The 72,089-nt window shown below is 40.8% G+C and overlaps 3 long non-coding RNA genes across 3 annotated transcripts; all 3 read right to left on the reverse strand.

The window, feature by feature from the left end:
• Positions 1-5,455: 5,455 nt before the first annotated feature.
• On the reverse strand, positions 5,456-7,413 carry LOC146502771 (uncharacterized). The gene is made up of 2 exons (XR_014869379.1): positions 6,723-7,413; positions 5,456-6,686 (listed from the first exon to the last, which is right to left on the reverse strand). It is a non-coding gene; the product is annotated as an uncharacterized LOC146502771 (long non-coding RNA).
• A 3,900-nt stretch (positions 7,414-11,313) lies between these two features.
• LOC146502772 (uncharacterized) lies at positions 11,314-12,605 on the reverse strand. Its single transcript, XR_014869373.1, has 3 exons — positions 12,530-12,605; positions 11,905-12,349; positions 11,314-11,816 (listed from the first exon to the last, which is right to left on the reverse strand). It is a non-coding gene; the product is annotated as an uncharacterized LOC146502772 (long non-coding RNA).
• A 20,812-nt stretch (positions 12,606-33,417) lies between these two features.
• On the reverse strand, positions 33,418-38,755 carry LOC146502773 (uncharacterized). Its single transcript, XR_014869374.1, has 3 exons — positions 37,476-38,755; positions 36,366-36,392; positions 33,418-34,813 (listed from the first exon to the last, which is right to left on the reverse strand). It is a non-coding gene; the product is annotated as an uncharacterized LOC146502773 (long non-coding RNA).
• Positions 38,756-72,089: the final 33,334 nt, after the last annotated feature.

Raw genomic sequence — 72,089 nt, forward strand, 5'->3', positions numbered from 1 at the left:
TGTTGCAACACACCTAGTAGGTCATTAGCAAGACTAAAGAACTTGACTGCATGCTGAGTTGGCAATTCAGCCATTTGATTAATGTTACAGCAGCTCATGAGTGAATGAACATGGTGCAATAAAAGTATTTTTAGAAGTATATGTTTCCAAATACATTTACTTAAATTTACTTGAGTGGGGTTAGGGGTTGCCACCTCAGCACGCAGTCAAGTTCTATACTCTTGCTAATGACCAGGGTTTTAATAGTTTTGCAATTTTCATTAGTTTTTATTTTTATTTAGTTTTGACTTCAGATTTTCAATTTTATAGTTTAGTTTAGTTTTTATTTTTTTGAAAATCCTTAGTTTCAGTTTAGTTTTGATTAGTTTCAGTTATAGTTTTAGTTGTGTTTGCAATAATTAAGTGTAACAAAATCCCAGTTTCATCATATCAGTCATTCTGCTCATCCTTGGGTATGTTGCTATTCCAGCTACCATACTGCACCCTGGACAGGTCGCCTGTCTGTCGCAGGGCTAACACACAGAGACAGACAACTCACATTCCCACCTATGGGTTCTTTAAATAAATAAATAAATAAATAAATAAAGGCAGATGAACAACCATTGATACCAGGCAACTATAAAATGTATATCTTGGCCCCAATGAGACTATTAACTCTCGCAGCACCGGGTGTTCGTAATTTTGGTTCAAGTGAATTGATAAACTTTTTGAAGGCAATTGACTCACACAGTTATGTAGATATCCCCGTCCTGTTGTCTCGGGATGCATAACGCTGCCTTGCCTGGGGTTAGCTTCTGTTTTCTGGGGATGAGGGTTGAGTGTGCTCCCTTACCTTCTCAAGGTAAGCTAGGTTAGCCTTCTTGTGTGAGCTTTTTTGTGGGATTTTTTTCCCTTTAGAAATGTCCCTCATAATTTGTCTCTTTCCACTACAAGACACTTGCTTTATCCAAAACACAGTCATATTCAAAGTAATCCCAAATTGGACTCTGGCTCCCAACTTTTCCTGACATGATTCTGCGCGTGGACGGAGCAGCAACACAGACGACTCGACTAACGTACTTGCCACCTGCTGGCATAATTAGACAGCAAGAAAAAAATCTGTAAACTAAACTTCATTTTCACCCTTGACTACTGTATGACACGCACACATCAATGAAAACTAAACACATTTTTGCTATAAATTCAGTTAATTTTAGTTAGTTTTGTGAACACTCATTATAGTTTTAGTTAGTTTTCCTTTTTTTGTTTTTATTTTTATTTCCCTTAACGAAAATGTTTTTTCACTTCTAGTTTTTGTTATTTCGTTAGTTTTCGTTAACGATAATAACCTTGCTAATGACCTACTAATTGTATTCAAGTGTGTTGCACCAGGGACACATGGAAAAGTTGCATGACACCAGCCCTTGAGGACTAGATTTTGAGACCCCTGTCATACGGAATATGACAGGTGTGGTTGAACTGCATGAACACTCTGAAGTTTCTCTTCTCTTCTGGCAGGACAGGAATGTGGCCTTGTCCTGTGAGCCAGTGTAGAATCTAATGGTGGTGGTGCGTGTATGCGCTCAGGTCAGCTGTCTGCGTCACAGTACATATAAGTTAGAAAACGAATGTTGTGCAAATAAAACTTTATTGCATGCAACTGATTTTTTATTTGTTTCAGTACACACTTTATAAAATATAAAGAAAAGATTTAGTTACGATTTGGATTCCTACATTGCACCCATGCAAATCTTTTATTTACCAGCCTTCTTTATTTGCAGCTGCACAGGCCAGATCAACAAGGCACCCACCTATCATTGCTAAATTGCATCCATACGAAAGAGATGTGTGTCTCACAAGAAGACCTTGTCTTGTTGTTGAACCATGTGCAGTGATAAATCGAACTGTCAGCTACACCGCCTTGACAGAAAGTATGATTTATTACTTTATTACAGCCTGCCAAAAGTTACTGACATAACACTGTTTTGACACATTAAACTGAATAATATGTAGAAATGTTGAGGTATCAAATGTAACAACACACTGTTCCATTGCCTTAACGTCAGATTCACTCAATATTTAAAGAACACAGTACGAATTTGTTGGATTTAGGTAAGATGGATGGTGTCAAGCACAGATAAGCACGGACTAATGTGATCACATTGAGTTTAAATAACAGTGCACCTTCTAACTACCTTGTGATTACCGGGAGCAGGTCGTTGCTTAAAATGAGTAATTGGGAGGAGTAGGGATGTGATAAAATTGCTGTTGGTGCTGCTAGCTACGCTGTCAATGTGTCACCAGCAATTTGATTGTGCGTGACAACCATTCATATCTCTGGTAATTGATTATGGCACCGTAGCTTGAAAAATATCTAAAAATGTCTCCTTTTGTGGTTGGTGGCTGTTTAGATATTTGCAACCGGATGCACATTTGAGAACGTGTGATGCTGACATAGAGTCTGAATGCCAGGCTGACACAGAGCTCATTTTTGTTTTTTTGTTTATTTTTTTATTCTTGCTTTAATATAATTGTCATCTGCATTTAGGATCTGTATTTTTATCTGTACCATGAATCTAGCAGCACACTGGCTTTATACAAACAGTTATCTTTTCTGTGACATGATTATGATAAAAAATGATGACTAAAAAGAAGTACTTATTGGTTGCTTTGTATTTGGTAGTGACTAATTTATGTCTCGTTGTATCGATGTTGATCCCTTTTTCCATTCATTTTGAAAACCCAAAATAAAAACAAAACAAAGAAAACTGTAGACACTGAAGCAACTCTTTTTGCTTCTCTTTTTAAACCTGTTCTTCTGGTCTCTAAACCTTTCTGTAGTTTTTGTGTATCTAAAAGAGGTATTGTTTTCTTTGTTATCTTGAGGTTATTGTTGTCTTTGCTGTCATTTTGTTGTTGTTTTGTTCGTTTATTTGTATATTGCATAATGCTTTTAAGCTAAGTCAAGGCCACTATATTACCAAAAACATGTTAAATAAATCACATTATAGAGGAGGCATCAGTGATAACAGATATGACACTGATTAAGCCAGAAAGGTAGACCTGTGATGGAGGTGGGTTGTAAAACAGCTTGCAACAAGTGTAAGCAGGCTAAAACAGCTGAAATCATCTTTCTGCTATATCATATAGCATTTATTGTGACAGTAGGTAACAGCGTCAACAAATATAGGATTCCAGCTCAAAGTGTAAGAGGACATCTCGTAGGACATCTCACAAGGGTGTTAAATCTTGGTGTTAATGCTTGATTTAAGCTTGATTTATACTTGCGGGAAATTTATGTCCTAACTTACGTAGTAACTGGAAACTCGTACACCATTTAAGTCATTGTTGTATGTGTTGACCTGACACGTAGATGCACATCAGGTTACATAGAAGGTTGCGGCGTGGTGCCAAAATGTTTTTCCGGTTATGGTGTAAGTTACGATGCAGATCTAACGCAAGAGTATAATTCATGTGTTAGCCCAACGATACTGAAGTGCTCCATTCTTTCTAATGACCAGCAGAGGGCAGCAGCTATGACCATGAGCTCTGGGTAGTGACATAAAGAACTAGAAAGCGAAAATTTCAGAAGAAATTTTAAGTGTGCCTATGCCGCCACTAATCAGTGTAGTTTGCCATTCAAACGGCTACAGAGAGCAAAACTCAGCAGAGCAGCCATTCTCCACCATGAACTATGGTAAAAACAAACACCGCTCGCCACTCACAGATGACAGCTTACAGTTTTGTGTAAAGATGAGGTGACTTCGTACAGCCCCGATTTGCAGACACTGTGCACAGAGGTTCATGAGCAGAAGTCCCATTGTACCACGGCAGACCCGACAATGTTTGCATGAACACGCTTTGAAGCATTACGTTATTGACCACTTTTCACACATGGTTGGTGTACCCACACAGCCGGCTGTAGCTTTTCATCTCACAGCCCGACACACACCAAAAAAAACAGCCGAGAGAGCACAGACTTTACGCCTGAGAGGCGTGATTGCAGATGCCGCTCAGGTGGGTCCACCTCCCCTGCAGCGGCACTGCAGACCACGCCCCGCCACACACATAAAGCACGTAAAATAAATATTTGTGCACTTTTGCATTCACTATTTGTTATTTTTACACAGTGTTCTGAATGATTAACAATGGCCTACAGCCAATCTTGTGTATTATTATACAAACTTTGGTTGCAAGATTCAGATAACTATTTAATTAAAGCTAAATATTTTATATGAGAGTAAGAAAGAAAAGTATATCTTTGTGCCCCCCTTTCCCTGTTAATGCCCTACCTGGCCCCCTGGCAAAAGCTTTGCTAGATCCGCCCCTGCACAGTTACCAGCTGTCAGCTACTTAGAAAAGGATCCTGGTGTTATTTGTCTCTCAGAAACAGTTCATAACTTCAACTATTCATGTCACCTAAAAGGTAAACCTGTTTCTCCACCACCAGTTCAGCTCTGATGATTCAGTAAGGACATCTCCTGGTTTGGACCAGCCCTTTTTTTCAGCTGTGGCTCCAGCAAACATCAGCTGATACTAGAAATTAAAATCAAAGGAATTCTAACAACAGCTGATCAACCTTAAACGTGCTGCTGTTGTTTAGCGCGATAAACAAACAAGAGAGAAAAGCTGATCATTGATCAGTTTCATGACTGAAGTTTCAACAAGCGAGAGAATGACAGGAGAGGCTGTCATAAAGTTCAACATCAGTAACTTAGCACGCACACAGCTGTATAGAAACAGTCGTGCTACAAATAAACTACACCTAAACTCGGTTTATATCTGACCCAAATAGAGTGCAGTTCATAACTTCTTACCTGAAATTCAGTTCACTTCACGCTCTTGCCTTCGGTTTCCCTTATCCACGATTGAGCTCCGCGTTAGCCACCACCGGTCGATCGGCGGCCGCCTCGCCGCCTCGTATGTCTCTTTCCCGCATGTCCTTTCTGTCAGGGCTAGCTGCCCTTTGTTGGAGCTCCGCGTTAGCCACCACCAAACAACTCAGTTATTTTTCCCACATCGACCAGCATCTGGACAGCCACCTTTCACTGTTTATACCGTTACTAAAATTAATAAATGAATTATCGGCCCATATAATCGAAAAATAAGTCCAACTGAAAAACAGTCTCTTGGCTATCAATCTGGTGGTGAAACGAGTGTCAGCCGCCTCACTGTAAGCCAAGCCCGGGTGCTTTTTAGCGAAGAGACGCTAGCCGCGCTAGCTACTTAGCCGCGCTAGCAGCAACATCGTAAGTTGCTAATATGGGATGTTTTGACAAAACGAGCAGATATTTGACATTTACACACCTACATTCTCGCCTGAAAAAATCTTAAAAGTTTATTTTGTGACCTAGAAACAGTAATAAAAGCAATATATTAAACGAAGTGGTGGCCGCCATTGTTTCACTCGGTAGAGGCGTGCTATGAATTGTGGGATATGGAGTTTTCCACCAAGCATACACCCTTGAGGTTACCGTAACTATTCAATGGTTCGCGCAACCTTAAAAATTCCAATGGTTCCTGAAAGCAGCGACGCTGTGCGCGCCGTTGATATTGTCGTCATTACGGTAATCCAAATACGGGTAGACAGGCCGTACCACCCCGACATACCACTAGAGAGAGCCAACACACCACAAATGAAGTCTGTTTCTATGGGGCCAAAAGTTGAATCTTTCTCATGGGCCTAGAAATGGGCCTAAATTTGCACTAAAATCTAAATATTTAAAAAACTATAAAAGTCATAAACACCAAAAGTCATAGCATAGTAGTCCAGATCCAGCCGCACAAAATGATATAATATATGTAACCCTTGTGTCAAAACTGTGCGACAGATAAGCGCGGGAAAATTTGCACAAAAATATTAATATTTAAAAAACTATAAAAGTCATAAACACCAAAAGTCATAGCACACCATTCCAGATCCAGCCGCACAAAATGATATAACATATGTGAACCTTGTCTCAAAACTATGGGGCGAGTTTCGCTGCAAAATTTCAGGCGGAAAAAGGAAAATAATAATAACTAGAAAAATTTGCATTTCCTGCGAAAATGCAGTGTGAATGCTGTAATAGCTGAAGCTGTCTGCTGAAAACTGCTGAAAAAGCTGAAAATAGCTGAAGAAGTTGAAGTCAGTATCAAAAAAGTTGTTGAAATTGTAATAAATTTGTAGATGAATAACAACTGAGCCAAAATATAATAACTTTGCAGAAACTTAAGTAGAAACATAAAGCGTTTGCAAAAATACTATATCAAAGGAGAAAAAAGCAGAAATGTTGTAACTCAGCAGAAACATAGTAACTTGGCAGAAATAGTACAGCATGGCAGAAGTGTTATAATACAGCAGAAATGTTAATATGTAGCACAAACCTAAAAACTTGGAAAAATGTTGTAAGAGTACAACTTAACATACAGTAGTATAATAGTAACACCTAGTAGAAATGCAACATAGGAGCTGAAATAGTATAATTCAGCAGAAAAGTAATAACTTTAGCAGAAATATTGGAAACGCAAAACGGCCAGCTTCAAAAAGCTGAAGTTCCCTCAAAAGATTAGTTGTTGCTCAACTGTGGGAAAATTGGCAGAAACATTAGAAAAGTTACAAAGGAACTGCCAGCAGATACACAAAGCTAAGGTAAAAATGACATGCCTAGCAATGTTTTACAAATAGGGACATACACACACAGAAATGGCATGACTTAGCAGAAATACTGTATTTAGCACAAATAGTAAAATAGCAGAAATACTTATGAGTTTGCATAATAGTAATAACTTAAGTAAAACTATTGGAAAAGCAAAATGGACAGCTGAAAAATTGCTAAACATGGTTAGGTTCCCTCAAGTGTACTTGTTCAACTGTGAAAAATTAACAGAAATTTAAAAAACAAACAAAAAAAGAAAGAGAAATAACAGCCAGCAGATACACACAATTACAAATATGGACACATATGGAAACACAAATGCACAGAGGGACACACACACAGGATCTATGCCTGTCAACCAGCCTCAATATGTTCAATTTATATCCTACAATGAGATGCTGCCAAAAAAAAGGTCTCTCTCTCTCTCTCTGTCGCACGTACACACACACACACACACACACACACACACACACCAAAGATGCTGCTTGTGTCAGAAATATTATGATTAAGCACAAATACTACATTTAGTAGAAATACTATGTTTTAGCACAAATACTATATTAAGCAGAAATACTATAAAAAGCAGAAATACTATATTAAGCACAAATCCTATAAAAAGCAGAAATACTATAATTTAGCAGAAATACTATATTAAGCAGAAATACTATAAAAAGCAGAAATACTGTACTATGATTTGGTAGAAAAACTATAATTAATCAGAAGTACTATATTTTGCAGAAATACTATATTAAGCACAAATCCGATAAAAAGTAGAAATACTATATTAAGCACAAATCCTATAAAAAGCAGAAATAGTATAAAAAGCAGAAATACTATAACTTAGCAGAAATACTATATTAAGCAGAAATACTATATTAAGCACAAATCCTATAAAAAGCAGAAATACTATATTAAGCACAAATCCCATTAAAAGCAGAAATACTATATTAAGCTCAAATACTATAAAAAGCAGAAATAGTATAAAAAGCAGAAATACTATAATTTAGCAGAAATACTATAAAAAGCAGAAATATTATAATTTAGCAGAAGTACTATAATTTAGCAGAAATACTATAATTTAGAAATACTATAACACACACACACGCACAAAAAGACAGAGAAGCAAGTTTTTAGGTCAGTCAGGCAGCCTGGGAGCTGCTAAATTTGAATCCACCAATCAGAGAGGCTGTGTACTTTTTCCCGCCAAAACAGGTGCAGCCGTTTTTACACAGGCAGCAGAGAGACAGGATTTTTGCAGTCTATTTGTCATAGTGAGGACTAAACTCAAACAAATGACCATAATTTCCTAACCGTAGGGGCTAGAACGGTCATTCTTACACCGTTTTGTTCAGAAGAGATGGGGGAATCTTCAAGTGTTGACAATTTATCATTAAAATATGAATTATTAAAGATATTTGACTTGTAATGCACCATAACTGAGTAGAGGCGAAGCAAAAACTGCCTTGACCTGCCCTCAAACAACGCTTTCTAACTCGAAATCTATTTGGAGCATCGATATCATTCTTTCACCGTGAGAGACAGCAGGCTTTGGTGAACAATCATGGAAATTTTCAGGTCTCTGTGGAAATCCATCAAAAAGATATGACGAGAGAAAAAAGTGGTCCATTTCCAGAGTTTGAAAGCTGAAAAAATCTGAGCGAAGGACAAATTTCCTACCCTCAAACAAGTCTAACTCATCTCAGAACGGTAATAGGTGAGAAAGAAATTCTTGAATTGTGAGCATCAGGAATGTCTGAAGATATACTGGGACAAGCCTCATGTTTTAACTTCGCTTTGTTAAGGAGATATGACGATTCGAAAATGCCTCTCATTACAGAAATCCAGCGGTGATTTTGAACAAACTCCCCATTGACTTTCTATGGAGAGTTTTCAGACTTTGGGTTGGTCTGAGGAGATTTGCCAAAATTCTGTCAATACCACAACAATTATAGTGACATTTTCTGAAAGCCAGCAAAAATACCTACGTTTTGATGTATAATTTGTGGCAGTTGAGTGAAAATTGAGCAAGTAGTAAGAAGTTGTTCGGACATGAAGAGAAGACTGCGAAACTTACAATGGCTCACTTAGAACCAAGTGCATAGCAACCATAACAACCCATGTATTTTGTAAAAAATCACAAAGATGAAACTCAAAACTTGAAGAGGGATAAGATGAAAATGGTAACAGATATGAAAAAGCTGAATCATACATGAATAGCCCAATAATTTGTGAACATTTTAAAGTTTAAATGGTTATTCTAGGTGAAAGTATGAGGAAGTAGTTAAGTTTCAAAAACAAGCAAGTTTTAGCAGAATTGCGGAAGTTTTCCATTCATTTCAATGGGACAAATTAAAGGAAAAAAGCTTAATATTTTAAAAAGTATAATAGCAGAAAATACCAAAAATCATAGCACACATTAGCAGAAATAGCAGAATAGTTTAAAATTTGAATGGTGAAAATAGCACAAAAATTGTGGAAGTAGTTAAACAGTAAAAAACGTACGGAAGCAACTTGAAGAATAATAATAAAGAATAAAGAGAAACAGGAACTCAATAGTGTGAATGCCTACAGCATTCACACAACTAGAAAAATTTGCATTTCCTGCGAAAATGCAGTGTGGATGCTGTATAGCTGAAGCTGTCTGCTGAAAATAGTTGAAAATAGCTGAAGAAGCTGAAGAAATCAAAGTCAGTGTTTAAAAAGTGTTTGAAATTTTAATAACTTCAAGGACAACATCAAGTTAACAAAAATGCAATAACTAATAAACATAACAATTCAGCAGAAATGTTGTAGTTTACCAGAAGCCACAACTTAGCAGAAATGTAATAATTTAGAATAACATCACTTAACATAACATAGCATAACAAACAAAAGTAGTGTAACCTAGCAGAAATAATATAATTTAGTAGAAAATTAAAAACTTAGCAGAAATGTAATAATTTACAATAACATAACTTAACATAACATAGCATAACAAACAAAAGTAGTGTAACCTAGCAGAAATAATATAATTTAGTAGAAAATTAAAAACTTAGCAGAAATGTAATAATTTACAATAACATAACTTAACATAACATAGCATAACAAACAAAAGTAGTGTAACCTAGCAGAAATAATATAATTTAGTAGAAAATTAAAAACTTAGCAGAAATGTAATAATTTAGAATAACATAACTTAACATAACATAACAAACAAAAGTAGTGTAACCTAGCAGAAATAATATAATTTAGTAGAAAATTAAAAACTTGGCAGAAATATTACAACTTATCAGAACTGCTATAATTTTGCAGAAATGTAATAATTAGGCAAAACTGTCAACAGATAACAACTGAAAAGGCTGAAGTAACCTCAAAGTTACTTGTTTAACTGTGAAAAATTACCAGAAACATTAGAAAAGGAAGAAAATCACCCAGCAGATAAACTGATGTGGAACAAAACCAAGGTAAAATTGCAGAGTTTACGCAGCTGGTGAAATCTAAAAATGGCAAAAAAACAAAACAAAAAACAAAAACAAAACCCACACAAACAACATTTAGGTAATACAAGATGCACAAGATGCTGCGGTCAGAGATAAAAACACCCAAAAATAATGTTATTGAAATGCCAAAGAGTGGCAGAAAGTTTAGAAAGTAGAAAACCAGTAGTAGAAAAGTAGAACATTCAAATATTTTTAGAAACATATGATACAAAATATTTACTCGGTTGTTTCCAATGATTACAACAATGGCATACAGAAATAAAAATCCCATTTGGGACAAACAGAATAATATTAATAGAAAATGCAAATCAAATGAATCTAACATCTATACAAACAATTGAAGCATCTGTTGGAATAGTGAACATATCCTTGTTTGCCATGTTTATGTTTATGGCCCTAAGATGCGCATACACATGATAGGCTATTAACTGCAAAAATATACACATATATAAACAGCAAGTGAAGGACAAAAATACATCCTCTGATTTGCTGGAGTTTTGTGTAAATACCATTTGTCAAGGATAAACAACATGTTCCAATGCCACATTAAAATTTTCATAAGCTTCATTTTTTCAATTGTGATATATTTGAGGTGTGGAGAGTCACACAGCTGAACAATCGATGTGCATATTTAAAGAAACAGGAATCAAATAAAGAACATTGTTGTGGAATAAATTACACTGAAAAATAATCACTGCTTTGCGTTAGAGAGTGACTTATGATGAGGTATTAATTGGGTTAACTTTACCTCTAACAGCTTTTCACATAGTGCTGTGACCAGGGTGAAATCCATCATAAAGTAACTGTAAACAGTAGAACCATTAGCATGAATGTTATGGTTCTACCCTGATCAAAACTCAAGTCAGCTGTGTGACCTGATATAAAATGATAAAGAGGAACACATATAAATGACCTTTATGAACTTTTCAAAATGACTTTATATGCCTGACCCATTATCTATATATATTAGAGCAGATGTGGAAAACCACTGTTAGACCTACTCTATACTAATGTAGTTACTGACACCCCATACTAAGGCAGGATTCATACAAACACACATTATTTATTCTCTTAAACACTTTCTTTTTTCACATTTTGAGATTGTGTAATCTCTATAAAGAATACGTGTAATGGTTCAATAGATATAGTTATTTAAATGTCCATAATAATCACATGATCATTTTTGTACATCCTACAATTCAAGATTTAGAGCTGTGTGTTTGTATGAATTCAGCTTGCTATACTTATAGACTTAGATATATTAATCCACTATTTACCCAAACAAGTTACATTGTTTGGGTAAATAGATTGGGTTTGTCCTACAAAATAATTATTCAGCAATAAAAAAAAACACACAAAAAACATCTGCACATTAATCCAGAGTTCAGTTTCATATGTCTGATATTGTTTGTTAAATCTGGTGACACAAACACAGTCAAAAATTCATTGCTAGCGTGACATGTGGTCCTTTTTGCCTTTGACCAATGATATGCTGGTTACTTGGACCAGTTTAGTATTTGCTGTCACAGAGGAATGTTAACCATAAATCCAAAAGAATAAACTGAAAAAAAATGTTAATTGCAAACATGTTTTTGCTTAGTAAAAGGATTGAAATTACATGGAAACTGTCACCTTAAAGCCTCATTGTAAATATCATCACAAACAGATGTTTTCCACACAGTTAACAAAGCTCCACCACATCCGATCACTGCATATAAATCTAAAATTTTTTTTTTTTTTTTTAAAACAATAAAATTAACAAAAGGGAAGACTTTTGATTTAATAACTAAGCTTAAAATAAGTGTTACCTTTGAATATTTGTGGGAAAAATCTGATGCTACCCCAAGAATACAAAGCCACACTGGAAATGATGACAGGCTTGCAGCCCTCTGTCTTCCTGGAGTGAGGTGCCTGATCAGTAGCAGTGAGTTGACAGAAGTCGGTGTCTGTAAGAGTGGCCAAACACTGATACTCTGTCCACTTGCGCAGAGTCTAAGAAGCTGGAATGCAGGCACACTGTACGAGCTTGTTCTAAAAATACAGAAAAAGGAACATTTTATTTGTGTTAAGGCTTAAAAACTACAAATAAGTTATACAATGAACAATGTTGAAATATCTTATAGGTGCTGCAGGCCACATAACCAGAATCCAGAGCAATCTCACACTCACATGATGGTGAGGAAAGACATGAACTCTGCAATGAGGTTTGAATGTCTCAGTTGGGACACTGAAGAACTCAGAAGACAGCAGTACCTGCACAGAGAGACAGAGTAGAAAAAGCATAGATTTGTAATCCATAATGTGATTTAAAACTCAAAAAGTGTCAACAAGTATAACCATTTGAGTGTGAAATTATTTGTGCAATAAACAGGATGTAAATTAATTAATTGAATTAAAAACACTGACATTTTTATCAAAGATAAAGAATCATACCTCTCTCTGCTCTGAGGATCACTGAGCATCTCTGACAGGAAATACAGTTTCCTCAGTATGAGTCATCATTGATGGTGTCACGTAAAGGAATGTTATTTTTCTGTCACTATGTTATTATTCACATGCACAATCATTATTTCATCATTACTTCATTAGTCTATCACCTATCATTATCATTATTCGGTTATCATCCTTATTATCATGTATCATTTACCACATTCTAGATTCAGTGTAAGTCAAATAAGGACACTCAACTTTTGGTGGCCTGGTCCAACAATCTTACACAACAGAACACTCGTCTTACACAGTTGTTCTGTTTCATGCCCATATATAGAAAACATCTGGTTTCGAGTCCGGGAAGGGTTGTTGTTGTTCTGATAAGATCATGTCCAGGAATTGTTCTGACGTCATAAAGACTATAAAGCTTTCTGTTTTGGGGATGAGCGAAGAGACTGGCTCCCACACTCTGTAATACGTGTGTGTTTAATAAATCACTTTTGGACACTCCCTGGGACTCTGTCTGCGCTTACTTTTCCTTCCAAATCAAAAGAACCTCTACATTTTGGTGCCGAAAACCCGGTTTGGGGGGAAAGAAGACGCGCTGGGAGCGGAGCTCCTCGGGGGTGCCAAAGACGGTGGTATCCAGAAGGGGGCACTACTGAGTGACAAAAACCCGGGACATAAAAGGTCAGTACCACCTGTTGAATAATTTTTATCCAAAGGTACTAAATGTGAAGTTAAAACTAAATTGAATGTTCACTCAGGGGGGGCCTTCTGCTGGGTTCTGTCCGTAGTGATTTTATTTAATTAGGATAATTAGTAGTAAAAGTTTGATAAAATTCTCTCAAAAGTTATTGTTGTTTATTTTAGGGGGTTCTCTGTGTTTTTTGTGAGGTTTTTTGTGGTGTTAAAGTTAAGAGGCTTGGTTTGGGTGCCTCAAGTGAGAGTGTGGAGTTAGATGCCAAGCACTCTGTAAGGTTAGGGGAATTTGGACTCATGGGGTGGTAGAAACGCGGTTTCGGGCGTCAGGTAAATGAAAACTGAGGGGCTGAGAGTCCCCAGGGACGCTTTTAAACAGTGTATAAATTAACCTAGACCGGGGTGAGACTCCGTAGAGCGCAGTGTCCAGCGTGTAGCGGCGACAGTAATCATAGACGTATGATTGCCCCTGGTGGCGTCCAGGTAGCTCGGGTGGCCTCCCGCGGGACTTCGGACACCCGTTAAAGGCCAGGTAATCAAGGATTACCTTTTACTGTGCTGTTTGGCTGAAGGGTGAGACTCGGCCGTGACTATTAACGTGGGTGACAGTGAGCTTTAAGTAAAGCTGAACGCGTGAGGTTGATCCCTTGACGCAGGACGTGGAGCGACCTGTTAACTTGCGGGGAGCGGTTTTAAATTAATTAGGGCTTAGGAATCTGACCGTGGCCGGTGAGGGCGTTCCCGACGCGGGTTATTGATCATCAAGGCTGGTTCTGTGGACCAAGGTGAAGCCTGGGCTTAGAGCTTTTAAATTAGTCAAAAACTTAGGAATACTGGCATCTATACGGGCCCGTGTATGTAAATAGTGTGTAAATACCGGTGGAGAAGCGCTCATATTGTTTAAAAGCTTGCATGTATAGGCTTGCTGTTGTCTGTGGTGGAAAAAAAAAAGAGAAAAGCGTCTCTGCCTCTCTGTCTCAAGCAGCTGCAAAGGAGGGGGCTTGGTGAACCCTGCAGTGTGTGTGTGTGTGTGAGGAGAAAGAGACAAAAGGGGGGGCAGCGCATGTGCCCATTGAGAAATAAAGGAAAAAGTGTTTTTATCTATTTGTTTAACTGTGCAACTCGGTCTTGTTTTGTTTGTTTAATTCTTCCAATTTCTTCTTTAGTTTTATTTCTCTATCTAGGTGACGTTGTTTGTGGGGTGAAGAAAGGTAATTTCAGTCTTGCCAAGTGTTTCATATTACGAGCTGTAGGAAGCTGAATAGAGTTGTTTTCTCCTGTTTCTTGTGGTGTGATTGACTACATAAAAGCAATAAACGGTGTGATTGCTGGATGATTTTCGGTCTTGCTCCAGGAGTGTACAGGTGTGTGGTTTGTCTTTGTTGATGTTTTATATGTTGTGAGCTGGTTGATTGGAGGGATTTCTCCCGTCTGGGGGAGGAGTGCCTGTGTTGTGATTAGTTGAATTATTTTATGTTGAAACTTTGTTGAAGGTGTGTGAGTGTGAATCTTTGTTGGTTTCTTGTGGTTAAATTGAAGTAGTGGATTTTAGAGGTTTTGGTGTCTTGTGAAGGAGGGTGCTGTAACTTTGAGTGAAAGAAGAGACTGTGTGTGTGTGTGAGTGTGTGCGTGTAGGTGCGGCCCAGAGAAAAGGGGCAGTAAGCCGGTTGTGTGCGTTTGAGCCTGAGAAGGGAAATACGCCGAGCCTACTTCCAAAGGAGGGGCTTAGTAGCGGCCATTTTGGTGAAGGTAAGTGAGCTCAACAACAAAATGGCTGAAAACAAAATGACTGAAATCGGGAAGGCGACCCCTAGTGGGGAGAAGAACTATAAGCCACTCAAGGACCAGATAGCCCAACTCAAGAAGGCCCTCAAGATCACCTATGAAGGAGCTTCCAAGGAGGTTGCTCGGCAATGTAAAGACATGGAGAAGGAGGTGAAGAAATTATGTGAGGATCAACAGATAACGATGGAGGACAAAATACCTTTGCATTCGGTTTTCCAGCTAGGAGCTGAGAAATGTGAAAAGAGAATCAAAGATCTTGAGGAGGAACTTGAGGGGGGTTTTAAGGGGAGAAAAGTGAAGGCAGAAAAGAAACAGATGATGGAGAAACAGAGTAAGTACTGTAAGTATGTGATTGTCTGCCGAGGTGTCTCCCCCTGGATGAAGGACGAGGTCAACGACCCCACGCCAGGGCTGGCAGAGGAAGCCCAGGCCGAGGGGAGGTTATATCCCAGCTTGAAGGGACTCCCTGGTGCACCGCCTCCTCCCTACATCTGTCCAGTGCTGACCCTGGAGGGTGGCACTCTTTGGGGACCGGAAGGGAAAACAGGAACCGTTAGAGGCGGAGTTGTGGATTTTCAGGAGGATCATGCACCATCGACGCCTCTACGCGACACCAAGGGGGTCAATACAGGAGTGTCGCAACCCCTGTCGCCGGCAGCTACACCAAAAGGGACTCAGTTCGAGTCAGCTGCTGGAGCATCAGGTGGGGGCATAAACATACCAGGTGTGACTTTCCTCCCTCCCTCTCTTCCCAGCTCAGAAGGAGCTGAAGAAGATCAACCTGTGGCTTCCACAAGCGCAGATCAGGTGACATCGGAGCAGCCTAGGCAGGGAAATGCATCCCAGGAGGACTGGACTTCAGATGAAGATATGCCTGTGTCGCCGCGGCAGAGGCCATCGAAGGCGAGCCAAAAAGCCTGTCAGGAGCCAGGGGTTGGCGACCTAGAAGAAGGCCAGTGGCAGGGACAAGTAGTAGGGAAAATATCTACTAACCGAGAAGCTGTGGTAAGGTTAGAAGAGACCTTGAGAGACTTGGAGGCGGAAGGCGTGCCAGCACCACACCTAATAGCACAAACGATTGAAGCATTGAAAAAGGACCTCGCAGCGTCAATTGGTAAGACTCAGAAATCCCGAGAAGTGGCGAACCTGAGAATTGAAGGGTTTGTCCCAAGCGTTCGGGGTGCCCCAGGGAAGAGATTCCTTCGGTCTGGAAAGGCCTTGCAGGGCCTGAAAAACAGAAGACAGTCGATCTTTGAGAAGAACCGGAAGCAGACTGTCGGATTGCAAACTGAGGAGGAGTCCCTCTCAATGCCTCTAATGCAGGGTTTAAGGGGCGAGCCAGTATACCAGCCTTATAACATCAGAGATTTGGAGGCTCTGATGAAGCAACTGCCCCCTATTACAGAGGGAGGAGCTGCGTGGCTGAGGAAACTGGGGAGTCTTACTGAAGGAGAAGAACTTGCCCTGGGAGATTTTCGTGCCATGGGAGGAAGGGCCTTCAGGGGTGGAGGCCTGGCAGATGTGGAAGAGATAGCAGAAACCACATGTCAACCAAATGATGTCCCCTATGCAAGGGTGCGAAATGCTCTCTCTGACGCAGTGCGTGAGAAGTACCCGACCCCTAATTCAGGCACCATGCCTCGAATATTGTGGAGCCCAGAACAAGCTCCTAGAGAGTTTATAGAGCATGCAAAGGAACAGTGGATTGCGCAAACAGGAGAACATCCAGGACAGGAAGGAGAACATCGGGCGTGGTTCCGATGCGCGGTGTTAGCTGGTTTGCCAGAACGAGTGAGAGCAGACTTACAGAAGAATCCAGATTTTGCGGTGGCAAATTCAGTAAAATGGGAAAGGCATGTAATCCATCGGCTAGAGCTCGAAAGAGACGAGGTGACCAAAAAGAAGCACGATCTGGAGGAGGCGCAAGGGCAGTTGGTAAAATTAAATTTGGCTGAGGCAAGAGAAAAGTTGAATGAGAAGAAAAAAGAAAGTAAAGAAGGTGCTAAGAAAATGCTGGTGGCAAAGCCTCAGGGTGAGCCGGGGCCTGATTGGCCAGATTTGGACCCGGTCGTGTATCCTGATGACCGATGGCCCGCCAATGGACCAAGGCAAGGAAGACCCGCGGGGAATTGGGGGGCTAATAGGTCGTTGAGGGGGCGTGGTGGATCTCAAAGAGGAGGCGGACTAAGGGGTCGTGGTCTGGGGGGACCTATGCTGGACCTTGATCTGTGTAGAAGGTGTGGAGGACGAGGACACTGGGCTCGTAACTGTCCGACGCCATGGCTACCAGAAATAAGTTACCAACCACCACCCCAGGTACAGAGAGCGCCGTGAGGCAGGACATTCCAGACAAGGGGACTTCAAGCTCCCAACCCTGGCATGGCGCCAGCGGCTCAGTATCCCCTGGCCAACTGGGGCAGGGAGGAGGAGCTGTACTGACGGGACCCACAGAGACCCGGCAGCATGGGGATGGCAGACCCTCTGTTGCCGATGACCGTGGAAGGGACTGAACTGACCTTCCTGGTGGACACTGGAGCGACTTACTCAACGCTGAGACAAAAACCAAGCAGTGCCACACTTTCCAATCACATGGTCAGTGTCGTGGGTTTCTCTGGGGTTCCAATGACTCTGCCGACAACCAATCCAGCCCTGACGGTGCTGGGAAAACAGACATTGAAGCACAGCTATGTGGTGTCTCCCCATGTGCCTGTGAACTTGATGGGCAGGGATTTGCTCATTAAACTGGGGGCCACTATCATGTGTTCAGCTGATGGATTAACAGTGACACTTCCAGGAGGAAAAGAGTTCTTTTGCCTGGGGACTTTTTCAAAGAACCAGTATTTGCTGCAAGACTGTGAACAATCTACAGCGGATATATACTGGGGTCGGTTGGTGGATGAAGGCATTTTGAGACTGTATCAGCTGTGGAAACCTTGGATTATGGCCTCAGCTGTCTATTCTCCTCCGCGAGACCCATACCACGTCACCCTCTATTATGATAAGAACGAGGACGAAATTTATAGAGACCAGTTCCAGACTGAACTTGAGAGTCAGACTTGGAACATACGTTCTCAGAACATCTATGTTGGTCCTGAAGGCGTCGCTGCAGGAGTAAAATTAACCGAAGAACAACGGCCTTGGTTCAAAATGGGGCCTGATTCAGTGCCTCACATCACATTGGCGGTCCATGAGGGTCATCAGGCCAGGGAGCTGGGAACAATGGTCAGGAGAGCTCTCGACGAACCTTGTTGGCAGCCCACTCAGATTCCAGATGTCTGGTATTCGCCAAAATACAAAATTTATCGCATCACTGGTCTGTCAGATGACGCAGTGGTATTGGAGCATAAGCAAATTTTAAGAATTCAGGGTAGTGAAAGAGTAGATCATGCTGACGCAGTAGCCGCACTTGCGACTCTTCCTGATACTTTGTGGTCAGCTGGGTCTACAGATGTGGGCCTGGCAATTTGCTCGCCGGTCTCGTTCCAGCTAAAGTCCGAGGTACCAATTTGGAAACCGCAGTACAGACAGAAAAGAGAAGCGGAGGAGGGAATTGCAGAGACAATAGAAGGCCTATTGAAAGTAGGAGTCCTTGAGCCTTCACAATCTTACTGGAACACACCCATTTTGCCAGTAGAGAAGCATGGGACAGGAAAGTACAGGATGGCACATGACTTAAGAGCCATAAATGCCATCCTACGTACTGATACTGTGCCTGTTCCAAACCCGTACACAGCTTTGACGGCATTAACACCAGAACAAAAGTGGTTTACGTGTATTGACCTAGCCAACGCATTTTTCTGTCTCCCCTTGCATGAGTCTCTTAGGGACATTTTTTCATTCACATACAGGGGGCAACAGTATAGATACACACGGTTGCCACAAGGGTTTGCCCTCTCCCCGGGCATTTTCAACCAAGTGCTGAAAGAAGTTCTTTCACAGTGTCAACTCCCAGAGGGGTGTACACTGGTTCAGTACGTGGATGACTTGCTCATCGCGGCTCCGTCTGCTTCGGCGTGTACGGAGGCCTCGCTTACCGTACTGGAGAGACTCGCTGAGTGCGGGTTCAAAGTGAGTAAAGACAAGTTGCAGTTGGTCCGACCAGAGGTGACATTTCTTGGCCGTGTAATCGCGCACCAGTCAGTGGGTTTGCTAAACACCCACCGAGATCAGATTCTGACACATCCAAAACCACGCACAGTCAAGGAGTTGCTCTCCTTCTTAGGTTTAACGGGATACAGCCGTCAGTACATACCAAATTATGCAGGCAAAACAGCCCCTTTGAGGGATTTGGTAAAAACGGTAGGTGTCCGTAACCTTAAGGCTGAACTGCCATGGACATCGGCCACGGAGTTGGCATTCATTGCATTGAAACAAGATCTCTCGAGATCTGCTGATCTTGCCATCCCTAATTATGACGAACCCTTCTATCTAGATGTTTCAGAAACAGAGGGGATAGTGAATGGGGTTTTGTTTCAGAAAAAGGGGGGAAGGAGAGATGTACTTATGTACGTCAGCATCCGCCTGAATCATTTGGAGACAAGACACCCGGTATGCACGCAGCATGCTCTTGGGGTGTCAAAGATTATACAAAAAACAGCACACATAGTGAGGGATCATCCATTGAAGGTGTTGACCACCCACAGTGTGGTGGCATATGTTAACTCACAAGCCTTCACCATGACACCATTGACACAACAGAGAGTGAGTAAAGTCTTAGACGCTCCTAATCTGACATTCACACATGAAGGAATCAATATGGCAGATTTGATGGGTTCGGGTGATCCGCACGACTGTGCTAAGAGAGCTGAAGTGGACGAAAAAATAAGAGAAGACTTGAAAGCAGAACCTCTGACGGGAGCTGAAGATTGGTTCACGGATGGATGTTGCTACAGAGATGACGAAGGATTGAAAGCAGGCTACGCTGTAGTTTGCAGAAAGGGGACTGAATTTGAGGTAAAGGAGGCTGGGAGACTTGAAGGGCAGCAATCGGCCCAGAGAGCAGAAGTAATTGCTCTAAGCAGAGCCCTGAGACTCGCGAAAGGAAGGCGAGTCAACATTTACACGGATTCAGCTTATGCCTTTGGAGCAGTGCATGTGGAGCTAGCCCAATGGCGGAGAGCAGGATTCAGGACAGCAGACAATGCACCAATCTGCCACAAGAAGGAGATGGAGGAACTCGAGCAGGCGTTGGGAGACCCAGAGGAGGTGAGTATCATAAAGTGTAAAGGTCACTCCTCGGGGACTGGCATGGTGGCCAGAGGAAATCAGGAAGCCGATCGAGCTGCGAAAGAGGCAGCGGGCTATAAAGCACTACGGCAGATTGTGCAAATAAGTGTGGAGGAAGAAGTAGGAGTCAACATGTTGGAGGAGGCCAGGAAGGCCCAAGAGGAGGCGGCCCCGGAAGAGAAGGGGGTCTGGAAGAATCGAGGAGCATGGGAAGAAGGAGGTCTCTGGCGAGGACCTGACGGACGACCGGTGTTGACCGCTAACTTAGCGGAACAGAAGATTGCAGAAGCACATGGGCTTGGCCATGTGGGTGTGGCCCAGATGGAGAGACATCTGTGCCATTGGTGGCATCCCTTTTTGAGGGATATGATTAAGGAAAAAGCTAGGACGTGCCTGATCTGTGGGAGGCACAATCCAAAGCCAGTGATTAAACCAGAGGCAGGTAAGTTCCCCATTCCAGAAAGACCAGGGGAAGAGATTGTCATTGATTTCACTGACATGATTGATGTCGGACCGGGAGGAGTCCGGTATTTGCTGGTGAGTGTGGATGCTCTGACGGGGTGGCCCGAAGCGTGGCCAACAAAGAGGGAGGATGCAAAAAGTGTGATTAAGTGTTTAATCAACCATTACATCCCCCGGCATGGGTTTCCTAAACGGATTCGTTCAGACAATGGGACTCATTTTAAAAATAAAGATTTGGCAGAAGTAGAACAGAAGCTGGGGTTGCAGCACCGATTTGGGACGGTGTATCATCCTCAGTCCCAGGGGAAGGTGGAAAGAATGAATCTAAACCTGAAAAATAAAATTGCTAAAATTTCTGCTCAGACGGGGCTAAATTGGGTTGCAGCCCTGCCAATTGCATTGATGATAATAAGATGTTGTGTTAATCAATCCACAGGTTTCACGCCATATGAGCTGTTGACAGGACGACAGTTTCCAGGTCCTTGGACAACAGTCCCGGCGGAAGAAAGTATAAAAAGTAATAGAAAACATGCTGAATGTTGGAAAGAATTAAAAGCTCTTGTGTCTAGTTTCACACAACAGGTTGGAGTAGGAGTGAATGCGGTGGATCGTGCCGTCCCTGACGCCAAAGCAGTGTGGCTGAAGGTCATTAAGCGCAAGTGGAGAGATCCGAGGTGGACGGGGCCATTCGAGGTGACTGCTCGTACCACCAGTGCGGTTCGGTTGAAGGGAAAGGGTGAGACCTGGTTCCATTGGTCTCAATGCGCAGTGGCGGACGAGAGCTTACTCGAGATAAGCTCCACCCAAAGTAACACGGGGGGGAACATAGAGGCAGAATAATCCTCTCCCCCTGTGCAGCGGTTCTCCCCAGCAGTCTACCTGGGGAGACGAAGAAAGAAGAGGAGCGTCACGCGCCGAGCATCAATTCATTCCAGGCTCATGATAGGCTAGGGCTCTAGTCTAAAGTAATTCATAGTTTAAAGGAGTCGTAATAGTTTTGTACGTTACTCACATATTTTTATACTCATAATTTTATACTCTTATTACGAAGTTTAAAGTAAAAGTAAAAGAGCCTGGGGACAGTGATCATGAAACTGTGGGAAAATTGGAAATTAATGGGAATGTTGGGGTTGATAAGTGTTGTAACGTGTTTGTTTGTTCATTGGCAGACAGATGAATTGCCCAGACGCAGAGGTCTATCCGCTCCAAAGTCCAAACCGATCGAGCCGTCGAGAAAATTCAAGCGCGAGGTTGGCTCAGGTGGGAACGATGGGTGTCTCAAGGCCAGTGGGGGAGTCGAGTTTGGGTATGTTAATGGGTCCACGACAGCATTCACATTCGATTTGTGTGAGGTAATTAGATGCCCAGGAGACGGTAGCAGCTGGAGATCATATGATGTGTGGATTTGTTATCACCCTATGGTATGTTACCCTAAGTCTGTGTGGGGCCCATCACAGGAAGGAGACATTTACAGTTATATAACGGATCAGTGGTGTTCTTGGCAGGATGTGGTTGCTTGGACAGGAGTAGGATGGCAGCCAACAGTTCCACAGGCCCTTGAAGGGATAGCCATTCAGAAAGATTATTCTGTTACACATAACCCTGTCACTCTCTCCCTAGGACCCTGGAGCAGACTTCCGGAGGCAAACTATGACGGAGGGGCGTTCTATTTAGTAATAGGGGTAGATAAAGCAGGGACAGATCCAACAGGGATAATTCGGGTGAATTTATTCAATCCAAGGTCTAAACCGGTAGGGAATGACACTGTAATGAATCTCACAGAGCAAATGGATCCCTTAGAGACAGTTACTTACCAGGACTCAGAAGAGAAATGGTTTGTTGCCACAGATTACACTAGATTAAAACCTCAGGAGTTAATAGAGCGTGCCACAGGTTTTGGTGATAGGAATCTTTGGTTAGATTGGGTGGCTCAAAATGCTAAAGAGCAGGAAGTGGTTGATTGTGTTGCTTGTGCTACAGCTAGGCCTCGTCTGTTCACTGAACCCGCCCCTCTGTATCCAGAGGATGAGTGGGGTTATGATTGTATGCTGAGATTAACTAGAGAGGCAGTGAACACAGGTAACTGCACCACTTTGTCAGGTTTATATCCGCCAATTGATAAACGTACACAGCCAGGTTCATTCACACCTAAAAAAGATAATTATACATGTTTTGAGTTCTCTACAGACAGTGTGAGATATACGTTAGGAAGAATTGATCCAAGCTGGTGTCAGAGGACAATCCCCGGTAGGACTACCAATAATGTAAGTGACCCAAATACTATTATAGGCACCTGGGCAAGGGGTGGGCTATATTATTATTGTGGGCAGTACACCCTTTTGGTGCAGGTTCCACTGGGGAGTGTGGGAACATGTGCTTTGGTGCGCCTAGGAGCACCTTTGATGCTGATAGGAAATAGAGTAGAGACAGTTCCACAGCTAGACACTGGTGTGTTGACAGCCAGACGTAGGAGAAGTGTTAGAGGTGTGCATAAATATGACCCAAGATGGGACTCACCAACCTGGATTGACTCAATAGGAGTTCCCAGGGGAGTTCCAGATGAATATAAGTTAGTTAATCAGATAGCGGCCGGTTTTGAAAGTGTGTTTCTATGGATAACTCCAAATAAAAATGTTGATCGCATTAACTATGTTCATTATAATGTGTTGAGACTCTCTAATCTCACTAGGGACGCGGTAGAAGGCCTTGCGGAACAATTGGGACCGACGTCGTTAATGGGAATCCAAAATCGGTACGGTTACTAGAGCGCTTGAGAGTCTGAAAATGTTATCTAAAACTATGCATGAGCAATCAGGTGTGAACACTGGGCTGGGAGACTGGTTCACGTCTGTCTTTGGGCAATGGAAGAGTGTTGTTATGTCTGCCATGTTTTCTTTTGTTGTTTTTCTTGCTATATTAATGATCGGATGTTGTCTCATCCCTCTGGTCCGGCGAGTTTTGGTAAAGATGCTGGAGAGAGCCCTGAGCTCTGGCTCGAAGGGTTCAGCGGCACCTGAGTCTATGATGCCCTTGAAGGAGATTGTAAGCTGGAAGGATGAGTGAGACAAATCCTGGTGTAAGTTGGTCTCGCAAGCGAGCCCAAGAGGAGGAGTTGTCACGTAAAGGAATGTTATTTTTCTGTCACTATGTTATTATTCACATGCACAATCATTATTTCATCATTACTTCATTAGTCTATCACCTATCATTATCATTATTCGGTTATCATCCTTATTATCATGTATCATTTACCACATTCTAGATTCAGTGTAAGTCAAATAAGGACACTCAACTTTTGGTGGCCTGGTCCAACAATCTTACACAACAGAACACTCGTCTTACACAGTTGTTCTGTTTCATGCCCATATATAGAAAACATCTGGTTTCGAGTCCGGGAAGGGTTGTTGTTGTTCTGATAAGATCATGTCCAGGAATTGTTCTGACGTCATAAAGACTATAAAGCTTTCTGTTTTGGGGATGAGCGAAGAGACTGGCTCCCACACTCTGTAATACGTGTGTGTTTAATAAATCACTTTTGGACACTCCCTGGGACTCTGTCTGCGCTTACTTTTCCTTCCAAATCAAAAGAACCTCTACAATGGTCTCAGAGATGTGTAGTGTGGCAGCATGATGATGGTCTCCAGATCAGGCAGGAGGTCAGGTGATGGGTGTGTCATCTTCTCCATTGAAGACACACTGGTATGGCAGTTCATAAAACAGCAGACTCTGTGTGGCATGTAGTTATCTGTGCAGTCCAGCACTGATGGATCAGGTTTGGCTCAGCAGTTCATGAAGATGGTGTTAAGATATTGTTGTTTCAGCTGAGGATGGTGAAGTTTGAAGATTTTCCCACAAAGGAAACAGGACTGTGTGTGCCCTGTCTGAAAAAATACATCTACAAAACATAAAGTGCTTTTAACACCACCCACCCTCCCCACCCACCCATCTCAGCCCCCAAGTGTCTATGTAATGCTGGTATGGGGTGTCAGTTACTAAATCTAATTAGTGCGTCAGAAAGCGGGGGCTACACCTAAAGCCCATGCTTTCTGATGTCTTTGTTTATTAGCAGCTTTTTCCAGCTGCTCAGAGAATTCTGACTTGGCCTTTATCCACCCAAACCCAAACCCACCCGGATAAAGGCCAAGTCAGAAAATGGATGCAGAAACTTTCCATTTACTTCTAAATCAGTTTTTATACATATTCTGTAAGCTGTAAAAATGTTTTTCTCTACATAATGTATCATCATAGACATCTCTGGTAGCCTAAAGATAGTTTAAAACCTTTACATTTTTTTACCTGTAAAACATGATAAGCAAAACCTCATTCATCCCAAAAACATTTGATTCTACAAAATTTACTATAATCAAGAAAATATAATTGTCTGTATTTATTCATGTGACCCATAATAAATACCTGCATTTATCTGGGATTTATTTATTTACTATTTCATATTTGAAAGCCCTTGGAGGGGAAGATCTTGTTTGTTGAGATACAAACGTCAAAGTAAAAAAAGTATTAAAAAAGGAGATGACAATTAACATCCATGAAAAAATGCATTAATAGATTTAGTCATTTAAAACATGAGAATAAAAAATGAATTATGTTCGTTTAATACTTTTTGCAGCATATTTCAGATCTGAGGTGCATGATAACAGAAAGCAGATCTCCCGGCTCTGCATGAAGTACAGCCATGATTTGGTGAAATGATTAATAACATTGCAATAAGAAAGGGTCTTCTTACAGACAGAGTAGGGAAGACAATATGAAGAAATGTGATTTTTCAATGAAAAATCTTTTTTCATGCTCTACAATCAGTAAACTCTGTAACAAACATGATCTGTAATTGTTTCAAAACTCACCACACAACTTCATGATTGGCTCGAGGACAGGACACAAAACACAGGGTTGTGGTAACTGTAATATGTTCTCAGAACACCTGAATGGAGGCTTTTCTGTGGCTGAGAAATAAAAATGAGGTCAAGCAGGGTGTTCTTGTCTGTAGTGGCAGAAGTGATCAGCTGTGAATACCCTCTACATTGAAACTGCTCCAGAATCTGTTTTCTTCCACTCTGCAACTGGTTTTCATTCAAATCTCCACACACAATTATTGGGTGACAGTCCATTATTTCAAGTGAATCTAAAAGACTTACCAGGTTTTGCATGAATGGTGTCAAACTGTAGTCAGGGGGTCTGTACACAACAGCAATGAGCGCAGGGAATGGAGCCTGAACCTTCAACACTAAAAACTCAAGATCAGTGACATTATGCAGATACTGTTTTACCTGAACCTGAAAATGATTCCTCAAATACACAGCAACTCCACCACCACTTCTGCTGGCCATGTGAGGAAAGTTTGTGTAGGACACATGTCTGTTGCGTTTGAACATGGTGTAGCCGTCCAAATGAAGACTATCTGCAACAAAGGAGCCTTGGAGGTGAGACTCTGTGAGACACAAAACATCTGCTAAACACATTTCATGATGACTCTTGATGTCACTGATGTGAGATGGCAAACCCTCCGTATTGTGATGGATCAGTGTAAGAGTGTCAGGTCTGCTGGCTGTTTCTCTGACCTGAAGAAGAGGCATCATTTCCTCAACACTGGCTTGTCTCATGGTTTGGAGCGCTGCAGTTACCTCGGGATTGGCGTAAATCTTTTTCTCATCCAAGTCCTGTAAATAGAGTCCACTGAGAGACGTCACCCTGCTGAGAGCAACATAAGCCATACCTGGTTCAAAAATGTTCTTCATTGAAACTACAGCTGTCTGTGTTGTAAGACCCTGGGTTTTGTGAATTGTGCAGGCGAATGCTAGCTTTACAGGAAACTGTCTGCGTACCGCTCCTTTAAACTTCAGACTCTCCTCTGCTCTCTCAATGTAAACCAGATCATCAGATGCTGCATTAGCACTGCGGTTGCTTCTTACAGACTGCTGGTTGTCCATTCTGAGGCCCAGTTTAATTATGTGTCCATCATTTTCAGATCTCACCACCTTTATCAGTATACCAAAAGCACCGTTGACCAAACCGTTTAGTGTGTCCAAGTTTCTGGTCAGCATGACTCGAGCTCCTTCAGCAACATTCAGGGTGTCGGGTAAATCATTTCGCCCACCTGTAAATGGTTTGTCTCTTCGTGCCATTCTGCCTGTACATTTATCCTTCTGGAAATCGTCTGCAGTGATGATTATGATGTTTGAATGAAGCTTCTTCAGGGTATCTGTGTTATGGGATTCCACATTCTTGTTGGTGGCATAAATGTGTAAGACCTCAGTTGGACATTCTTCTGGTGCAGTCACAGCCTGTGACAACAAATCTCTGTCGCACTGAGAAAGCTCATCTGTCTTTTCTTTGACTCTAATCCTGTTCAACATCTCTGCAAAGGCCACATCATCTTTCTGACGCATGATCTCGGTTAGAGTGATCATCTGAAAATGTTCCTGCCATAGGTCAATCTGTTCTGGATCGTAAACACAGAGAGGTTTAGACTGTCGCACTGGTGGCAGCTGGTAAAAATCTCCAACAGCTAAAACTGACATTCCACCAAAAGGTCTCTGAGTGCCTTTGATTTGTTTCAGTCTTGCATCCACATAAGCAAAAAGGGGTTTTGAAACCATCGAAATCTCATCAATAACAATAATTTCAGCATTCATCAGCTCAGATCTGACTTCATCCAGTTGGTTACCAAGTCCTTGAATGGGTGTTTTCAGACTCCTGGGTAGTTTCAGTAGAGAATGTAATGTAGAGCCATTGATAGAAAAAGCTGCTGTACCGGTAAATGAAGTCAGTAAAACAGTTGGATTTGATATGTCAGCTTCTTCTGCATTAGCAGGCAGTCTGCTCAGGATCTTTGATGCTTCAGAATGAATACATTTAATCAGATGTGACTTTCCAGTTCCTGCACCACCGTTGATATAGAAGAAAAATGGATCTGGGTTCAAACCACAAACTCGCTGAATACACCAGTCTCTTATAGCATAGAACACGCAGGCCTGCTTCTGGTTCAGATTCTGATACATTACACGTACCACAGCTGGATCTACTGCAGGTTGTTCTCTGATGGCTCTGATCTCTGTTACAGCATCAGACTGACGACTGTAGTCGGGAACGTTCTCCTGTTCGTTCTCATCATCATCATGTCTCTCAGGAAGATTCTCATCACATTGCAACCTCACAACTTCAGATTCAGGAGCAAGATTACACCATTCATCGATCACAACGTCCCTATTTTGTTCAAACTCTTCCAGTGCACTCTCAATATCCTCAGAGTTCTTCTCATACTTGTCTTTATTTCTTTTCACAATCCGTTTAACAGACTCACTGTGGTCTGAACATGGAAGTCGTATAAAACCTGAGTTGTAGAAGGACTGATAGGTTTGGAAACATTGTGGTTTCAGTTCTTGCTCTGATCTGTGTGGAAGGTAAAGTCTCAACAGTCGTCCATAATATTGCTCAGGGTCTTTTTCCTGTGAGCAGTGGTAATATCTGATTATAGCTGGTTTATCATTCTTTCGCCTTTGTACAAATCCAAGCTGGTTTAGAAGAGGAAGCACATCTTTTCCTTCATTTGGACCACTCACCAACCTGCACAGGGCAGCAAAATCAGCCAGTGACATTTCCTCATATTCTGGTGTCTCAGGTCTGCATTTGTATTTATCACTCAAACTTGTCATCCAAATATTACAACTGTCATGTGTTGTGGTTTCCAGATAGCTCATGGGGCGACTCATTTTTACTGGGTTATCATCTGTTGGTACAAATACAACACTGCGGGAACATTTTTTCATTTTTAGGCCACAGACTCGAGTCACACACTCCTGTGCACTGATTTCTCTCTTTTTTGAGTAAGCCTGCATCACAGCTCTCATTTCATCACATTCATTGACCGTGTTCTTTGCAGAGTTATCAATAACTGTCTTCAGGTATTCAGAGAGGCCAGATTCTTTCTTCGTTATATATTTACAGAGGTATTCTATACATGAATAGGCATTCAAAATGAATGAGACATCTAAATTAGAGTTCCAGGCTTCAAGCAGGTCTGGGTTGTAATTGTTGATCCAACACTCCTTTGGGTCACGTTTCAGAATCAGCGCTGTTTTCTTGTTTATGTCTTGGAGGCATTGTTCATACTCATTCATTGTCAAGTTGCATCGTGACAGAATCTGCTCTATGGTGAGCGAAGCAGCTTCAGGTTCCTTCAGCAGGTTCATCAAAGGTCTGAGTTTGGCTTTTGCAGCTTCAGTGTCTGAATCCTCATCCTGTCTCACAATCATTGTTCTTGTGGCTGGTGGTTTTGGAAACCCAAATCTACAACCAGAGTTCACACTCTTAAAGCATGTTTTTGTGTGGTTTTTGCTGTGCTTTTGTAGTTCAGTGACTTTTTTGTGCAGTTCAGGTTGTTTTTCTGGATCAGGGAGTTGGGCTGAGATGTATCTGTCCACAAAGTCACAGACAGTTTGGTCATCATCCACATCTACTTCTACCTTTTCTCGAATCCACAGCAACATGTGTATATGCGGACTACCTCTGTGCTGGAACTCAACTCTGTAAAAGTAATCAATGATTTCACCAAGGGGCTGTGCAGGAGAAAAAAGCAAATCTCTGAACAAAGCCTCAACACGCTTATCAAACATTCGCATGGTGGTTACTGGATTTGATCTTAGAATTTCACACTTTTCTGACCAGTCCAGAGCTTCAAAATCAACCTCTTCACCTTGCTGTCTCTTTATTGCTTGAATCACTTCAGGCCATCTCATCTCAGCAGCAGAGAAAGTGACAAAGAACTGAGGTGTTCCTATTTGACGAAGCATACTGAATAAATCTTTGGTAGTTTTCTGCCAGTAAGCTGGAGTTCCTCTGAGTGGCTGCATAAATCTGATTGCATCTTTATTTCTTACCAGCTTCTCTACTTCTGTCTTACTTTGTAACATTCCTGATGTGATTTTGCGTCCATCTTTGGTCATAGTTTTACCTTTCCTTAGCTGTATTGTCATGCTGGAATTAGCCAAGTGTATTTCAGTGACAAACTGTGAGAAAAACAGGTAATTTGTATCTTTGGCAAATCTTGCATCAATGTTGAAAAGCCTTGACTTGAAGTAAGCACTCGGTGTGAGTTTAAGAAGTCTCTTTTCATCCAGTGTACTCTGACCAGTAGGAAACTGCACAGGAAATGCCATGGCTTCCAAATGAGGAGTTCTGAAGAAGCTAACAGGATTGTTTCTTTCTGCAGGAGCCACACAATATGTGTTATCACTGAAACAGAGAATCTCTTCTGAAATGTCTACAGGCTGCAAGCAACTTTTTAGAGCAAAACCTCCATTGTTCAAATCACTTTCTGGTTCATCTGGATTTTGTTCCTCTGGTTGTTCATCACAGGATTGCATATTAATATCTTGGTCACTTTCAGACTCACTTTCGCACAAAAGGGCATCTTTTTCATAATTGTCAATTTCCATTAGATCTGCTTCATCATAATCATCGCTTCCCATGCTGGCTTCATCACTGCTGTCATCATCAGGTAACGTTGGATCACAAAGCAATGCATCATCTCTGATAACAACATCTGTGTACTGTGGGTGAATCTGTTTGAGTTTACGCAGAGCTTCAATGAGTTTAGACCAGGTGACAGTCTGGAACAGCTGATGGCCTTTGTAGCACAGTCGTCTTTTCAGCTTGATCCTCATTATCTGTGATTGGCTTCTGAGCCTCGGTAAACAGTCAACTGTTTGTTGGACTTCAGATGGTACACACACCACATTACCACGTATGAGTCTTTGTCTGCCCTTTGGAAGTGGAATAATCTTAGCAAAAGGTATGCATTTGGCAATCAGATGTCTCTCCAGAATGTTGAGATCACACAGTTCAGCTGGAATATCCTGCAGTTCTAAACCATTGACAGCAGCAAGCCTTGGCATGCGTCCACTTTTGAGGGAACTGTGACACGTGTGACAGATATACTCCTTTTTTCTCTCAACAGGAAAGCTGCAGTGATCATTACATGCTTCATCACACACATGAACAAATTTACCAGTTAGACACTGCTGAGCTACAGTTTGGTGTTTTGAGTAATTTTCTCTTTTGCAGATTTTCACCTGATTAGGAAAAGAAGTTTTTAGACAAACAGTACAAACATACGATGGTGCTGACTTAATGTTTGATCTGAAACGAGATATGGCCTCATTCATTAAAGTGTTATCTGGATGACACTGTAAACTTTCAGCTGGTCGATGCATCTGACAATATTTTCTTTTTATTTTCATTGCACATCTAATGTTATGCATCTGTCTAAAAGAAAAACTGTTCCAATATTTTACTCTCATTCGTTCTCTCATATTGTCCTTGTGTTGCTGCTGAAATTGTCTCTCTTCTCCATAACGTTTAGTGATGTAACATTTTTTTTTCTGTCTAAATTCTACACTTTCTTTATATAGGTTAGAAACATATGACCTCATGTAAGCTTTATGTTTCTCTCTGAATTCAGCACAAGTTCTGTATGTTCTTGTTATTCGTTCCTTCTGCTTTTCTCGGAACACGGGAGATTCTCTGTATGTTCTTGTTATTCGTTCCTTCTGCTTTTCTCGGAACACGGGAGATTCTCTGTATGTTCTTGTTATTCGTTCCTTCTGCTTCTCTCGGAACACGGGAGATTCTCTGTATGTTCTTGTTATTCGTTCCTTCTGCTTCTCTCGGAACACGGGAGATTCTCTGTATGTTCTTGTTATTCGTTCCTTCTGCTTCTCTCGGAACACGGGAGATTCTCTGTATGTTCTTGTTATTCGTTCCTTCTGCTTCTCTCGGAACACGGGAGATTCTCTGTATGTTCTTGTTATTCGTTCCTTCTGCTTTTCTTTGAATATAGGATTGTCTTTATACATCCTTATGACACGTTCTCTTTTTCTCTCTCTAATTTTAGCACTTTCTCTATAGATCCTTCTCATTTGCTCCTTCTGTTTTTCCTTAAAATCATCTCTTTCCTTATAGATCTTTCTCAAATGTTCCCTCTGTTTCTCTCTATATGTAGGATTTAGCTTATATAGATTACTTTTGTACACACTCTTCTTTTGTCTGTGATCAGGATCATTAGACATCTGCCTTTCTTTCTTTTTCTGATTTTCCTTTCTTTTTGGTAGTTTTTGTTTGGCCAGTGATCTTCTCCTCATTTTTTCCCTTTCCTGTTTACTATATTTCAGCAGTTTATGTGAAAGTTCCTGTGTTGTCTTGGTTGAACAGGAGGCAGCGGTTGGATCCTTCTGAGGAACAGAATCTGATGTTACCTGAGGTTCTCTCACAGAAGATGCAGATGTTTCTTTTTGTAAAAAATCAGAAGGACAATGGTTGCTTTCAGGAGCAGCTGTCTCATTTGAATAATCCACTCTGGATGATGTCACTTCTGTGGTTAAAGTGTCAGTCACAGTTTTCTGTGTCTGCTCAGTGGATGTCTTGGAGTTTAATTCAGGAACAGGTTCATTTAAATCTGGTGCTGGATCACTTGTAGTGCATTGTCTGTATTCGGTGTTTTGATTAGCATCTATTTGGTAAGCAGCATTTTCACTGTGAAACTCGAGGGGCTGTAGCTCATAAGTGCAGGTTGGTGCGATGCTAAACATTCGGTACAAACATTTGAGCCTGTCAATCATGTCGTTAAGACGTGCGAATTTTAACATTACTGCAGTTCCACCACTTACACTTAGCGACAATGGCATTCCTGTAGACTTACGTGGGTGAGGGTCAAAGTATGCATATTCACCTGAAGTCAGCCTGCAAACTGCAATGGCCGTTCCTCCCATGACTAGCAAAGCGTAGCGAAACTCTGAAGCCAAACACTGTAGTCCCTGTTCAAGGCTCGGAAGATGATCTGTACCGTCAAATGTGCCATAACGAGCAAACTGAGACATATCCACTTGATACTCGTGTCTGCGGCTGGTGACCACTGTGGGAAGCTCATCACAGGCTAGAAAAACGCTGTTCACAAACCTCTTTCTGGCATCTGAATACACAGCATGGCCTTTGTCCAACACACGGTTAAGATCTGCTCTGGTAATGAATTCATCCTCGTGTAAGAATGACAGGAAAACCAAACTGTTCGCCATGCATTGCTGATTCCGGTACTTTCCATACTTAGCAGAGGCCTGGCTTCGGGATGCACAGATGCTACTCACTCGTGGACGACTTTCACCGTTTGTAACCTGTACATGAGACGGTCCTGGAGCTTCTCCATCATGCTGCGTTTGCACAGTTACCTGGGGTCCAGTCTGGATTACCTGCTGTACTTTAGCATTTGGCACAGATGATGAGCAAACACCTCTCTTTACCACATCTGCATAAGACACTGCGGCTGTCTGAACGCTGAGCTGCACTTCTGGACTGGGAATACTTGTAACAGACACCTTTACCTGTTCACCGCTCTGAGAAACATTTACCTGTTCCTTCTCCTTTTGCCATCTAAGCTTCTGGGACTGCGACCTTTGACCTTTCCTTGGCATTTTGTGCAAGTACAAACTGGACCTTATATGTATTTATACACAAATGTAAACAAAACTCAACCTATAAACACTGAAAAATTAATGACTCAAGTTTCTATTAAATGGATAAATGTAAAACTATACAAATGGTAAAGTGTTCTTATAACTATGTAATTGATTTAAAAGCCTGACTTAAATACAAACTCAATATAAAAGTTATTTAAAGATCTTTAAAAACAGTTTTATTGTAGCTTTTTCAAAAACTGTATATTATTACTTTTTTTTAACCAGACTGGTTAATGAATAGGTCTATACTTCTGTAAAGTAATATGCAGAATAAATCTCAATCAACAGGCTATAATAAAACTCTTAGCTTTGAAGAAGACTTTGTGTAAATCTTTCAGATATCTAAACTTTAAAGCAAATATAAGGAGCTGTGATGGTGTGGTGATCAGATGACAGGCGATGAGGATTCTTCAGCTGGATGTTCTGCAGCAGTCAGGAAACAGGAAGTCTGGGTTCTCGGGGCAGCCTCTAGATGACAATTGTAACTGAATACTTACACTGAGTGACAAAAAAAGGGTTTGTCCTTAAATAATAATAGTATAAACTTGTAGTCAAATGTTATAGCCAATGAAATAGACTTGAAAAATGTATTTGAATCAAATTTAATATTTATGTAAATATAGCACTCTGAATATATTACAGAATAGTCAGATTATCTTATTACAAATAAACCTTTCAAAAGGTGTATATTTTATATAATGTATCAAAGTAATTGCACCAGTAAGCCAAACTATCAGTGTTTATTCCAAAGTGTAATGCCAAGTTAAAACTACAAATGTAGGGCTGTGTAAGTAGTTTCTACTATAAGTTCTACTGTACTGCAATTCTACTACTGTATATTCAACTTTCTAATTGTAATTTCCAGCAAAATGACTATAGAGAGTTTAATGACAGGAAAGAAGGAGCAGTGAGAGCGGAGATCTCTCAGAATTCTGAATACAGATTGACAAAGTTCTGGTAACTTCAATTGCCAAAAACAGGGATCTGGTAAAACTTGGATTTCTGAAAACTTGGATTTCTGAAAACTTGGATTTCTGAAAACTTGGATTTCTGAAAACTGGGATTTCTGAAAACTGGGATTACTGAAAACTTGGATTTCTGAAAACTGGGATTTCTGAAAACTTGGATTTCTGAAAACTTGGATTTCTGAAAACTTGGATTTATGAAAACTTGGATTTCTGAAAACTTGGATTTCTGAAAACTGGGATTACTGAAAACTGGTATTTCTGAAAACTGGTATTTCTGAAAACTGGTATTTCTGGAAACTGGTATTTCTGAAAACTGGTATTTCTGAAAACTGGTATTTCTGAAAACTGGTATTTCTGAAAACTGGTATTTCTGGAAACTGGTATTTCTGAAAACGAGATAGAGTGCTTGGGATAGATTGATACAAGATAGAATGGCTGTCAAATTAGATAGAGCAGTTGGGATAGATTGATACAAGATAGAATGGCTGTCAAATTAGATAGAGCAGTTGGGATAGATTGATACAAGATAGAATGGCTGTCAAATTAGATAGAGTCGGGAGAGTGATAGGATAGACAGAATTGCTTATAATGATAGAGAGAGAGGATCTTCTGCAGCAGGTCACCTGTAAGACACAAAAGGACTGGAATTAGTCATATTTCCAATATGCTTGGCTTTACCATATTCTTCAGACTATATGACGCACCTAAAATCCTGTCATTTTCTCAAAAATATACAATGTGCCTAGTGTATCGAGTCTGGTTATGCTTACCGACCTCAAACTGGATTTCTGTGGTACACAGCGATCCAAATTCTGTCAAATATTTTAGTAAGACTTTGGTAAGCTACAAAGCTGCGCCGCTTGATGTATTGTCAGAGCATTATGGCTACCATAGTCAGGACCCTCGCAGAGTAATTCGTACGGTACTTCAACATAACATTATGGTGTGTGTACAAGGACCTGGCACGTGTTAAGAGACATGCTTATGAAGCAGATTTCAAATTGATTAACCCATGAAGAGTTTGATGGATTTGTGGATGAGGAATGAACTGAAAAAGTGAGTGTATTGTTCTGTATTTTATGTGTTACAACTGAACAGTGTTGAGAGTTGTTGTGAATGACTTGAATAAAGTTTGACTTATCTGACTGTTTGTTTGGCTTAATGTGCCTTAAAAACAGACTTGTTTATTGACATTATGCCTTATAATCTCAAAAATACAGTAAATATGGGGCTTTAAATACTAAAGAGTTCTACAGTAAATTATTGGACTGAACAGAATGACAATGTTTAACAAATGGTGGTGGAGCTGTTATAAGGACACTTGCGTTCTATTAAAACAATAAACTAAGTCTATAAACTCAAACCAAGAAGTGCTGCTACAGTAACTTACTGTAAATATTATATGGTCCAAATAAACCCGCACACTGAGGTTACAGCAGACAGTTTCAGGCCTCCTGCTTTAAACACTTTATATCCATTAAACTCCAAATTATTTATTGACTGGCCAAAAAGAACACAAAAACTTTCTCACATTTGCCTAAAAACATCTTGATGATCAGCAAGAGCTGTGCAGACTCACTGTAGTTAACTGAATCTTCTAAAGTGAGATAAATATTTCAGAAAAACACCAGCATTAAAGTCAAACATGGTGCTGTTACTGTGATGGTCCAGAGTTCCTTTACTACTTCAGGACCTGCATCAACTCATCAGGTCCTGAGCTTAGGTTTAATCACACTTGGGATTTGCAACAGGAAATTGATCTGAAGCACACAAGCAAGTCCAACTGACAAATCAGAATCTCGACTTTAATGAAATTGAGATCCTTGAAATGATTTCAAAACACTATTTTTGACCTTAATTAAGGCAACTCTGAAATTAAAGTGGACCAAAATCCCCCAGTGATGTAAATCAGTCATTACTAGTTACTATAAATGCTTGATGGTAGTTGTTGCTATCAGGGCTTTCACAGCTGGGTATTAGAGAACAGATAGCTCTGGTTTGGTTTTCTCTGCTTCATACATGAAATCATCACTTTAAAACTGCTTGTATTTGTATTTATCCAGGTCATCCTTGTTAGAAGATTTGAAACATGTGACAAAAAAGCATAAACAAACTAAATCTGCAAGGAAGAAAGACTTTTCCCAGCACTGTACCTCAGACAAAACCTATACTTACCAGACTTGAGACGATCAGATCAGCAGTCTAGAGAAAGGAAACAAAACATCAAATCACTGTTTAATGATTCAGACTGTTGAGCCTCTTCACACACAATCCAATTTACTGTGACATTAAATAACTAGTCAAATCCTCAATTTCTTCAAGCCCATGTACTCACTGTAGTCTAAAGAGGGCACAATTTAATTGCAGAGTCTCAGATGGCATGTTTAATAAGATGTTAACATGTTAATTAACATGTTTAATAAAAATATTCATACTACAGAATTGCAAAGAATAGGCACCAATATTTGTTGGCACAAATGGAGGATATACCAAATATTTTCGTACACAGAAGCATAGTGGCTCCAACATTTTCTATCACAAGTCAGTTCTGATAACATGTGAAGAACGACAACTTTTAATCTCATTTCAGATTAAAAATGTTGAATACAAATTAATTATTTAAATCAGAAGCAACAGAAAACCACAACAACAACAGTGGCACACCATTTTTCTAATGAAAATTTCTTAAAATATTACGCTAAAAAGTCATTCCATTGTACTTGTTGCTAACAATATTTATGTTTTGCAGTATATCCCCTTTTGGCAACATTTATATTTAATTTGAAAACATTGGCTTTAATATACCTACTCACAACTGTACTTCTCTTACATTTTATTATTGCTTAAGCGTTTAAGCTATCACTTACAGTCAGTCAGGCAAAATACTTCTAGTGTTTCGACTTGGTGCTAATTCATAAGTGGAATGAAAGAGACAATAAAAATCGATAGCTGTGGTGCTCTTAAGTGTTTAAGGTACCACCTATACTTACCTAAAGCACTTTCATAGTTTTGTTTGATGCTTAAATCCACAAACATAAGGAGAAATCAAACTGCATAAAGATATCTCTGACATTTAACTATCTTTGGACTTGATAAGCCATCAAAAATTAAAATCAGAGAAAAATGGGCTATTAAACTTCATTGACATTTTCAGGGGCAGTCAGTGGTCCTGTGTGGGGGCTTTGCTGCTACAGATTCTAAATCCTGACTATTTGTTTTTGCCCATGAGTGAATGGCAAGATGACACAAGTAAATTACTAAACATTACCATTACTGTCTACTTACCAGCAAAGGCAAAACCAAAGATCTGTTCACTCTGTGTAACAAAAGACAAAGAACAAAAATACAGGATGAGACAACTCCAATCAGCATTAGAGTCAATACTGCATCACTCTCTGTAGTCAAAAATATTCCGGAAACTTCTTTGTTTACCACAGCTGGAATACAAACAACAACTCTCCTCTGTCCCAATTCGTCACTCTTTCAAATGTCTGTCACCCACCGGCTCGATAGCAAGCCGGGGGCTTCAATGGTCACTCCAGCCGGCGAGAGCAGCGGACTCCCGGCTTCATCGTTTTCAGACCCCCGCTCTTTCGCTACTCAGGTCAAACATGATATATAAGTCACTCGGATAACTTAAAAATGTAATTGTTTGCCTTTTTTCTGCGTTTTATTTGTTCTGGAGTAAATCGGTTTGGCTGAGATCAAAGTTATTAGATTATTAGATTAAATAAAACTTTATTAATCCATCGGGTGGGTTCTTCCGGGATTTTCACACAGCTGAATAAACGTTAAACGGTCGAGAATTTACGCCAGTGTCCTGGCCGAGTTTATTAAATTCCAGCGAGACAGCGGCAACACAGCCTTGCACTTCCGGCCTTCTCAGTCTTTGAAGGACCCGGCCCCGTAGACCGCGAAGGCCGGGTCCTCCGAAGGATGCAGCCGACGTTTTGGGACACAGCTAATGGCAGTAAAATGGCTCCTTTGAAGTTGCGACCCTGCTGCTTCAGCAGCTAATTAGTGGTTCTAAAATGGCGGCTCATTACCTTACAACCTAAAAAATGAGGCCGTTTTAACTGATTTGTGAAGAGCAGAAGTAACTTCACTTCCCTAAGAGACTCAGAAACACCAACACACCGAATGAACCAAATACAACACAATAACTGTATTAAACACTCAAATGAACCATATTAATTTCACACTGGGCCTATAGTAGCTAGGCTAGGCGTTAGCACTTAGGTTGTTAAGGCTAGCATACCAAACACTCCTTTTAAATACTAAAATTACAACGTTTCACTAAAAAAGCAGTCATTGTGTTACTTTAACATGACTTATACTTCGACTGGCTTTATAAGTCACTAACAACAACTGGGTAAATCACTCAAACAGCTTATAGACATTTCATTTCAGAGAAGACAGACAGAGAAGCAGCTTACCGGCAGGGAGCAGAGAGTGGGCGGAGATTCAGGAGTCAGCCGGAGACGTAAAAAAGAGGCATTCACGGGTAGTGGGAAACTCCGCAATTACACAAAATTGGCATTGAAAAAGTGATAAATATATGTAAATTTAAATATTATTATACTAGATTTTTTTGCAACAAAAAACAACCTGCAGAAATTTAATTCTATAAGTTTAATATGTTTCAAACAGGATTCTTTGAATTTGAAATAATGGTTAAAAGACATAAATAAACACAAGGTCATTATGTTAAAATGTACTTTATGATGATAGATTTATTTAACTGACTGCAGTAATAAGAACAGTCTTCTTCTGAACACCAACACCAAGGAGCTGGTGTTGGTGATCGCCTAAGCATCCTCACAGTAGGAGCTGCAGAGGCTCATCTCACTCCACTGCAGGACTCAAGAGGTTCAAGAGGTCCCTTAACCCCACTGCCATGAGACTTTTTAACAGCGACTCCTGAATGTTCATTGCACATTTGTTTCTTTTATTTATTCTTTTATTTTATGTGTTTAAATTAATACTATGTTTTAGCACAAATACTATAATTTGACAGAAATACTATCATTTGGAAGTAATACTATGTTTCAGCACAAATACTTTGGTTTAGCACAAATATTATAACATAGCAGAAATACAATTATATAGCAGAAATGCTATGTTTAGAAAGAAAAATATAATATAGTAGAAATAGTAGGATTAAGCATAAATACTACATTTAGCACAAATCCTATAAAAAGCAGAAATGCTACAAAAAGCAGAAATACTATAATTTAGCAGAAATACTATAATTTAGCAGAAATACTATATTAAGCAGAAATACTATAAAAAGCAGAAATACTATAAAAAGCAGAAATACTATAATTTAGCAGAGCTACTATAATTTAGCAGAGCTACTATAATTTAGCACAAATCCTATATTAAGCACAAATACTATAAAAAGCAGAAATATTATAAAAAGCAGAAATACTATAATTTAGCAGAACTACTATAATTTAGCACAAATCCTATATTAAGCACAAATACTATATTAAGCAGAAATACTATAAAAAGCAGAAATACTATAAAAAGCAGAAATACTATAATTTAGCAGAACTACTATAATTTAGCACAAATCCTATATTAAGCACAAATACTATAAAAAGCACAAATACTATAAAAAGCAGAAATACTATAATATAGCAGAAATACTATAATTTAGCAGAAATACTATATTAAGCAGAAATACTATAAAAAGCAGAAATACTATAAAAAGCAGAAATACTATAATTTAGCAAAACTACTATAATTTAGCACAAATCCTATATTAAGCACAAATACTATAAAAACCAGAAATATTATAAAAAGCAGAAATACTATAAGAAGCAGAAATACTATAATTTAGCAGAAATACTATAAAAAGCAGAAATACTATAATTTAGCAGAAATACTATATTAAGCACAAATACTATAAAAAGCAGAAATACTATAATATAGCAGAAATACTATATTAAGCACAAATACTATAATTTAGCACAAATACTATAATTTAGCAGAAATACTATAATTAAGCACAAATACTATATTAACCACAAATCCTATAAAAAGCAGAAATACTATAAAAAGCAGAAATACTATAATTTAGAAGAAATACTATAAAAAGCAGAAATACTATAATTTAGCAGAAATACTATATTAAGCAGAAATACTATAAAAAGCAGAAATACTATAATTTAGCAGAAATACTATAAAAAGCAGAAATACACACACACACACACACACACAGAGGGAGAGAGAAGCAACTTTGTTGGTCAGTCAAGCAGCCTGGGAGCTGCTGAATTTGAATCCACCAATCAGAGAGGCTGTGTACTTTTTCCCGCCAAAACAGGTGCAGCCTTTTTTACACACACAGCAGAGAGACAGGATTTTTGCAGTCTATTTCTCATAGTGAGGACTACCCTCCAAACAAATGGCCATAATTTCCTAACCGTTGGGGCTAGAACGGTCATTCTTACACCGTTTTGTTCAGAAGAGATGGGGGAATCTTCAAGTGTTGACAATTTATCATTAAAATATGAATTATTAAAGATATTTGACTTGTAATGCACTATGACTGAGTAGAGGCGAAGCAAAAACTGCTTTGACTTGCCCTCAAACAACGCTTTCTAACTCTAAATCTATTTGGAGTATCGATATCATTCTTTCACCGTAAGAGACAGCAGGCTTTGGTGAACATTCATGGAAATTTTCAGGTCTTTGTTGAAATCTATCAAAAAGATATGACGAGAGAAAAAAGGGGTTCATTTCCAGAGTTTGAAATTTGAAGAAATCTGAGCGAAGGACGAATTTCCTACCCTCAAACAAACGTAATTCATGGCCAAATGGTAATAGGTGAGAAAATAATTCTTGAATTGTGAGTGTCAGGAGTGTCTGAAGACATATCGGGACAAGCCTCATGTCTCAACGTCGCTTCGTTGAGGAGATATGACGATTCGAATATGCCACTCATTACAGAAATCAAGCGGTGATTTTGAACAAACTCTCCATTGACTTTCTATGGAGACTTTTCCGACTTTGTGTTGGTCTGAGGAGATTTGCCAAAATTCTATAAATTCCACAACAATGATAGTGACATTTTCTGAAAGCCAGCAAAAATACCTACGTTTTGATGTATAATTTGTGGAAGTTGAGTGAAAATTGAGCAAGTAGCAAGAAGTTGTTCGGACATGAAGAGAAGACTGCGAAACCTACAGTGCCTCACTTAGAACCAAGTGCATAGCAACCATAACAACCCATGTATTTTGTGAAAAATCACAAAGATGAAACTCAAAACTTAAAGAGGGATAAGATGAAAACGGTAACAGATATGAAAAAGCTGAATCATACATGAATAGCCCAATGATTTGAGAACATTTTAAAGTTTGAATGGTTTTTCTAAGTGAAAATATGAGGAAGTAGTTAAGTTTCAAAAACGAGCAAGTTTTAGCAGAATTGCGGAAGTTTCCCATTCATTTCAATGGGACAAATTAAAGGAATAAAGCTTAATATTTTAAAAAGTATAATAGTTATAAATAGCAAAAATCATAGCAGAAATTAGCAGAAATAGTAGAATAGTTTAAAATTTGAACGGTGAAAATAGCACAAAAATTGTGGAAGTAGTTAAACGGAGAAAAACGGGAGCAACTTGAAGAATAATAATAATAATAATAATAATAATAAAGAATAAAGAGAAACAGGAACTCAATAGTGTGGATGCCTTAAAGCATCCACACAATAATAATAATAATAATAAAGAATAAAGAGAAACAGGAAAACAATAGTGTGGATGCCTTAAAGCATCCACACAATAATAATAATAATAATAAAGAATAAAGAGAAACAGGAAAACAATAGTGTGGATGCCTTAAAGCATCCGCACAACTAGAAAAATTTGCATTTCCTGCGAAAATGCAGTGTGGATGCTTTAAAGCTGAAGCTGTCTGCAAAAACTAGCTGAAAAAGCTGAAAAGTTGCAGAAATTGTAAAAACTTTGCAGAAGCAAAGGAACTTTGCTAAAAAGTAATAACTCAGCAGAACTGCAATATCTTAGAGGAAACATAATACTTGGCAGAAATACAATAGCATAGCAGAACTTGGCAGAAATATTGTAACTTACCAGAAACATGATAACTTCTCAAATATACAAGAATTTAGGAGAAATAGTATAAGATAACAGAAAGAATATATTTACCCAAAAATACTTAAACATTACAGAAACACTATGATTTAGAAAAATTGTACAACATAGCAGAAATACTGTGATTTACCAGAGACACTGTGATGAACTATGAATATTGTAATTTTAAATGAATACTATGTTTTAGCACAAATACTATAATTTGACAGAAATACTATCATTTGGCAGAAATACTATGTTTCAGCACAAATACTCTGGTTTAGCACAAATATTATAACATAGCAGAAATACAATTATATAGCAGAAATGCTATATTTAGAAAGAGAAATATAATATAGTAGAAATAATATGATTTAGCAGAAATACTGTAATCAGCACATATACTGTAACATGACAGAAATTCCTCCACTTAGTAGTAATACTATAACATAACACAAATGTTATGATTTGGCACAAAAACCATGATTTGGCAAAAATACTATGATTTAGCAGAAATACTATGATTGAGCAGTACTACTACCAGTACTAAGTACTAAGATGTAGTAAAAGTACTTTGATTTAACAGAAATACAATTATGGAGGAGTAATACTTTAAAATGGGAGAAATATTGATACACACACACATACACAGAGCCTAAAGGGAACAGTATTTGTGCCATGGAGTGTTAACAAGAATGTGAGGTCCATATTAGAAAAGCTGGTAAAATCATAAAAAAGTTTGCAGAATTGTAATAAATGATGAATATGAATTACTGGTCTGTGATAGTGTATTAATTTGTAGGGAAAAAAACATGTTGACCAATGTGGGATTGAACCCACGACCTTTTGGTTAAAGACCCGTGTCATTACCAACTGCGCCACTGGGAAAGAGAGCGGGCGCCTGGAAGACAGGGTCATGAGCAGTCAGAATTAGATCGCGGTGAGAGGCGCGCTGAGTTACAAAACGTCGTGTAACTCAAAAACTAGGTGGACTAGAAACATAATTCTTGTACTGGGTGAATCAGCGGACTTTGGTGTACTTTGACTGCGATTTTTATTGCTCTTTGTACAACCGTTGCTGAGATATGACGAGAGAAGAAACGGCAGACCTCAGATATGATTGGCTGGCTGGGAAGCCGTGCAGGCCCTGATATGTAAATTTCAGGGCTAAGTGTCTCAGTCCTCACAGAGGATTGGCTGCCTGGGGACCTGGCAGTAATATATAGAAATAGTATGATTAAGCAGAAATACTATAAAAAGCAGAAATACTATAATTTTACAGAAATACTATAATTTAGCACAAATACTATATTGTCACGGGGGTGTGGGGAAGGAGGACCCAGGCGCAGTGCTCTGTGTATAAACAGTGCGTTTATTTACAGTGTGTGGAAATAACAACAAATTCCCGTGCTTTCCCCAGACTCCCGTGTTGTGTCTTCTCCCACTGTTTGTGCTCTCCGCTCCCGTGTCTCAGCACTCCCCGTGCTGGCTGCTGTCTGGCACTCCACCCCTCTCCTCTGGACACAATAGAAGCAGCCGTCAGGACACATACAATCGCGGGCATATACACACACACTAACCAAGCACAACTGGATGACTGACGTGGAGTCTCACGCAATGATCCCGCGTCGGTGGGAGCTCCAAGACTCTCTTAAGTAGCCAGAACCAAAACAAGCAAAAACAACAAACAACAAACCCTCCCAGGTCACAGTCCCAAAGTCAGACCGCGCATCCCGCAGCGGCGCATCCCGCTCGCCGATCTCCCCCGGCTGCGGCGCGGGCTCCTCCCGCTCGCCGAGGTCCCCCGGCTGCGGCGCGGGCTCCACTCGCTCGCCGAGCTCCGGCGCGGGCTCCACCTGCTCGCCGAGCTCCGGCGCGGGCTCCACCTGCTCGCCGAGCAGCGGCGCTGGCTTCTCCTGCTCGCCGAGCAGCGGCGCGGGCTCCTTTGGCAGCGGCGCTGGCTTCTCCTGCTCGCCGGGCAGCGGCGCTGGCTCCACCGGCTCGCTGAGCTCCTCCGGCAGCAGCGCTGGCTCCACCGGCTCGCTGAGCTCCTCCGGCAGCGGCGCTGGCTCCACCGGCTCGCCGAGCAACTGCTCGGGCATGCGAGCTCCACTGGCTCGCCGAGCTTCTGCTCGGGCAGTGCGAGCTCCACCGGCTCGCCGAGCTCCTGCTCGGGCAGTGCGAGCTCCTCCTGCTCGCCGAGCTCCTGCTCGGGCAGTGCGAGCTCCTCCGGCTCGCCAAGTTCCTGCTCGGGCAGGGCAGGTCCGGGTGGCGACGTAGCAGCCGGTGAAGAAGATGGCAGAAGGGTGACTGCAGGCGGTGAGATGACGGCGGTGCCACAGCTGCAGATGTTGAAGCAGCGAGTGGTGTGGAGACCTCTGACCGAGGTGATGTTACCTGCGCTGTCGGCTCGTCCACTGCAGACACAAAACCAGATGGGGAGGGAAATGGAAAATTGTCCGTACTACTCACCACAGCCGACTCTTGAGAAGTTCGTGGATTAGGCTGCGGTGAGGAAAGCCGGTGGAGCGAACGTCGTTTCCGTGTAGACGTCGGGGCCGGCATCTCAGGCTGTGAATCCACCAGCGGTCCGGGCCGGTGAGCAGCCTGAGGAGGAGAGTGGAGGTGGAGGGTGGAAAGCAGGAAGTCCAGGACAACTGGATTGAGGGAGTCCACCAGCCAGGGGAATTTAACAAGTGTCTCCACATATGTACAAGCATAGAGCAAACGGGGAAGCAACACCAAAAATATATAGTAATACATATAACTAGTCCATAACTGCTCAGGGATCCTGGGTTGCTCAGACCCAGAACCCTGACATATATTAAGCACAAATCCTATAAAAAGCAGAAATACTATAATTTAGCAGAAATACTATATTAAGCACAAATCCTATATTAAGCACAATTCGTATAAAAAGCAGAAATACTATAAAAAGCAGAAATACTATAATTTAGCAGAAACACTATAAAAAGCAGAAATAGTATAATGTAGCAGAAATACTATAATTTAGCAGAAATACTATATTAAGCACAAATCCTATATTAAGCACAATTCGTATAAAAAGCAGAAATACTATAAAAAGCAGAAATACTATAATTTAGCAGAAACACTATAAAAAGCAGAAATAGTATAATGTAGCAGAAATACTATAATTTAGCAGAAATACTATATTAACCAGAAATACTATAAAAAGCAGAAATACCTTAAAAAGCAGAAATACTATAATTTAGCAGAAATACTATATTAAGCACAAATCCTATATTAAGCACAATTCGTATAAAAAGCAGAAATACTATAAAAAGCAGAAATACTATAATTTAGCAGAAACACTATAAAAAGCAGAAATAGTATAATGTAGCAGAAATACTATAATTAAGCAGAAATACTATATTAAGCACAAATACTATAAAAAGCAGAACTACTATATTAAGCACAAATCCTATAAAAAGCAGAAATACTATCATTTAGCAGAAATACTATAAAAAGCAGAAATACTATCATTTAGAAATACTATAACACACACAGAAAGAGAGAGAAGCCAGTTTTTAGGTCAGTCAAGCAGCCTGGGAGCTGCTAAATTTGAATCCACCAATCAGAGAGGCTGTGTACTTTTTTCCCGCCAAAACAGGTGCAGCCGTTTTTACACACGCAGCAGAGAGGCAGGATTTTTGCAGTCTATTTCTCATAGTGAGGACTAAACTCAAACAAATGACCATAATTTCCTAACCGTAGGGGCTAGAACGATCATTCTTACACCGTTTTGTTCAGCAGAGATGGGGGAATCTTCAAGTGTTGACAATTTATCATTAAAATATGAATTATTAAAGATATTTGACTTGTAATGCACCATAACTGAGTAGAGGCGAAGCAAAAACTGCCTTGACTTGCCCTCAAACAACGCTTTCTAACTCTAAATCTATTTGGAGTATCGATATCATTCTTTCACCGTAAGAGACAGCAGGCTTTGGTGAACAACCATGGAAATTTTCAGGTCTTTGTGGAAATCTATCAAAAAGATATGACGAGAGAAAAAAGTGGCTCATTTCCAGAGTTTGAAATCTGAAGAAATCTGAGCGAAGGACAAATTTCCTACCCTCAAACAAGTCTAACTCATCTCAGAACGGTAATAGGTGAGAAAATAATTCTTGAATTGTGAGCGTCAGGAGTGTCTGAAGATATACTGGGACAAGCCTCATGTCTTAACGTCGCTTCGTTAGGGAGATATGACGATTCGAATATGCCTCTCATTACAGAAATCAAGCGGTGATTTTGAACAAACTCTCCATTGACTTTCTATGGAGAGTTTTCAGACTTTGTGTTGGTCTGAGGAGATTTGCCAAAATTCTATAAATCCCACAACAATGATAATGACATTTTCTGAAAGCCAGCAAAAATACCTACGTTTTGATGTATAATTTGTGGAAGTTGAGTGAAAATTGAGCAAGTAGCAAGAAGTTGTTCGGACATGAAGAGAAGACTGCGAAACCTTCAGTGCCTCACTTAGAACCAACTGCATAGCAACCATAACAACCCATGTATTTTGTGAAAAATCACAATTTTGCAACTCAAACACTTTAAGAGGGTATAAAAATAAAACGGTAAAAGATTTGAAAAAGCTGATTTATACCTGAATAGCCCAATAATTTGAGAACATTTTAAAGTTTGAATGGTTGTTCTAAGTGAAAATATGAGGAAGTAGTTAAGTTTCAAAAACAAGCAAATTTTAGCAGAATTGCGGAAGTTTCCCATTCATTTCAATGGGACAAATTAAAGGAAAAAAGCTTAATATTTTAAAAAGTATAATAGTTAAAAATACCAAAAGATATAGCACACATTAGCAGAAATAGCAGAATAGTTTAAAATTTGAATGGTGAAAATAGCACAAAAATTGTGGAAGTAGTTCAACGGCGAAAAACGTACGGAACGCAACTAGAATAATAATAATAAAGAATAAAGAGAAACAGGAAAACAATAGTGTGGATGCCTTAAAGCATCCACACAATAAAGAGAAACAGGAAAACAATAGTGTGGATGCCTTAAAGCATCCACACAATAATAAAGAATAAAGAGAAACAGGAAAACAATAGTGTGGATGCCTTAAAGCATCCACACAATAAAGAGAAACAGGAAAACAATAGTGTGGATGCCTTAAAGCATCCACACAATAATAAAGAATAAAGAGAAACAGGAAAACAATAGTGTGGATGCCTTAAAGCATCCACACAATAATAATAATAAAGAATAAAGAGAAACAGGAAAACAATAGTGTGGATACCTTAAAGCATCCACACAATAAAGAATAAAGAGAAACAGGAACTCAATAGTGTGGATGCCTTAAAGCATCCACACAATAAAGAGAAACAGGAAAACAATAGTGTGGATGCCTTAAAGCATCCACACAATAATAATAATAATAAAGAATAAAGAGAAACAGGAACTCAATAGTGTGGATGCCTTAAAGCATCCACACAATAATAAGAATAATAAATCCGACGAATAGTAATAAGTGTGCCTCTTGGCATAGGCACACTTAATAAGAATAATAAATCCGACGAATAGTAATAAGTGTGCCTCTTGGCATAGGCACACTTAATGACACTGCAGAAACCAGCAGGAATGAGCTTCCCTCAAAGGCTGGCTGGTCTCTCCCTGGTCTCACAGGCTGGTCATTTGGAATGGAGTGCTGACAGATGTTTGTTACGGACACTGCTGTTGAGGAATAAATCAACAGGAATCCCCTATCCTAATGGTGCACTCCACCCAATCAAAGGTAGATTAAGGTCCAGTCGAAAAGCCATCATCACCTACTCGTCCCTACAGCTGTAGGGAAAGGTGACTTTTTGCTCAGTGACTTTTGCATGAGTGATGCTGAGTCATGAATAGAAGTAAGAGGGAAATGTGAATGAGTGAATAGCCTAAAAGCAGTGACTAAAATAGCAAAAAGCTTCAAGTAAGTCCAGCCTGTGATGCATTGCTCTCAAAGTGGTACTAATACGTAAATGTAGCTAAATGTAGGAAATGGAACTATGTGGAACTATGGAAATGAATAATTCATTCAACAACAAAAAACAAGTACTGTGTTCCCCTTTAAGCAATAAAAACAACCTTTTCTGATCCTCATACATCAATAAATCATGTTATTACACTCCTTTTCATGACGTGGCTTATATTGCTAGACAGTTTACACCCTACATGCATTAATTACGTACAAATTGTGGATGGACCTTTCAAAAAACAAGCAAAATAACACTGAATTTAAAGAATACACAAACTTGGACACTTGAATTTGGTTGCTTTTGGTAACCCTTTTTTTTAATAGTTCATTCATTCTTTCATTCATTCTCTTCCGCTTATCCTTATCAGGGGGATGGAGCCTATCCTAGCTACAATAGGGTGAGAGCCAGGGTACAAAACCACTAGGTGATGTCACTGTGGCATCCATCTTTTACATGCGGTCTATGGTTGCTAGTCATAATAAAAAGTTTTGCTGCTCACTTTGAGTTATTTCAACCATCCTAACAAACTCAAACTTTTCTCAGAATTCCTTTTAAAGCTTTTAATATAAAACAGGCCACAGGAAATGCAACCTTATTTCGATGATCATCAAACATCAGTAAAATATGAGGCAAAGAAGAAATAACTGGGATGAGACTATAAACATGTTAAAGCAAAAATTAGGAACAAAAAATAAGAGAATATAACCCTGAAATGACACTGGACATGCCTACAGGTAAACTGACCTCCCTGTCAAGTGTTTTGCGGCCAGCCTTCACTTGTGTAATGATGGTCTTGGCCACTGTTTTAGATAAGAATTTATTACAATGCATTGCTTAATGCTTAATTACACTGTTTAAACACCAATAAATGTCTTTTAATAGGCGCACTTAAGGGTTATGTCACATATTATTTTTAATGTCATGCTGCTCTGTTATATCTTAATTGCCCCTTGGGGATAAATAAAGTCTCTCTGATTCTGATTCTGATTTTAAGTGTCACAACATAATTTTCCCTTCCAGTGCATAAATCTGGCTCCAGTCTTTAAAACCCTTCTCCAACAAGGTTTCAAAAACATTCCCAGGTCACATGATCCTCACATGAACCTCACCACACACATAATGTATAATGTATGTCATTCCCTGAGTATCCATTAAGCCTTGTAGTGCAGTATGTGCACATCACTCGGGCAAATGAAGTCACTTTTTATGTCTGCAGAAGAGCATTTATTTTGTGGCGGTCACTTAGAGAGTAAATGGGAGAGAAAAACAGTGGCGGAAAGAAAGGGAGGGGGGGGAGCATTTGATGGAGGTGAAGTCATTTGAGGGCCATTTTACTGAGCTAAAACTGATATTCAGATTAGCCCATAAACAGTCTGTGCTAGCCTAAAACCAGTTTATTGGAGGTCTCTGTTAAGGATTTGACTACTTGACTATTATTTATTTCCATCTTTCCTAAACACACACACACACAGCTTGCCTTGCTATTGTTGTCGTCAGCGGTGTGTGTCAGATATCTGAGCTTATTGACTCCTACAGGGTTTCCCACTGCCGTCCGGCCCCTGAGCACCATGAGGAAAAGTGAAGAGGACATAGTAATCGATTTGTTTGTGACTCAGACGTGATGCTTCATGTTTCCTACCATCCTTAGAGGCACTGTGTGAGTGTGTGTGTGTGTGTGTGTGTGTGTGCTTGTTTCTGCTTTAGTGTGTATCTGTCTGTGATTATATTCTCCAAATATAAGACATGTCAAAACCATCCCATCTATAAATTAAAACAATGCCTAGCGCAGTTTATTTTTTCAAGGCTGTATGAATATGATGCATTACGTTTAAAAAGTCAGATATGGCAAAATATGGTAACGGATGGCTGTTTGAGTGCTCTACGCTGTGACATATTAACTATGTAATGTCTAAGTCATTATAGAGCGACCTGATTGCCAAAACTTGGGAAAACAGTTGATGCTATGTGAAGGTGTTGTCAACTCAGTAAGTCAACCCAGTGTTTTCCCAATTTAGAAGCATGTTTACATAAGAAGAGGTGGTGTTGGCAGCATATGATGACTCACCAACATGGCAGCAGAGCAGAATATTTTACAAAAAACGGAGAAAACTATAATATTAGAAAAAAAAATAGGTAAAAAACCTGATACATTGTTACAGCCAAGTCAGTAGCATGTTTGTGAGAGTAAAAGCACTGTATGGTATATACAGTAATAAAAAACAAATGACTGTCATTTTCTTCACTATCTATAATGTAATTTTTGCATGTTTTCCAAGAACTTCACTTGGTGCCCGAGCATTCAAAAATAATTATCTTTAGTTTATTTTCACTCTTCATATTGAAGGAATATTTATAGGCAATGTGCCAGGTACCATACTGAAAGTCCAGACTGTCAATGAAGAAGTGGTGGAGTCCAAATAACAAATAGTCTGTAGATGGAGATGATGTAAGCAAATCTATTCTCCCCAAATTTGCAAGTATATTTAACTCACAACCCTTAGTTAAATAAGGGGTTCAGATAATGGATGGACAGACAGACATATAACCTTACTGGTTTCAGGTTTGGTACACATCTGCAAGTCCAATAGAAATTTCACTTTCAACTCATCTGAAATGCTCTGTATTCATAATTTCATTTAACAGTTATGGGCAACACAAGCAAATACAAAATTTTATTAGTCGTTTACAGCATGCAATTATTTCAAAGGAAACACAAATTTCCACGTGGCTGACAACATTCTCTCTATCAGGTCCAGCTTTGTGATGTCTATGTTCACATACAGTATTAGCACTCAATAATATTTCTTCTTTTCCCCTTTTTTATTGCATTGTTACATCAAACAGAATAATTCCCCCCAAATATGGCAAGCAATATTTAACTAGCTTTAAAATGTTGTTGGCCCATTTAAAATTAGTTGGAATGCTGCTTGGCAACATTGTACCAGTGATTGTTGATACAACTCGACTTCCAAATTTTGATCAGGGTTTTGGAATAGTCTTATTATGCGTTAAACATAAGCATAGTACCCTTTAACAGTGCATATGTGCTCACTCACTTGTCGTGATGCCCAAGGAGCCAATAATAGTAGTGCATTAAGTGTATGCATCAGCACAATGCAGCCAGCACATTGCCAACAACCTTGACACCACCAGAAGCTTTCTGTAAATGCCTTCATCAGCACAAAGGCACATGTTACTCTGAAGCACGGATATTCATGAGGCATGAGTCAACACTGAAGTTGGAGCCCTGACATCATCATTTATGCAACATGGATAAAGTTTTAGTAATGTGGAATGCGGAAATTCAGGTTTGTGATTATTTATTCATTTTCTTTTTCAATAACCTTAATTTTAAACTTGGTTTCTAATGTTTTAAATTATGATTTTAAAATGAAAATGTGATATGAAAATTAGGCTAAAAGTTCAATAATATAATATTAATAATAATTTAATACAATTTCAAAATGTGTGGATATTTTCTGAATTGTGACAGGACCATGTCACTATCACCCCTTAGACACAAAGATATCATTTGGTAGTATTACATATTTATTATCATTCATTTTTTTTATTATTATTAATGAAAGCCTCTCATTTAACAGAAAATGACATTGATTGTCATAAAGTGAAAAATCTGAACCAATATTAACCAAATTTTCTAGAAAAATTTACTTCCACTTTTCTTTAGCTCTGCTATTCACAACAATGTTTATGGCAAAGGGCAATGAAAATTAGTAAGTATTAACTATTTACTGCTCCATTTGCACACAACTGAGTCTCACACACTCTGTGCCAGCTGTAGTATCTGTCAAAACAGGGATGCAACTTACACAAGACCATATTGCACCATTACAATGAAGTGTTCTATGTACTGTAAGTCATTTAAATAACAAAACAACTGTGAAACCAGTGGAATAAATAATTAAATCAAATACCCAAAAGTACAACGATCACCTGGGTACACTCTAAGAAATAAAACGTTGGATTTAATTGACAAAGTTAAGGCAATCTTTTCCACAAAACCTGGTCAATTAAACGTAAATCAATATGGTTGTTATCTGCAATTTCAATGGTGATGTATATCCATCCATCCATTCGCTTCCGCTTATCCTTTTCAGGGTCGCGGGGGGCGCTGGAGCCTATCCCAGCTGTTATAGGGCGAGAGGCGGGGTACACCCTGGACAGGTCGCCAGTCTGTCGCAGGGCCAACACACAGAGACAGACAACCATTCGCACTCACATTCACTCGCACATTCATACCTAGTGATAATTTAGATTATCCAATTAACCTATCCCCACAAGCTGCATGTCTTTGGACGGTGGGAGGAAGCCGGAGTACCCGGAGGGAACCCACGCAAACACGGGGAGAACATGCAGACTCCACACAGAAAGACCCCGGCCTGATGTTGGAATTGAACTCAGGACCTTCTTGCTGTGCGGCAACAGCGCTAACCACCGTGCCACCGTGCTGCCCGGTGATGTATTGTTACTATTTAACACCATTAATTAGAATTTAAACACTTTGTTCATTTTATTAACTGTATTGCTTTAGGTTCAATTGACAATATTAATTTGAATTTAATGACACCATTTAGATTGCGTTTTGGACCTAATTAATTTGATTAATTATGATTTAATGAATAGTTTCATCTATATGCTAAATGTTTAGGTACCAACAAAACAAGTCTAAAAAGGTTCCTGAGTTGTCATCTATACATTGTAATTAGGTGTTTGGACCTTTCAGAGGTCTTCAGCAAAGGTCTAACACTTAACTACACAGTACAGGTGACAACTCAAGAACCTTTTTACACTTGCTCACACGTTACCATTTATAACATTCAAGATCCTTGCACTTCAATAGAAAACTCTTACACCACAGCTTACATAAAGTGTAAATGCAAAAAAAAGGGTGCTGCATCAACAACTTTATTTACGGTAAGCCTTAACAAGGCAAAGCTTCTACAGGGAACAACACCGCATAAGGCAATATTAAATGCTTAAAGTGCATGACCAAAATTTAAACATTGGAAACAACTTTCGAGTTTCAACAAAGTGACATTGTAGTGTGCCGTAAGATGTCAAATTCAATACAATTTGTGATTATAGTCAGATCTGCAGATTTACCACAGCAACTTAAAAATCACTGTATAATGCAATTACAGAAAATACTTAAGTGACACAAAAAGGTAAATCTGGACAATTTAGTCCCCAGTTCCAAAAATCAGATTCAGAATTATAAGTTTTCTATTATATAATAAATTTTACAATAAAAGAAATGCATAAAGCACCAGGTTCTAAGGTTGTCACCAGTACTTGAGTACAGGTGACAACCTTAGAACCTTTTCACATTTGTTTGCACATACACTTTAACATTTATAACACTCAAGATCCTTGACCTACAATGGAAACCTGGTACACGAAAACTAATATGAAAAAATTTGTGTTGCTTTAACAACTTGAACTAAAGCCTTCAATGAGGCAAAGCTTAAACAAGGAAACAACACTGCATAATGCAACATTAAATGAAGTGTGTAAAATAAAATGTAAACATCTGAAACAACTTTCCAGTTTCAACTAAGTGACAGTGTAGTGAGGAGTAGGGTGTCAAACCTGACAGAATGATTTCAGGATCTACAGTTGTAGGTCTGCAATGGCGACAGTCTGCAGAATTACCACAGCAACTCAAACTGAAGAAAATGTTGTGAAACAAGAAAATATATCCATCTGGGTAATTTTGTCCCCAGTTCAAAAAACTCAGTTTCTGAATAATGTTTTCTTTTCCACAATCAAAAGAAAAATGGCATTCAGTAAATCTCTTAAATATTAAAAGCTATGACAAAATATTTACAAACAAGGATCAACATATATATATTTATAAACTTTTAAACAGTAAAACAGAGCACTTATTTTGGGGGACATTTCGATCTAGAAGAGTCATTGCGTCTCCTTTTGGCAGAGTTTGTTCTTCAGCACTTGTATTTTGTTAGACAGTTTTTTGTCTTCCAGTCCCATGAGCACCTTCTGGAAGAACTCAAATGTGTAGCGAAGTGGCTTTGGGTAACTCAGATTGAGGCAGTAAATTAGCCCAAACAAAAGTGTATACCCGCTCGCCACATCGAGAAGATCCGGCAAGACAGTGCATCTCTCGATAATGATGCCAACATCTTCAAGGGAGTCATCAGGCTGTGCTCCTTCATGGATTATTTTATAAACACCCAAATCCATCCTCTCAAGCTCTTCAGCTTCCATCACGTTGACATCCTGAAAAGGACAGAAATATTTTAAATCCGTTGTATTTTGGTCATCGCATCATCTATCTATTCACTCCCTTTTAGTTAAAATGGTCCACACTACCCTAATTACTGTCAGGCGTGGTGTGGAGGCGAGGAAGAAGGAACCCAAATGCAGGACTCACAGGTAGGTGAAGACTGGTGTTTATTGTGATGGTGTGAGCAAACAGAACAGAGGTAGGAAATGGCTGGCTGGACGACTGAATGAATGAAGGACTGACTGAAAGGCTGGCTGACTGTACAGGGCTGAACATAATCTGACTAATGACACAAGCTGACACGGGGAACAAACAGGAAGTGAAACAGGCAGTGGCAAAATAAACTGAACATGAACAAAACTGAAAGCACTGGGTCGATGACCCAGCAACCCTGACAGTACCCCCCCCCCTCCAAAGGCCGGCACCCGACGGCCAAAAGAAAGAAAAACCAGAACAGGGCGGGCGGAGGGGGCCCAGGACAGAGGGACGGAGTCCAAAACAGAAACAGTTCAGGTGGGCGGCCGCGAGGAAGACGGCGGCGGCCGCTGAGCAGGTCCGGTGGGCGGCCGCGCCGGCGAAGACGTCCAGAACGTGGCTGGGGTGACGCAGCCGCAGGACCAGGCGAAGCAGAGGCTGACGCCGAGGCTGAGGCTGGCCCAGGCGAAGCGGAAGCCGAGGCTGGACCAGGCGAAGCAGAAGCTGAGGCTGGACCAGGCGAAGCAGAAGCTGAAGCTGAGTCTAAGGCTGGACCAGGCGAAACAGAAGCTGAAGCTGAGTCTGAGTCTGGACCAGGCGACGGCACGGGAGCCGGGGGTGACGGAGCCACAGCTTTAGGGCCAGCGGGCGCGGAAGCCCCTGGCTGGAGACAGGCAGGGCCAGCGGGCGCGGAAGCCCCTGGCTGGAGACAGGCAGGGCCAGCGGGCGCGGAAGCCCCTGGCTGGAGACAGGCAGGGCCAGCGGGCGCGGAGGCCCCTGGCTGGAGAGCGGCCGGGCCAGAGGGCGCGGAGGCCCCTGGCTGGAGAGCGGCCGGGCCAGTGGGCGCGGAGGCCCCTGGCTGGAGAGCGGCCGGGCCAGCGGGCGTGGAGGCCCCTGGCTGGAGAGCGGCCAGGCCAGCGGGCGCGGAAACCCCTGGCTGAAGAGCGGGAGAGCTCACAGCTGGCTCTGGGTGCTGTGGCTGCAGGTCTGGGAACTGAACAGGGTGGTGGATGAGTGACTGAACTACAGAAGACTGGACAACAGACTGGACAGACTGGAGGACGGGCGACCGGGAGGCAGGAGGCGACTGGGCTGACAGGACAGGAGGCAACTGGACTGACTGGACGGGAGGCGACTGGAGAGCAGGACACTGAGCTACATGGGACGACTGGATTGACTGGACGGGAGGCGACTGGACTGACTGGAGGACTGGAGACTGGAGGGCAGGGGGAGACTGGACGACAGGGGACTGGAGGGCAGGAGGAGACTGGACGACAGGGGACTGGAGGGCAGGAGGAGACTGGACGACAGGGGACTGGAGGGCAGGAGGAGACTGGACGACAGGGGACTGGAGTGAAGGCTGAACAGCAGGTGAGTGAACTGACTGGAGTGAAAGCTGAACAGCAGGTGAGGGAACTGACTGGAGGGGAAGCTGAACAGCAGGTGAGGGAACGGACTGGAGTGGAGAAGCTACGGGATGAACAGAGGTTGGCGATGATAATGGCTGAGCTAATGACTGAGTTACTGAGGGGGACAAAACTGCAGCCTGGGCTAATAAAGCTGGTGCCTGAGCAGGGGACACCTCAGCTAGCCTAACCAGTGATAATGCAAGGGCGTGAAAAGCTGGATCAGGAGGTGGAGGAAGTGGTGAAGTAGCCGGTGGACAAGTTAGGTATTCCAAGCCTCTAGGGAGGTCAGGCTGGGTTGAGGCTGCCCTCAGCCTGGGCGCTGGGACAGGCACGGGAGGTGGCTGGACACCAGTCACCCCCACCCGGGAAACAAGAGCGGATGTGGAGGTAGACTGCGTCGCAGCTGCCTTCTTCCTAGGAGCTGGCACAGGTGTGGGTGTAGACTGGGCCCTAGCCATCTGAGGTGGTGAAACGGCTGAAGGGGAAGGCCGAATCTGGGCCGCCGTGCTGGTGGGAAATGGCTGAGTAATGGGTGTGAAAATAGTGACTGGGTGTGTGATACAGGCAGGTTTATCTGGGATTGTTCTGGTCCTTCTGCCACCACTATTTACAGTCTTTGGAGGAGCAGAGCAGAAAAACTCTTCCCAGTCTACAGAATCCTCCAGGAGGGAAACATCCCATGAATCAGAGATGAGTCTATTAGTTAATCTGGGTGAAGAGTCAAATGAGGAGGGTGGAAAACAGTTACCGGAACTCACCACCGGGAGTTGCTGAAAATAGTCCGTGTTATGGCGGCGTGTGCCCCGCTTTCTCCAGGAAGAGGAAGCGGGCGGGGTACACAGCCGAGCCTCTGGCGCGGGAGCCTCTGTTGAGCCGAGGTGGGAGGCATAGCCGCTGTGCCGTGGCGAAGTGGAAGGTCCGGCGAATGAGGCAGGTGACGTGTGAGCGAGGAGCGGATCCGCGAGAGGGGGAGCCGCCGAAGCGCGGCGCGAAACGTCCACTCTCCGCGGCAGATGCTCCGGTGCATGGGAGGCAGCAGGTGGGTGAACGCGTCGTCTCCGAGGCCCGCCCAGAGCCAAGTGAGTGCCCTCGAAGACGTGCTCTCGCTCCGCGAAGAGCCGCTGTCTCTCCTTGAGCTTTTCCACCCACAAGGAGAGCGCTGCCTCCTGCCGCTCAAAAAGGTCCGAGTCCGCTGGGTTCCAGTCGTGTCTTCGTGGCACGGGTCGTGTCATTCTGTCAGGCGTGGTGTGGAGGCGAGGAAGAAGGAACCCAAACGCAGGACTCACAGGTAGGTGAAGACTGGTGTTTATTGTGATGGCGTGAGCAAACAGAACAGAGGTAGGAAATGGCTGGCTGGACGACTGAATGAATGAAGGACTGACTGAAAGGCTGGCTGACTGAACAAACGACAATGTAACATCAATGACACGACAAAGAACTGGTGAAACCGAGGAACTTAAATACACAGGTTGAATGATGGCAATGATTGGAAACAGGTGAGTACAGGGCTGAACATAATCTGACTAATGACACAAGCTGACACGGGGAACAAACAGGAAGTGAAACAGGCAGTGGCAAAATAAACTGAACATGAACAAAACTGAAAGCAATGGGTCGATGACCCAGGAACCCTGACAATTACACATATCCCTGAATGAGACTGAGGAGAACAGACCAAAGAAAAATGTGGATTTAAGACTTTCACCAAATAAAGACCAAGAAGAAGATACATGAAACATGGACAGAGGGCAGAAGGAGTATGCATTAATAATATTATCAATATTCTGCTGACCAGGGTTATTTTCTTTAGTTTCGCATAAAACAATGTAAGTGAATGGAAACAAAATCCTAGTATTTCCCATGCACTTTATTGTTGGAAGCTAATTTAAAGAAAACTGATTGCTGCCAGATCAGGAGAATGCCTGGGCTTGTTTAGAAAATACACTTTTCAACTTACAAAGCTCTGGGAATTATGACAGTCAAAATTTTACTGAGGGGTGGAATATCCCTTTAAAAATAAACTTACCATGTACTCTTTGATGAGATTTTCAGGGTTCTCATTCAGGTATATAATCACAGCTTTAAGGATGCATTCACGCTTCACTTCGATTCGGGAACTCTAAACAAAACAACACATGCAGCACAATTACTTTTTTGAAGTTTTTAGAGACCCCCACAGAACTTAAGTCAATTTTTATTGTTGTTTAACCAATTCATAATTGTTTCTAAGTAATTTTAAACATGCTTTTTGCAAGCAAGTAGTATTTTGTGTTAGAGAATGAGAAGCTTGCCAATTCATTCCCATAAAGATTATAAGTTATGAGTCCAATTATACTGATTGCGATACATTGGGTCATGGAAAATGCAGCTTTAGCGTGGTGTACCACCCGAAAGAAGGAAGAAAAGTGTTGTTGCATAGGAGTGTTGTTCAAAGGAATCAAAAACATTTTGATAGATATTTCCAAAAATTAATGACAAAAACTACACACTGTCACGTTAATATGAGGTATGCGGGCTACCACCACATTTGCAGTATTTATACCAAGTTTGAGTGAAAAAAAATAATCTATTGTGTCACTGAGTTGTGGCGAAATGTGAAATGTCCTCTGCCTTTGTCTTTTCTCAGTGTAGCTAATTATTCCTTTGGACAATTAATGAGTAACAAAAAAAGAAAAGAAAAAAGCTACAATGCCAGCAGCAGCACTTATGGCCTCTAGGGGCATGAGTTACTTAGTTCTGCTTTGTGTCAGGACCAAATCCAGAATACAAGCCAAAAGCGAGATGAGAAGTATAACGCAGGAGAGAACAAGCATAAAATGACCCAAGAAAGTTAAAAATACAGGTTAATAACCAGACCTGAGATCAACCTACAACTAATCTATTAGTTACAGAACATTTTAACAAGACAGAATACCTGTGAAATTGCAGACAACGCTGCTGTGATCCGCCGCGCTGTTTCCCCTCCTTTTTTTCGTAGAATCTTCATCAACTGGTCAGAGTACTGGTCAAGACTGCTCATGAATGTGGACAGCAGTGGAACTGTGGTGATTTGGGTGAACTCCGCATTGATCTACAAAGTTCAAAAATACAATTTTTAAATAGTTCAGCTCAAAACAGGACTAAATCCAGACCAAACCTGATCTAATCACAGACAAAAAGTTCTGGTGCTGTCCAGGTTTGATTTAAAGAAGAAAAAAAAAGGGGGGGGGGGGGTCGATTAATCAGATGGGAATGTGCAAAATCAATTACAATTACAAAAATAAAAGAAAAAAAAAGATTTTTAAATCGACAGAAGTTATTCCAACATGCCACCCAAAACATTTATAGATGGACCGGCAGAATCAGGTGGCTGCAAAAGAGTGCCTCACCCATGCAGTACGAAAATCACAAAATGCACAAATTTTGCACTTTAGTTGTAAAAGGAAACTCTGACGTGTATCATGTTAGCAACGTCCTGTTTTCTCAAAATTTTTCGTTCCATTGGAGCTGCCCTTCTGAGTGATATGTTTTTATTGATTAGCATTCAAATATCTCAGTGAAGACAGAACAAAGATTTACCACAAAGCAAGAAAGCATGAGACAAGGCTAATCAAAAGGTATTGGCTGAAGCATTTGCTTATTACGCCAACCCTTTTAACAAAAGATCTTTTAGCATGCAGCTCCTGTACACAGGGCTCGAAGCAAATAATAAAATTCAATTCAATTCAATTCAATTTCATTTATATAGCGCCAAATCACAACAAATGTCGCCTCAAGGCGCTTCATAGATACAGAGAAAAGCCCAACAATCATATGACCCCCTATGAGCAAGCACTTTGGCGACAGTGGGAAGGAAAAACTCCCTTTTAACAGGAAGAAACCTCCAGCAGAACCAGGCTCAGGGAGGGGCAGCCATCTGCTGCGACCGGTTGGGGTGAGAGAAGGAAGACAGGATAAAAGACATGCTGTGGAAGAGAGACAGAGGTTAATAACAGATATGATTCAATACAGAGAGGTCTATTAACACATAGTGAGTGAGAAAGGTGACTGGAAAGGAAAAACTCAATGCATCATGGGAATCCCCCGGCAGCCTACATCTATTGCAGCATAACTAAGGGAGGATTCAGGGTCACCTGGTCCAGCCCTAACTATATGCTTTAGCAAAAAGGAAAGTTTTAAGCCTAATCTTAAAAGTAGAGATAGTGTCTGTCTCCCGAATCCAAACTGGAAGCTGGTTCCACAGAAGAGGGGCCTGAAAACTGAAGGCTCTCCCTCCCATTCTACTTTTAAATACTCTAGGAACAACAAGTAGGCCTGCAGAGTGGGAGCGAAGTGCTCTAATAGGGTAATATGGTACTACATGGTCATTAAGATAAGATGGGGCCTGATTATTTAAGACCTTGTATGTGAGGAGCAGGATTTTGAATTCAAACAGGAAGCCAATGAAGGGAAGCCAAAACAGGAGAAATATGCTCTCTTTTTCTAGTCCCTGTCAGTACTCTTGCTGCAGCATTTTGGATTAGCTGAAGGCTTTTCAGTGAGTTTTTTGGACATCCTGATAATAATGAATTGCAGTAGTCCAGCCTGGAAGTAATAAATGCATGAACTAGTTTTTCAGCGTCACTCTGAGACAGGATATTTCTAATTTTAGAGATGTTGCGCAAATGGAAGAACGCAGTCTTACATATTTGTTTAATATGTGCGTTGAAGGACATATCCTGGTCAAAAATGACTCCAAACAATATTCAGATGTGCAGTAACGTCGAATATGCAAATGAATTTTTCCAATGCTAGCAAAATGCTAACCTACAGAACACATACGGCCCACATATTTACTGGAAAAATATACGCCATATATTATCACAAAGTAGTAGTTAAATTATATTCTATTAAAAATAGGAAGAAATTACCTTAACACAGGAACTCCCAGAGAGCAGCCATTTGGCTTTTCTACGTTTAAAACCCACCAACCAGCCAAATGGCTGGTAATCTTTTAGCTAATATCCTGGACTGAACTGTGAACTGCTGCTTTTGTTATGTAAATAAGGTGGTGCTGAGCCGTTAGGGTTAGGGGTTAGGGTTAGCCTAACCCTAGGGTTAGGGTTAGCCTAACCCTAACCCACAAGGAAACTTGTGTTTCTGTTTGCCATCTTAGGGAGAAATCAACACACATGGGTGTATTTCCTTTGTTGCTGAGATTTATTGATAAAAACAGTACAAAAAAAACAACAAACAAAAAAGGTGTGGAGGGTTGTGTCCAAAGCAACTGTTCTTTTCTTGCCTTCTTCCCAGCCATATGAGAGTGAGCCAACTCTCTTGCAAATGTACCTCCCTTGCCAAGATATGGGAAGACATTGCAAATGTACTTGGATTTTAGGTCGCAAGCCACCCAAAACTTGATCCCAAACTTGTCAGGTTTACTTGCTATATACTGCAGGGTTAGGGTTATACTGTGGGTTTCACAGGTTTGCTGAGCAGCAGCCTAGTAAACCCCGCAAGAGGACAATTTCATTGACCTCAACAGGAAAGGAAGTTCACAGCTTTTAGCAGCTCCCCACCCCCACACACTAACAAAGAGGCAGTTGGCAGTTAGCCACCCAAAACTTGATCCCAAACTTGTCAGGTTTACTTGCTATATACTGCAGGGTTAGGGTTATACTGTGGGTTTCACAGGTTTGCTGAGCAGCAGCCTAGTAGACCCCGCAAGAGGACAATTTCATTGACCTCAACAGGAAAGGAAGTTCACAGCTTTTAGCAGCTCCCCACCCCCACACACTAACAAAGAGGCAGTTGGCAGTTAGCCACCCAAAACTTGATCCCAAACTTGTCAGGTTTACTTGCTATATACTGCAGGGTTAGGGTTATACTGTGGGTTTCACAGGTTTGCTGAGCAGCAGCCTAGTAGACCCCGCAAGAGGACAATTTCATTGACCTCAACAGGAAAGGAAGTTCACAGCTTTTAGCAGCTCCCCACCCCCACACACTAACAAAGAGGCAGTTGGCAGTTAGCCACCCAAAACTTGATCCCAACTTGTCAGGTTTACTTGCTATATACTGCAGGGTTAGGGTTATACTGTGGGTTTCACAGGTTTGCTGAGCAGCAGCCTAGTAGACCCCGCAAGAGGACAATTTCATTGACCTCAACAGGAAAGGAAGTTCACAGCTTTTAGCAGCTCCCCACCCCCACACACTAACAAAGAGGCAGTTGGTAGTTAGAAATCAGCAATCATTCACACACCCCCACTCCCCCACTCCTCAAGTAACAACCTAATTTACATATGAATTGATGCTAAAAGACTAGCCAATTTAGCTTCCACTTGGCTGACGTGGGCTTAGAAAAGCCTGGGACTTCCAGTGTTAACTCCAACGGATGAATCGTGATTAATCCCTCTTTCCAGACATGTGGCCAAAGCACACTGTGGCGTAGACGAAGAAGGTCAACGTGTATGCGCGAAGATTTTTTTTTCATTCTCTGCGCATGCTCAGAAAGGATGTGGAAAGGGCTCTTTGGATTTAATTAAATGTGTTCAATAAATTGGAAATATCAATATTATTTAACATTAAAACGGTTTAGAATTAATTAAATCAAATTTAAAAATATTAATTACACCCATAAGATTAACAATTTAAAGTATATTGAACATAAAACTATGAATTAATTTTTACAAAGCCCATGTTTTATTTCTTAGAGTGTACATAGGTGGTTCTGTATAGATTCTTTACAATAACCATAAAACCAAAGAACCAACCAGTCCCCAATGCAGTCATGACGTTTAATCTACTGTTTCCTGTTGCTGGAGACTTATCTTATTCATTTATGTTTTTCAATTCCTTGACATGAATTTCACCTTGTTATTTTGTGTCCTTGAACACAACTTCTATCACTTCTATGGAGGTTTCATGGGAGTGCAGGAGAAAGTCGTTTTGGTTTCTGGAATGAAAACGTCATATTTTTCAGTCATTTATAAGATGTTTTTAGTTTCAGATATGTCACTTGTTTAGGTTTAAGGTATTAAAAACTATTAAAATATTTTAACCCCAAAGTAATTTGGGTTAAAATACAATTTGTTTATTCAGATTGCCATGGTGACAGTCCCTGATTTATCTACAAAAAAAAGGTGCCTGCAACAAAATATATTTCTACTGAAATGCATCACAAATTTGTGTTCAATGACCCACAGCAACATAAAAATTAATGTACATGAACATGAAAAACAAAACAAAACAACAATTTAATGACGTGCCGTGAGGCTGGGCTGTTTTACATTCTACCACTGAAAGTCTAGAACCAGAATTGTATTCCAAATGTAAATGATCAATCAAGCAAGCAATCAATCAATCAATCAAGCAGTTGTAATCAATTACATGTGTGGTCTAATGCTTCAAATCACAAAAAAAAATTAGTGGCGAGCAAATATCATATTCTACAACTCTGTTGACATGCTCTGATAACATCATCAGGGGAACAAAAACCAAAACATCACCATACTTTAATATCTTGATACGACATTTGTATCAAGATATTAAAGTACATGGGTTTGTTTTACTAATAAAACACTTCCTCTGAAAAAATGAGTTTACCTTTATAATGACAACTTAATCAACTTATTAATCGCAGTCTTTTGTTAAGAGTTCTTAGGAATACTGTTTAACTTAACATGAAATAATAAAACAACCACCATTAATGTCCTGAAAAATAGGACATAATCATATTTGAAATGTAGCTTTATTTCACTACATAATTTTTATCTCTCTGTTACATCTTGTTACTGAACTGTATAATAAAGTGCTACCTGATTTTGTTAGCAACAGCATTAGCAAGTAAGATCGATGAGTTAAATCAAGAAAGATCGCGAGCTAGTTGTGATTTAGCTCTCAAAGTCAGCTTAGATTGTAAACGAACCATAAACTAACAGATTTATGAAATATAGCTACGTTACCAGATCACCCCAGGAGTTTGAGTTTATTAGCCAAACAGATTCACTCAAGACGGTACTTTGCTATATGAAAGAGCTTGTAATTCATCAGTGTAAGCAAGCACACTGCCATAAGCTTAGTGTGCTTTCTTGGATAGAAGAAAGACAGTTCATGTATCAATGTGCTGAGAATTGTTTATTGACATTATTGATTAGTGCAGAGGTTCCCAAAGTGTGTGTGTGTGTGTGTGTGTGTGTGTGGGGGGGGGGGGGGCGCAAAGCCATTGCAGGGGGGGGCGCAGTATGAAAAAATAGAAAAGAATGCTTGGATAATGGACAGGTTTTTGACAGGGCTCCCACACAAATGCAAAGCAAGAGATGAAGCAGAGATGAAAGGCACCTAAAGAAAGCTCAAGCCGATCCAGGGGAGAAGGACAACCACTGCCCAAGCGAAAACCTGTAGTGATCCCATATGTGTCAGGAGTATCGGAACAGTTGAGACACATTTTTTTGAAACACCGGGTCTCTGTGGCTTTTAAACCCCAAAACACGCTGCGCCAAAAATTGGTCCACCCCAAGGATCGAGTCCCCCGACACAAACAGAGTAACATAGTGTACGCTGTTAAGTGCCAGGAGGATTGCCAGGATTTATACATCGGGGAAACCAAACAACCTCTGGCGAAGCGGATGGCACAACACAGAAGAGCTACCTCGTCAGGCCAGGACTCTGCAGTCTATTTACACCTACAGGCTAGTGGACACTCTTTCAGTGATGAGGATGTACACATCCTGGACAGGGAAGAACGCTGGTTTGAGCGTGGAGTCAAGGAGGCCATTTACGTGAAAAGGGAAAGACCATCTCTGAATTGAGGAGGGGGCCTAAGGGTACATCTTTCGCCATCTTACAATGCTGTGATTGCAGCCTTTCCCCAACTCTCTGTGAATGGTACTCATGGCCATAGATCAGTGGTCTTTGATCAGTGGGTTTTGGTCAGTGGTTGTTGATCAATGGTCATGAGAATTTGCATAATTATGATTAAGGAACTGACCTCACAGCCCATTGTTCCTTCAGTGGGCTGGTTTCAGTCATTATGCAAATGTACTGTTTATAAGATTGGGGAAACCTGCAGTCAGCTGAGACTGAAGAAGTCACTTGGATGAGTGACGAAACGTTTCTCCCAGAAAACGCTACGTCCAGATGAACAGAATCAACTTTTGGAGCATATCTTCCCTTTGGCTTCACCTGCACAAGTGCCAAGGAAGAATTGATTTTCCCTGCGTCAGGAGCACGCGCTGGGCTCTCCAAATCATGAACAAACAGGATCCCACATTCTTGATTTTTAGTTCACAAACACTTGTTGTAATGACTAACTACTCCTGACATTTTGGAGATGTTAACTCTTTATACAGTAAAGTTACAGTGGGATACAAATAATATCAGGCTGATCCTGCCGTAATTTGTTCCCTGGGTTCAAATCACGGACAAACAGTATCCCACAGTTGTTTATGTTTTTAAACCCATTTTGCACAGAGAGGCATTTTTTGAAAATTGTATTATTAGCAATGTTTAACATTATTACACAGGAAAAAAAACAACTACACGTAAAATAATTACACCGTGACGCCTCTTCCTTTCTAAATGGAGGGACAGTAACTGCGTGTGTATATGTAAGCATGTAAAAACAGAAGATATTAAGATTAACAGTAACAGTATTTTGTCTCTATCTGCCAATCTGCAATTCATCTCATGTAAGCAATAACGTGGAGCACAGCGTGACGTGAAAAAAGGCACATACCTTTGATGTTGCATGACGAACTCTGTATTCCTCGTCCACATGTTTTCGGTGATTCAAAACGCCGTTTACGTGTGGACAAAAGTGGTGGGGGGGCACAAACATTTTTCTTGTAAAAGAAAGGGGGGCCTAGCAAAAAAAGTTTGGGAACCACTGGATTAGTGGATGCTGATAAGCTACCAGTAGCTAATGTTGGAGCTAGTGTTAGTCACTGTTGATACTGAGGGCAGATTTGTCTTAATACTGACTGATTAAGACAAATTGCACAGGAACAAGCATAAATGTTCTTTGGAATTTCATTGAAAGTTTCTTGAGTAAAATAAAAGTCACTCCACAGAGGAAATCAAAAGAGTAAAGGATATTTTAAGGTGCATTACAAAAGATAGCACTAATATGGACTGTTGATCATAGAGATCTTCTTAGTTTTGCTTTTTCCTTATTTCTCACATTCAATGGCCTATCTTGCACCTTCTCTGTTGTCTGTCATTGTGTCAAAAGCAGCAGCAGCACCTTTTTTCCTAGTTGATAGGCCTCCATCTCATAGTAGTACTCATGTAGTCATCAACAGGGTCAAGCTGGATATTATTACTGCTAATGAGGACTCAGAACTCCAACAATGGATCTTCAAGTGTGTTTGAAATTATAATTATAATTATATGAGCCAAATAATATCAGGCAGTGCTATGATATCAGAAACACCAGCTACTGAGGGATATCCCCAAGCCACACAAATCAGGTGCCATGGAGCCCATGCACCGTCCTTGCAGCTGCCTATTCCTGCTGAGAGGTAAATAAAACATGAAGTGCACACAGGCATAAAGCAGAGTGCTCCATATACAGCATGTCATACCTTTTCATAGAACCTGATCATACAACCCATATCTTTAGGGTTTTAGGAAATGACTAAGGATCATGAACAAGTAGGCCTATGTTGAATATTTATCATTTCACAGCGCTAAGGTTATTTCTCAGCCTATGTCAATTCCTCTATCACTCCAGCATTCTGACAAAACAGTTTTAGAAGGCGGAAGCTAACATGTTTATTTATGCCCAGACAGGTAACCTGAAAAAAATAAAATAAAACAGCCACAGGTAAAATTCACGGCAAGACAGTTTATGAGACTGTTTATGGTGTTCTAGTGGTAATCATCAAAGATGTAACTGAAAACGGTTTTGCTTGACTCAAAATGAATTTTGGAGGAAGCAGGGCACCACAAAAACTCTGCAAAATCATTGTTTTTCAGTAATATGAGTCACAGAATTCTGTTTAAAAGGACACCATTATGAAAGGCACACTATATGAGCCTGGGCTTTATCTTCCTCGGCACATCTGGTACATATAGTGCATAAATTACTTTAAAATCTCCTAAGGTCACCATTCATCAAATATCAATCTTTTTATCATCCTGAACTTGAAAATATGTTCTAATTTTACATTGAAGTGACCTAACTGTGTTTTTCTGGAGGGTAAGTACTATACTGTAAGCACATGTAAAGGTCTTTTATTAGAATTTAATTTTAAAAAAGTAAACATTCATGTATTCTAAATTCATTTAATGTAAAGTGAAGTCTTTAAAGCCATCAATCCATGGGATAAGTGGACATGGGATCAGCTTTGTGGCACTGTTGAGGTGTTACTGATTGCCTCATATTCCTCTTCAAAGTACCTTATAGATTTTCTATGGGGTTCAGTTAAGGATAGTAAAAAACACGGTCAGTGAGCCATTTGGTAGTAGTTTTGGCACTGTGGGCCGATGCTAGGTCCTGTGGAAAAAAGGAATTCTGCATCTTTGTAAAACTACTCAACTGATGGAAGTATGTACTTCTGTAAAATCTCCTGGTGGATGGCTGGTTTAACTTGGGACTTTGTAAAATGCTGTGAACTAACCACCACTAACACCTGAAGATGAGGTGGGCGACCTTCCGGCGCCGCTCTGAGCTAGCAGCCAGTATCAGCAGCTCCTACCCGACCGAGTCCTTTTATCTCTTTCTTTGCTTTTATTGTGTTTCTTGTTCTGGTTTTTATATTGTGGAGTGTACTACTCCACAGTGGAGCTCAGAATTTTATGGACAATCGTGTTTTTTATCTTTTTTTTTGCGGCATCTGTGTCCGGAGAGCTCGTGGAGGTCCGACCTCCCATTGTTTACAGCAGGGATCAGCTGTAAGCCCTCAGGGCCTCCGCTGTTCTGCCTACCGCCGAGCGAGCCAACATCCCCCGCAAAGGTGAGGAGGAAAAGACGCAGTACTCAGGCCGGGATCAGGCATCGCAGTAAGGTTAGGAGGTACCGGCCATCTGTTATTATTGGGTACATGAGATCGCTCCCCAAAAAAGTGGATGAATTGGCGGCTCTAACCCGACATCAGAGGAGCTGCAAAGAATGCAGCTTGATGTGCTTCACAGAGTTGTGGCTAACCGCGCTAACTCTGGACTCACACATAAACATAGAGGGTTTCCATCTGATCCGGGCAGACAGAACAACAGAGAGTGGTAAGAAGAGAGGAGGGGGTTTGGCTGTGTTTGTGAACAATAGATGGTGTAACTCTGGGCATTTATCTATCAAAGAGACGCTATGCTGTAAGGACATTGAGCTGCTAGCGGTTATCTACCGCGAGAGTTTACACACGTCATTATGATAGCTGTGTATGTCCCGCCCTCTGCTAACACTGCAGCAGCCTGTGAGGTCCTGCACACTGTAACCAGCAGACTCCAAACACAGCACCCTCGGGCCCTTTACCTGATCTCTGGGGGCATCTCCCTGTCCTCCATTCTCCCCACCTTCACCCAGTATGTCACCTGCCATGCCAGAGACAATCAAACATTGGACTTATTGTATGCCAACACCAAGGAGGCATACAGCTCATCACCTCTCCCTCCCCTGGGGTCTCAGATCACAACCTGGTTCATCTCCAGCCTGTGTATAAACCTGTAGTACACAGAGAACCAGTTGTGAAACGCACAGTTAGGAAATGGCCCTGAAGAACTGTTTCCATTCTACTGTGTGGGACAACCTCTGCAGCCCTTTGGAGGATGACCTCAACAGCATCACAGACTACATGAAGTTCTGTGTGGACAACACCGTACCCAGCACAAAGGTACGGTGTTTTTCTAACAACAAGCCATGGATAAATTCTGAAATAAAGGCTCCCCTCAAGGAGAAGAAAGGAGTCTTTAGATCTGGTGACAAACAGGAGCTGAGAGTTGTCCAGAAGAAGCTGAAATGGAAGATAAGGCGAGGGAAGGAAAACTACAGGAGGAAGCTGGAAGAGCAGCTGCAACAGGACAACATCAGAGGGGTTTGGAACAGCCCGAAGACAATCTCAGGACAAAAACCAACCCTCCAGGCTGCGGGAGACTTGGGGTGGGTGAATGACCTAAATAAATATTTTAACAGGTTTGATCAACCACCCCATCCCTCCCCCAGCATCGCCCCCCCTACTGCAATCTCCCTCATCTTCAGGGACTGCCCGTCTTTCACCTCAAGACTTCACACCTCTCAGCTCTCAGCCATCACACCCACCCCCCCTTCTGTGACTCCAACATACACCCCCCCTTCCCTGAAATCCCCTTTCTCTATCTCAGCACTTCACATGAGGAATGAGCTTTGCAAGATCAAGGTGCGGAAGGCTGCAGGTCCTGATGGCATCAGTTTCAGGCTCCTGAGGTGCTGTGCAGATGAACTTTGTGGCATTCTAGGATATCTGTTCAACCTGAGCCTGTCGCTGGGGAAAGTTCCACAGCTGTGGAAGACCTCCTGTGTGGTACCGGTACCAAAGATCTCCCATCCCAAGGACCTCAGCAGCTACAGGCTGGTAGCCCTGACATCACATCTGATGAAGACCCTCGAGAGGTTGGTTCTAAACCATCTGCGCCCCCTGGTGAGGTCTTCGTTGGATCCGCTGCAGTTTGCTTACCAGCCTGGCATCGGGGTGGAGGATGCCATCATCTACCTCCTGCACCGAGCTCTGACTCACCTGGAGAAGCCTGGAACACTGTGAGGATCATGTTCTTTGGTTTCTCCAGTGCTTTCTACACCATCCAGCCACAACTTCTGAGGGACAAGCTCGAGCTATCGGGAGTGGACCACCACATGTCCCAGTGGATACTGGACTACCTCACAGAACACCCACAGTATGTGAGGACATGGGGCCGTTCCTCTTCACCCTCTGCAGACTTCTCCATCAACTCCCCAAGCTGCCACCTACAGAAGTTCTCTAGTGACTCTGCCATAGTCAACCTCATCACAGGTGAGGACAGCTCAGAGTACAGACAGTGGACTCTGGACTTTGTGGACTGGTGCCAGCAGAACCACCTGCTGATCAATGCCGGGAAAACCAAGGAGTTGGTGATGGACTTCCAGAGACGCAGACCCACCACCCTGACACTGGTGAACATCCAGGGAGTGGACATTGAGATAGTGGACTCGTATAGGTACTTGGGTACCTGGGTGGACTGAAGCCACCACACTAATGCTCTTTACAGGAAGTGTCAGAGCAGACTCTACCTGCTGAACTGCAGAGCTCTTTCAGTGACAGACTGCTGCATCCTAGATGTATGAAGGAGTGTTTCCGCAGGTCCTTCCTCCCTGCAGCTGTCAGACTGTACAATCAAAACTGCTTCCAACAAACACAGAGGTTTACATTAGAGATGGACCGATCCGATATTACATATCGGTATCAGTCCGATACTGACCTAAATTACTGGATCGGATATCGGAGAGAAATAAAAAATGGAATCCGATCCATTAAATATCACAAAAGCACTTCACAAAACTTGCGACATGGTGTAACTCAGCTCATAACCTTAGCACGTCGGAGCAGTATGCGTCACGTGATAGAGCGGCTGTGGCGTGCCAGAAATCTCCGATCGGCTTTTCTGTCACGACTCCCCGTCTCTCTTTTTTGTTTTTGGCCCACTTTGCACCAGAAAGAGGAAACCAGCGGCTGAACAACAGCAGCACATTTAAGCTTGATAAGCTGATGTTAGAATTTATTTAATATTACTTTCTCTACCAGGATTCTTTTCTACGTAGCTGACGGGTGGTAACTGTGCAGGGGCAGGTCTATCAAAGTTTAGCCAGGAGGGCAGGTAGGGCATTAACAGGGAAAAGGGGGGCACAAAGACATAGTTTTCTTTCTTATTCTCATTTAAAGCGTCTAGCTTTTAATAAATAATTATCTGAATCTTACACCCAAAGTTTTAATCTGATGTAAAATGTATAGAAGTCCATTACTCTATATAGTAACTATTAAGTCTAATATACCCTAGTACAGCCATACCCGCGACCTTGTGGTTGTTAGTTCACATTCATTGGCCGATGCTTAGCGTCATGTTATTATGTGTCCCAACATCCAATAGCATGTCACATTGTTTTCATGGCCACACCCTCATCCCAGGTGACAGAGGCCTATTTCTGTTGAGGAATGTTGTGAATACTTTGAGATTTATATTAATTGCAATTCCTACTTCTACATTTATTTTTTAAAATATATAATTAGCACAGTGTGGCTGTGCAATGTTTTATATGTTTTTTTTAGTTTTTATTCCTATTAATTATATGTTCACTTGTTACTTCTGAATTATTTAATCAGACCTAGATGACATGAAATTTTCAGCAAAATTATAATTCAAATACTCCTTTAATTATTGATTATTCTCATTACTTTTCGATCATTTTATATATTTTTCCATAGTATTACATTTGAATTTAACAGATCATTCTATCACATAACAGACAAATATTTGTGAAATTATGATACATTTCTGAATGTATTTTTACAATCTGAATATGCATATGTACAAAAAATATATATTTACAAAACAAGTAAATTGTGTTTTACTATATTTACAGTGATGTTATGTTATTTTACCTTTGACATGTAAAATCACAGTCTACTTATGTAAATTTAATGATATTCTAGAAAGACAGTACAAAACTGTAAAATATACAGTAAGATACTTTGACATTACTATTTTTTGGAACAGTGTATTGCTGAACTGTGAAATATTTTGGGTGCAGTGTATTTTTTCCATACAGATATAACAATAGCTTTAGTGTTTTGTTTTTTTTTAAAAAAAACTTGAGTATGAACTTTTACAAAATGCAGCAAGATATTAAAAAAACAGTTTTATTGGTTATAAAATACACTATATCGGAATCATATTGGTATCGGCAGATATCCAAATTTATGATATCGGTATCGGACATAAAAAAGTGGTATCGTGTCATCTCTAGTTTACATCAGC

The sequence above is a fragment of the Neolamprologus multifasciatus genome, chromosome 15 (genome assembly GCF_963576455.1).
Source record: "Neolamprologus multifasciatus chromosome 15, fNeoMul1.2, whole genome shotgun sequence".
In the NCBI taxonomy this organism is placed as follows: domain Eukaryota; kingdom Metazoa; phylum Chordata; class Actinopteri; order Cichliformes; family Cichlidae; genus Neolamprologus; species Neolamprologus multifasciatus.